Source organism: Pseudophryne corroboree, chromosome 6, assembly GCF_028390025.1.
Source record: "Pseudophryne corroboree isolate aPseCor3 chromosome 6, aPseCor3.hap2, whole genome shotgun sequence".
NCBI classification, from domain to species: domain Eukaryota; kingdom Metazoa; phylum Chordata; class Amphibia; order Anura; family Myobatrachidae; genus Pseudophryne; species Pseudophryne corroboree.
In genome coordinates, this window is record NC_086449.1 from 17,695,308 (window position 1) to 17,767,396 (window position 72,089).

General features: G+C 40.1%; 1 protein-coding gene and 1 pseudogene across 1 annotated transcript; both read right to left on the minus strand.

Moving 5' to 3' along the window:
* Window positions 1-1,170: 1,170 nt before the first annotated feature.
* Window positions 1,171-51,634, minus strand: LOC134934069 (olfactory receptor 2A14-like; annotated as a pseudogene).
* A 12,819-nt stretch (window positions 51,635-64,453) lies between these two features.
* Window positions 64,454-65,380, minus strand: LOC134934070 (olfactory receptor 11L1-like). The gene has a single exon (XM_063929580.1). It carries the CDS (start codon window positions 65,378-65,380, stop codon window positions 64,454-64,456), a length of 927 nt encoding a protein of 308 aa, XP_063785650.1.
* Between the last annotated feature and the right edge of the window lie 6,709 nt (window positions 65,381-72,089).

Sequence of the window (72,089 nt, forward strand, 5' to 3'; positions counted from 1 at the left end):
TGTGATTAAAGCAGGAAGTGATATATATATATAATGGATGAGACGTATAAATATGTGGAGGAAGGCCTCTATCATATAACAAAAGCTAAAGGCACCTCTGCTTGGTGAATAGTATATCGGAAACACATTACCTTATATAAGTTTCTCCACTGTGGTAGATAAACAGCTGCCAAACATGTATTCACTTGAATCCTTTTAGGTCCCTGCAGCTCAGACAGAATATATCCAGCCTCTGATAATGTGAGCGGCTGCGTATGATATGTCTCTGTCACACCCGTCAGCAAGATCAGGAATGCTGCTGGTGTGATGCAGTAACTGATGGGGTTGTTCAGCTGTAATGGTCCGGCTCCTGCAGTATAAGGATTCGTTGTCCTCCGCCGCTATCTCCGGGCGGGCAGACAACCTCACGTGCCGGCTGACGTAGGCCTCTAGCAGGGCGCCGGGCAGCGGCTCGATACGACCGTTCTCCTCCGTCTTAGCCGCAGTCACCGCGGTCGCTGAGGGCAGAGCCAAGAAGGTGTGCAGGGGAGACTGTTAAAACAGTCTTGATAACGATTTGTCTGCCGGGGGTTGACGGAGCTCCGCTGTGATGCGACCTCACAGCATCAGACCGGAACCGGAAGTCTGAAACACCTTTCTTATCAAATAACTACAGTACTGTATTTCAACACAGGAAATGGCAATCATACTGTACATTAAAATTGAAGTCCAGGAACAGAGCATTCTGTCCCTTCTGGAGAGGGTCATGTTGGGAGGCACAGTACAGTATGCTGTAGTACAGGGAGAAAAGTACAATACTGTATTTGAAAATATACTGTACAGTTATGAACTTGTTAATGTTATTTTAACCAGATTGTGCTTTACATGTTTCCTTACTGTATTTTTTTTGGGACAAAAGAAGAGTGACAATGCAGACTACAAGATTCTATGAGAGTGCCAAAACCCATCCATCAATGGCATAGAGACTGGCTGCAGCAGCTCCACAAATACAGAAGAAAAATGCCAAGAAAGTTCAAAAAGAAAATGTGAGCCAATTATTTGGGGCAATACAATTATTTGGGGCAGATATGTGGTATGATGCCAAAAGATGTAACTGTTCCATCTTCTGCAGATCAAGATGTTCAGCCAATAAACATGGAAACACCGGTGCTAGATGACGTGACAGAAATGCTAAATCAGGAAGTTTTCTTTTTGGATCATGTTGCCACCCCTGGATAAGAAGACATGGCACATTCATAGTTACATAGTTAAATGGTTGGTGAGGTTGAAAAAAGACAAATGTCCATCGAGTTCAACCTGAATTATATTTTTTTTATTTTTTTATTATATTAATTAAATACTGTATCCTTGGATATTTTTTTTTCTCCTAGGAATTTATGTAATCCATTCTTAAACTTATTGATTGAGTCCACCATTACCACCTTCTCTGGCACAGAATTCCAAATCTTTATTGTTCTTACTGTGAAGAACCCTTTTCTCTGTTGTGTATGGAATTTTTATTCTTCTAACCTCAGGGGATGTCCTCGTGTCCTATGTAGTGTTTTTTGATAAACAAATTGTTTGATAAATCCTTGATTTGTCCCTTAATGTATTTATAAATATTAATAATGTCTCCTCTCAATCGCCTCTTTTCCAGTGTAAACAAATCTAACTTCTTAAGTCTTTCCTCATATTTCAGTGGCTCTAACCCCTTAACCAGTTTAGTGGCTCGCCTCTGAGCCTTTTCGAGTTCCAAGATATCTAGTGAGGTGTCCAGAACTGTACACAATATTCCTGATGTGGAAATACCAATGATTTATACAGTGGCAGGATTACACTCTCATCCCTTGTCTCCATTCCTCATTTAATGCATGCTAACACCTTGCTTTCTTTTGTTGCTGCATTTTGACATTGCGTACTGCTACTAAGTTTATTATCGATGAGCACTCCCTAATCTTTTTCAACTACTGTTATCCCCTACATTTTCCCCATTTAGTTTATAGGCTGCCTGAATGTTCTTAGTCCCAAAGTACATAACTTTACATTTGTCTGTATTGAACCTCATTCTCCATTTATCTGCCCAGACCTCAAGTCTAGGTAAGTCATTCTGTAGAGACTCAACATCCTTGCATGGATTAATTACTCTTCATACAGTAGCTTAGTATCATCTGCGAAAATGTACACTGTGCTTTCCAGTCCCTCTCCTAGGTCATTAATGAATATGTTAAACTACAATGGTCCTAGTACTGACCTCTGTGGTATTCCACTGAGCACTGAAGCCCATTCAGAGTACATCCCATTAATCCCCACTCACTGTTCCCTATTGAACAGCCAATTATTCATCCAAGTTCAAATAGTGTCACCTACCCCAAGCTCCCTTCATTTGAGAATTAATCTCTTATGTGGAACTTTGTCAAAGGCCTTAGCGAAGTCCAAAAAGATCACATCCACTGCATGACTCTGATCAATATTATTGCTCACTTTCTCGTAGAAGCTTATTAATTTAGTTTGACAGGATCTGTCCTTCACAAAACCATGCTGATTCCTAGCAATAACCTTGGAGGTATCCAAGTACTCAAGTATGCTGTCCCTTAATATACCTTCTAGCATTTCCCACAATATAGATGTCAAACTTACTGGTCTATAGTTTCCGGTGTAAGTTTTAATGCCCTTTTTAAATATTGGGACTACCGACTAACTCTGCTATACAGCAATCCTTTGGTATTGTTCCTGATCTAATTAACTCTCTGAAAATCAAATATAGGGGTCTTAATATCTCTACATTAAGTTCTATAAGAGCCCTGGGGTGAAGTCTATCCAGCCCAGGAGATTCATTTATCTTCATTTTACTCTCCCAGATCGGTCAGCAATTCAAGTGTGCTGTTGCCTGGAACACCAATGATGATCAGCACACCTGCTCACAGGCCACTTCACAATACATTCAGCAAAAATCTGACTGATATTCTCCTTGCTGTCATCTCCACTGCCCTGGATGACAATCTGTACAGAGTTGCACAAGGACATATTCACAAATATGCACATGCCCTTTTCCAATACCATGTGACATGAAACATGTACTTGACATGGACCAATCACATGATTCTTGATGGTGCAAAGGGGAAAATTCCGCTTCCCAAAAATCTGGTACATGACATCATGTCAATGTGTGAACTGCATGTAAGGATTGGTGAACCAGAAAAGATGAATATACGGAATACCATAAATGTTGTGCTGAGAATGAGGAGAAGAATGCCTTGGTAGATTCAGGTTGAATAAACAAGATCAATAGCCACCGATCTTCCTAGCTTCAGCACGTCATCTTGACACAGCTGTAGTTAAAAAAATTGTGTCACTCTACTATATATAGAGAATGACCTATTGTATAGTACATTTTCTGGGGCTGCCTGCACCGTGCTGAATCCACTCGGAGCAGCATGGTTACTCAAACAAGCGGGATGCATGAACTTGGCTCAACAGATTCATGATGGGAGTGTCTGGCCCTGGTAATGTAAGGGCCTGGTACAAGTGGCCCCTTTTATTCCCCTGTCACCTGGCATAACTTGATTTTTTTGTGCTGCTGCATCTATCCTGTACTAGCAGAGTTCATTGTGCTGTGTCCATCTAGGTGTGTTTTGTCTATCCAGGGGCATATGTACGTATGCGCCAGTGTTCCAAATTAAAAATACAAAAATAAACACAAAAAACAAATACAAAAAAAATCATTAGATCATAACAGTACAGTACCTACTGATTTTGTCCCACGTATGGACACCGGAACTCCCTGTTCTGGTGTCCATATGCCCCAGTGTTCTAAATTCAAAATAAAAAAATAACAAAATAATACAAAAACCAAAACAAAAAAAATGCAATTACTACCACAAAAAAACTCCAAAATATTCAAAAAATTTTATAGTTGATATTGTTACTGTATTTGTGATGTTACATTTGTATTAAAGTACCATGCCGTAAGTGTGATGTTGGATTTTTTACTACAATATGTGTGATCTTACATATTCCTACTGATTTGGTCCAATGTCCTCCGCTGTAAATAAAGTATTTCTATCCCGAAGTGGCCAAGTCCATTGTGCTGTGTCCAACCGGGTCTTTAGGCTGTGTTCATCCAGGGGCTGCTGTTGTCTTTTTCCGCTCTTCGTTTTGGTGTCAGTATGCGCCAGTGCTCCAAATTCAAAATACAAAAATAAAAAATAATACAAAAACCAAAACTGAAAAAAAAACATTACCTGCCCCAAAAATATGAAAAAATGTTAAAGATGATATTGGGGGTAATTCTGAGTTGATCGCAGCAGGAACTTTGTTAGCAGTTGGGCAAAACCATGTGCACTGCAGGGGAGGCAGATATAACATGTGCAGAGAGAGTTAGATTTGGGTGGGGTGTGCAATCTAAATCGCAGTGTAAAAATAAAGCAGGCAGAATATACCCTTCACAGAAACAAAATAACCCACCCAAATCTAACTCTCTCTGCACATGTTATATCTGCCACACCTGCAGTGCACATGGGGGGTCATTCCGAGTTGATCACTCGCTGCCGATTTTCGCAGTGCAGCGATTAAGTAAAATAACGGCAAAAATGCGCATGCGCTAAGTAATTTCACACAAAACTTTGTATATTTACACAAGCTCGAGCAACGTTTTTTCATCGCTCGAGTGATCGTAGTGTGATTGACAGAAAGTGGGTGTTTCTGGGCGGAAACTGCCCGTTTTAAGGGAGTGTGCTAAAAAACGCAGGCGTGTCAGGTAAAAATGCAGGAGTGGCTGAAGAAACGGGGGAGTGGATGGCCGAACGCAGGGAGTGTTTGTGACGTCAAACCAGGAACTAAACGGACTGCGGTGATCGCAGTCTAGGAGTAATTCTGGAGCTACTCAGAAACTGCTGTAAATTATTTAGTAGCAGTTCTGCTAATTTTTCATTCGCTATTCTGCTAAGCTAAGATACACTACTAGAGGGCGACGGCCTAGCGTTTGCAATGCTGCTTAAAGCAGCTAGCGAGCGAACAACTCGGAATGAGGGCCATGGTTTTGCCCAACTGCTAAAAAAGTTCCTGCTGCGATCAACTCAGAATTACCCCCATTGTGATTTGTGATGTTTGTATAAAAGTACCATACAGTATGTGTGATGTTGGCTTTTTATTACATTTCCCTACTGATTTTTTTTTCTTTATATAAACCTAATGTGGTCTCCAATTTTTGTATTCCCAACTGCCTCAAATACTGTACTCTAAAAATTAGTACTGCTGTATAGGGAAAATTGTATTGCTACAATGTACAGTAAGTATGTTCAATTTATGATAGTGTCCTAGTTCCTTGCATTTTATTGCTGCAATGTCCCTTGATGCACCATTCTGCACGCTGTGTAAAGCAAACTTTACACATGGTGTAGATGTACAGTACAGTATGAAACAGTGATAAGATGGAGAAGTGTGCCTACCAATTGCTACTGTACATTGATTGATTGGCTGGTTGGAATAAAATTCTGGTAATGGTTGATCAAATTCTGGTAATCTCATCCATTACCAGAATTTAATTCCAAACTGCAAGGTAATTGTATGGTGTACAGTATGCCTACTGTACAGTAGCTTCTAAACGACCTGAGATTCTGTCATATACAGTAGTATGTAAGGTAAGGTTCAGTACTGTCACATGAAGTAAAAAAAAACAAAAAACAAGAGTTCAACAAATAATTTTATTGCAAAAATGTAACAATTTTTTTTAAAGAGACCTTAATAATAATTGAAAAAATTGGTCCACTATCATGTGGACCAGCAATCTGAGGGCCTGGAGGACCATCTGCAGCTGTTCTGTGGGGAAACAAAGGACAGTATTACAGCACAAATATACTGTACAGTGTAGTAGTGGTAATACAATACTCTACTGTATGTTAGAAAATCTTGATATATAGTGTACTGTCACTACAGTGAATAGAACACTACTGTGTGCTGTAGAAGTACTGTACTGTAAGTATTGCTATAGTTTACCTCTAGTGTGGTTCCAGGTTCCTGGGCCAGGGTGCTGCTTTCCTTGGCCAGGGTGCTGGGTGCCTTGACCAGCCCAATTTTCTTGGCCCGGTCAACCTTTGGCTCTGTATTGGAGAAAGAAAAAACATTATTCACATTCCAATACTTTACAATTACTACTATATACTGTAGGCGCAGTATTATACTGTATTGTTGTTATTCAGTATTTAAAGTACATGGGGCCAAAAGAGTTTAGCATCAAAATTTTATAAACAAATGAGCAAAGGAATAAAACACCGGTGGGAAGTGGAGAGGAGAGGCATACCGGATTGTTGCAAGTCAGGTGAGTCAGTCTCACTCTCCCCCCTTCCATAATGTGTAAAATAGGGGGACTGCCTTCCATACTGTTTAAAAAAGTGGGACTGCCTGCTATCATGTGTAAAAAAAGGGGGACTGCCTGCCATCATGTGTAAAAAGGGGGACTCTGCCTGCCGTCATGTGTAAAAGAGAGCTCTGTGGCTACACCCCTTCGCCATGAATCCATGCCCCTATATTTTTGGCATGTGCGCCTACTGTACGTCGCACACTGGCCCTGTTTTGTATATGGAGGGGGGAGGCGATGCTGTTTCTTGCACACAGTGCTAAAAATGTCTAGTTATAGCACTGAGTACTGTATTGCTACTAAAGATGAGCGGGATCTGTTCTCTGAGAACCGAATCCCTCCAAACTCCACGTGGTTTACGCGGGTCCGAGACAGACTCGGTTCTTCCCGCCTGACTCGGAAAACCCGAACGAGGCAAAAAGTCATCAGCTCGCTGTCGGATTCTCGCAAGATTTGGATTCCATATGAAGAGCCGCGCGTTGCCGCCATTTTCACTTGTGCATTGTAGAGAGAGCGGAAAGGACGTGGACACGTTCTCTCAATATCAGTGCTCAGTATCAGAGCTTACTTATTGCTCCTAAGTAATACTAGTAGTGTGTCTCTCCTGCTCAGTGTCAGTACTAGTATCCTCATCACTGCTAGTATCACTGCTAATTGTCTTGTGATGCATTGTGGTGCTCAGTATACTACAGTACAATAGTCCAGTGCTGCATCTTGCTGCCCAGTGTCAGTACTAGTATCCTCATCAGTTCTCAGTATCACTGCTCATTGTCTTGTGCTGCATTGTGGTGCTCAGTATACTACAGTACAATAGTCCAGTGCTGCATCTTGCTGCCCAGTGTCAGTACTAGTATCCTCATCAGTTCTCAGTATCACTGCTCATTGTCTTGTGCTGCATTGTGGTGCTCAGTATACTACAGTACAATAGTCCAGTGCTGCATCTTGCTGCTCAGTGTCAGTTCTAGTATCCTCATCAGTGCTCAGTATCACTGCTCATTGTCTTGCGCTGCATTGTGGTGACCAGTATAGTACAGTACAATAGTACAGTGCTGCATCTTGCTGCCCAGTGTCAGTACTAGTATCCTCATCAGTGCTCAGTATCACTGCTCATTGTCTTGTGCTGCATTGTGGTGACCAGTATACTGCAGTACAATAGTCCAGTGCTGCATCTTGCTGCCCAGTGTCAGTTCTAGTATCCTCATCAGTGCTCAGTATCACTGCTCATTGTCTTGTGCTGCATTGTGGTGACCAGTATACTGCAGTACAATAGTCCAGTGCTGCATCTTGCTGCCCAGTGTCAGTTCTAGTATCCTCATCAATGCTCAGTATCACTGCTCATTGTCTTGTGCTGCATTGTGGTGACCAGTATACTACAGTACAATAGTCCAGTGCTAAAACTTGCTGCACAGTGTTAGTTCTAGTATCCTCATTAGTGCTCAGGATCAGTGCTCATTGTCTTGTTCTGCATTGTGGTGCTCAGTATACTACAGTACAATAGTCCAGTGCTGTTCTCGCTGCCCAGTGTCAGTTCTAGTATGCTCATCAGTGCTCAGTATCACTTCTCATTGTCGTGTGCTGCATTGTGGTGACCAGTATACTACAGTACAATAGTCCAGTGCTGCATCTTGCTGCCCATTGTCAGTTCTAGTATCCTCATCAGTGCTCAGTATCACTGCTCATTGTCTTGTGCTGCATTGTGGTAACCAGTATACTGCATTACAATAGTCCAGTGCTGCATCTTGCTGCCCAGTGTCAGTTCTAGTATCCTCATCAGTGCTCAGTATCACTACTCATTGTCTTGTGCTGCATTGTGGTGCTCAGTATACTACAGTACAATAGTCCAGTGCTGTTCTCGCTGCCCAGTGTCAGTTCTAGTAAACTCATCAGTGCTCAGTATCACTGTTCATTGTATTGTGCTGCATTGTGGTGACCAGTATACTACAGTACAAAGTTCCAGTGCTTTTCTCGCTTCCCAGTGTCAGTTCTAGTATGTTCATCAGTGCTCAGTATCACTACTCATTGTCTTGTGCTGCATTGTGGTGACCAGTATACTAAAGTACAATAGTCCAGTGCTGCATCTTGCTGCCCAGTGTCAGTTCTAGTATCCTCATCAGTGCTCAGTATCACTGCTCATTGTCTTGTGCTGCAATGTGGTGACCAGTATACTACAGCACAATTGTCCAGTGCTGCATCTTGCTGCCCAGTGTCAGTTCTAGTATCCTCATCAGTGCTCAGTATCGCTGCTCATTGTCTTGTGCTGCATTGTGGTGACCAGTATACTGCAGTACAATAGTCCAGTGCTGCATCTTGCTGCCCAGTGTCAGTTCTAGTATCCTCATGAGTGCTCAGTATCACTACTCATTGTCTTGTGCTGCATTGTGGTGACCAGTATACTACAGTACAATAGTAATGTGCTGCATCTTGCTGCCCAGTGTTAGTTCTAGTATCCTCATTAGTGCTCAGGATCAGTGCTCATTGTCTTGTTCTGCATTGTGGTGCTCAGTATACTACAGTACAATAGTCCAGTGCTGTTCTCGCTGCCCAGTGTCAGTTCTAGTATGCTCATCAGTGCTCAGTATCACTACTCATTGTCTTGTGCTGCATTGTGGTGACAAGTATACTACAGTACAATAGTCCAGTGCTGCATCTAGCTGCCCAGTGTCAGTTCTAGTATCCTCATCAGTGCTCAATATCACTGCTAATTGTCTTGTGCTGCAATGTGGTGACCAGTATACTACAGTACAATTGTCCAGTACTGCAATTTGCTGCCCAGTGTCAGTACTAGTATCCTCATCAGTGATCAGTATCACTGCTCATTGTCTTGTGCTGCATTGTGGTGTCCAGTATACTACAGTACAATAGTCCAGTGCTGCATCTTGCTGCCCATTGTCAGTTCTAGTATCCTCATCAGTGCTCAGTATCACTGCTCATTGTCTTGTGCTGCATTGTGGTAACCAGTATACTGCATTACAATAGTCCAGTGCTGCATCTTGCTGCCCAGTGTCAGTTCTAGTATCCTCATCAGTGCTCAGTATCACTACTCATTGTCTTGTGCTGCATTGTGGTGCTCAGTATACTACAGTACAATAGTCCAGTGCTGTTCTCGCTGCCCAGTGTCAGTTCTAGTAAACTCATCAGTGCTCAGTATCACTGCTCATTGTATTGTGCTGCATTGTGGTGACCAGTATACTACAGTACAAAGTTCCAGTGCTTTTCTCGCTGCCCAGTGTCAGTTCTAGTATGCTCATCAGTGCTCAGTATCACTACTCATTGTCTTGTGCTGCATTGTGGTGACCAGTATACTAAAGTACAATAGTCCAGTGCTGCATCTTGCTGCCCAGTGTCAGTTCTAGTATCCTCATCAGTGCTCAGTATCACTGCTCATTGTCTTGTGCTGCAATGTGGTGCTCAGTATACTACAGTACAATAGTCCAGTGCTGCATCTTGCTGCCCAGTGTCAGTTCTAGTATCCTCACCAGTGCTCAGTGTCACTGCTCATTGTCTTGTGCTGCATTGTGGTGACCAGTATACTACAGTACAATTGTCCAGTGCTGCATCTTGCTGCCCAGTGTCCGTTCTAGTATCCTCATCAGTGCTCAGTATCGCTGCTCATTGTCTTGTGCTGCATTGTGGTGACCAGTATACTGCAGTACAATAGTCCAGTGCTGCATCTTGCTGCCCAGTGTCAGTTCTAGTATCCTCATGAGTGCTCAGTATCACTACTCATTGTCTTGTGCTGCATTGTGGTGACCAGTATACTACAGTACAATAGTAATGTGCTGCATCTTGCTGCCCAGTGTTAGTTCTAGTATCCTCATCAGTGCTCAGTATCACTACTCATTGTTTTGTGCTGCATTGTAGTGACCAGTATACTACAGTACAAAGTTCCAGTGCTGTTCTCGCTGCCCAGTGTCAGTTCTAGTATCCTCATCAGTGCTCAGTATCACTACTCATTGTCTTGTGCTGCATTGTGGTGACCAGTATACTACAGTACAATAGTCCAGTGCTGCATCTTGCTGCCCAGTGTCAGTTCTAGTATCCTCATAAGTGCTCAGTATCACTGCTCATTGTCTTGTGCTGCATTGTGATGACCAGTATACTACAGTACAATAGTCCAGTGCTGCATCTTGCTGCCCAGTGTCAGTTTTAGTATCCTCATCAGTGCTCAGTATCACTGCTCATTGTCTTGTGTTGTATTGTGGTGACAATACAGTACAATAGTACAATAGTTCAGTGCTGCATCCTGCTGCCCAGTGTCAGTTGTAGTATCCTCATCAGTGCTCAGTATCACTGCTCATTGTCTTGTGCTGCATTGTGGTAACCAGTATACTGCATTACAATAGTCCAGTGCTGCATCTTGCTGCCCAGTGTCAGTTCTAGTATCCTCATCAGTGCTCAGTATCACTACTCATTGTCTTGTGCTGCATTGTGGTGCTCAGTATACTACAGTACAATAGTCCAGTGCTGTTCTCGCTGCCCAGTGTCAGTTCTAGTAAACTCATCAGTGCTCAGTATCACTGTTCATTGTATTGTGCTGCATTGTGGTGACCAGTATACTACAGTACAAAGTTCCAGTGCTTTTCTCGCTTCCCAGTGTCAGTTCTAGTATGTTCATCAGTGCTCAGTATCACTACTCATTGTCTTGTGCTGCAATGTGGTGCTCAGTATACTACAGTACAATAGTCCAGTGCTGCATCTTGCTGCCTAGTGTCAGTTCTAGTATCCTCACCAGTGCTCAGTGTCACTGCTCATTGTCTTGTGCTGCATTGTGGTGACCAGTATACTACAGTACAATTGTCCAGTGCTGCATCTTGCTGCCCAGTGTCCATTCTAGTATCCTCATCAGTGCTCAGTATCGCTGCTCATTGTCTTGTGCTGCATTGTGGTGACCAGTATACTGCAGTACAATAGTCCAGTGCTGCATCTTGCTGCCCAGTGTCAGTTCTAGTATCCTCATGAGTGCTCAGTATCACTACTCATTGTCTTGTGCTGCATTGTGGTGACCAGTATACTACAGTACAATAGTAATGTGCTGCATCTTGCTGCCCAGTGTTAGTTCTAGTATCCTCATCAGTGCTCAGTATCACTACTCATTGTTTTGTGCTGCATTGTAGTGACCAGTATACTACAGTACAAAGTTCCAGTGCTGTTCTCGCTGCCCAGTGTCAGTTCTAGTATCCTCATCAGTGCTCAGTATCACTACTCATTGTCTTGTGCTGCATTGTGGTGACCAGTATACTACAGTACAATAGTCCAGTGCTGCATCTTGCTGCCCAGTGTCAGTTCTAGTATCCTCATAAGTGCTCAGTATCACTGCTCATTGTCTTGTGCTGCATTGTGATGACCAGTATACTACAGTACAATAGTCCAGTGCTGCATCTTGCTGCCCAGTGTCAGTTTTAGTATCCTCATCAGTGCTCAGTATCACTGCTCATTGTCTTGTGTTGTATTGTGGTGACAATACAGTACAATAGTACAATAGTTCAGTGCTGCATCCTGCTGCCCAGTGTCAGTTGTAGTATCCTCATCAGTGCTCAGTATCACTGCTCATTGTCTTGTGCTGCATTGTGGTAACCAGTATACTGCATTACAATAGTCCAGTGCTGCATCTTGCTGCCCAGTGTCAGTTCTAGTATCCTCATCAGTGCTCAGTATCACTACTCATTGTCTTGTGCTGCATTGTGGTGCTCAGTATACTACAGTACAATAGTCCAGTGCTGTTCTCGCTGCCCAGTGTCAGTTCTAGTAAACTCATCAGTGCTCAGTATCACTGTTCATTGTATTGTGCTGCATTGTGGTGACCAGTATACTACAGTACAAAGTTCCAGTGCTTTTCTCGCTTCCCAGTGTCAGTTCTAGTATGTTCATCAGTGCTCAGTATCACTACTCATTGTCTTGTGCTGCAATGTGGTGCTCAGTATACTACAGTACAATAGTCCAGTGCTGCATCTTGCTGCCTAGTGTCAGTTCTAGTATCCTCACCAGTGCTCAGTGTCACTGCTCATTGTCTTGTGCTGCATTGTGGTGACCAGTATACTACAGTACAATTGTCCAGTGCTGCATCTTGCTGCCCAGTGTCCATTCTAGTATCCTCATCAGTGCTCAGTATCGCTGCTCATTGTCTTGTGCTGCATTGTGGTGACCAGTATACTGCAGTACAATAGTCCAGTGCTGCATCTTGCTGCCCAGTGTCAGTTCTAGTATCCTCATGAGTGCTCAGTATCACTACTCATTGTCTTGTGCTGCATTGTGGTGACCAGTATACTACAGTACAATAGTAATGTGCTGCATCTTGCTGCCCAGTGTTAGTTCTAGTATCCTCATCAGTGCTCAGTATCACTACTCATTGTTTTGTGCTGCATTGTAGTGACCAGTATACTACAGTACAAAGTTCCAGTGCTGTTCTCGCTGCCCAGTGTCAGTTCTAGTATCCTCATCAGTGCTCAGTATCACTACTCATTGTCTTGTGCTGCATTGTGGTGACCAGTATACTACAGTACAATAGTAATGTGCTGCATCTTGCTGCCCAGTGTTAGTTCTAGTATCCTCATCAGTGCTCAGTATCACTACTCATTGTTTTGTGCTGCATTGTAGTGACCAGTATACTACAGTACAAAGTTCCAGTGCTGTTCTCGCTGCCCAGTGTCAGTTCTAGTATCCTCATCAGTGCTCAGTATCACTACTCATTGTCTTGTGCTGCATTGTGATGACCAGTATACTACAGTACAATAGTCCAGTGCTGCATCTTGCTGCCCAGTGTCAGTTTTAGTATCCTCATCAGTGCTCAGTATCACTGCTCATTGTCTTGTGTTGTATTGTGGTGACAATACAGAACAATAGTACAATAGTTCAGTGCTGCATCCTGCTGCCCAGTGTCAGTTGTAGTATCCTCATCAGTGCTCAGTATCACTGCTCATTGTCTTGTGCTGCATTGTGGTAACCAGTATACTGCATTACAATAGTCCAGTGCTGCATCTTGCTGCCCAGTGTCAGTTCTAGTATCCTCATCAGTGCTCAGTATCACTACTCATTGTCTTGTGCTGCATTGTGGTGCTCAGTATACTACAGTACAATAGTCCAGTGCTGTTCTCGCTGCCCAGTGTCAGTTCTAGTAAACTCATCAGTGCTCAGTATCACTGTTCATTGTATTGTGCTGCATTGTGGTGACCAGTATACTACAGTACAAAGTTCCAGTGCTTTTCTCGCTTCCCAGTGTCAGTTCTAGTATGTTCATCAGTGCTCAGTATCACTACTCATTGTCTTGTGCTGCATTGTGGTGACCAGTATACTAAAGTACAATAGTCCAGTGCTGCATCTTGCTGCCCAGTGTCAGTTCTAGTATCCTCATCAGTGCTCAGTATCACTGCTCATTGTCTTGTGCTGCAATGTGGTGACCAGTATACTACAGCACAATTGTCCAGTGCTGCATCTTGCTGCCCAGTGTCAGTTCTAGTATCCTCATCAGTGCTCAGTATCGCTGCTCATTGTCTTGTGCTGCATTGTGGTGACCAGTATACTGCAGTACAATAGTCCAGTGCTGCATCTTGCTGCCCAGTGTCAGTTCTAGTATCCTCATGAGTGCTCAGTATCACTACTCATTGTCTTGTGCTGCATTGTGGTGACCAGTATACTACAGTACAATAGTAATGTGCTGCATCTTGCTGCCCAGTGTTAGTTCTAGTATCCTCATTAGTGCTCAGGATCAGTGCTCATTGTCTTGTTCTGCATTGTGGTGCTCAGTATACTACAGTACAATAGTCCAGTGCTGTTCTCGCTGCCCAGTGTCAGTTCTAGTATGCTCATCAGTGCTCAGTATCACTACTCATTGTCTTGTGCTGCATTGTGGTGACAAGTATACTACAGTACAATAGTCCAGTGCTGCATCTAGCTGCCCAGTGTCAGTTCTAGTATCCTCATCAGTGCTCAATATCACTGCTAATTGTCTTGTGCTGCAATGTGGTGACCAGTATACTACAGTACAATTGTCCAGTACTGCATTTTGCTGCCCAGTGTCAGTTCTAGTATCCTCATCAGTGATCAGTATCACTGCTCATTGTCTTGTGCTGCATTGTGGTGACCAGTATACTACAGTACAATAGTCCAGTGCTGCATCTTGCTGCCCATTGTCAGTTCTAGTATCCTCATCAGTGCTCAGTATCACTGCTCATTGTCTTGTGCTGCATTGTGGTAACCAGTATACTGCATTACAATAGTCCAGTGCTGCATCTTGCTGCCCAGTGTCAGTTCTAGTATCCTCATCAGTGCTCAGTATCACTACTCATTGTCTTGTGCTGCATTGTGGTGCTCAGTATACTACAGTACAATAGTCCAGTGCTGTTCTCGCTGCCCAGTGTCAGTTCTAGTAAACTCATCAGTGCTCAGTATCACTGCTCATTGTATTGTGCTGCATTGTGGTGACCAGTATACTACAGTACAAAGTTCCAGTGCTTTTCTCGCTGCCCAGTGTCAGTTCTAGTATGCTCATCAGTGCTCAGTATCACTACTCATTGTCTTGTGATGCATTGTGGTGACCAGTATACTAAAGTACAATAGTCCAGTGCTGCATCTTGCTGCCCAGTGTCAGTTCTAGTATCCTCATCAGTGCTCAGTATCACTGCTCATTGTCTTGTGCTGCAATGTGGTGCTCAGTATACTACAGTACAATAGTCCAGTGCTGCATCTTGCTGCCCAGTGTCAGTTCTAGTATCCTCACCAGTGCTCAGTGTCACTGCTCATTGTCTTGTGCTGCATTGTGGTGACCAGTATACTACAGTACAATTGTCCAGTGCTGCATCTTGCTGCCCAGTGTCCGTTCTAGTATCCTCATCAGTGCTCAGTATCGCTGCTCATTGTCTTGTGCTGCATTGTGGTGACCAGTATACTGCAGTACAATAGTCCAGTGCTGCATCTTGCTGCCCAGTGTCAGTTCTAGTATCCTCATGAGTGCTCAGTATCACTACTCATTGTCTTGTGCTGCATTGTGGTGACCAGTATACTACAGTACAATAGTAATGTGCTGCATCTTGCTGCCCAGTGTTAGTTCTAGTATCCTCATCAGTGCTCAGTATCACTACTCATTGTTTTGTGCTGCATTGTAGTGACCAGTATACTACAGTACAAAGTTCCAGTGCTGTTCTCGCTGCCCAGTGTCAGTTCTAGTATCCTCATCAGTGCTCAGTATCACTACTCATTGTCTTGTGCTGCATTGTGGTGACCAGTATACTACAGTACAATAGTCCAGTGCTGCATCTTGCTGCCCAGTGTCAGTTCTAGTATCCTCATAAGTGCTCAGTATCACTGCTCATTGTCTTGTGCTGCATTGTGATGACCAGTATACTACAGTACAATAGTCCAGTGCTGCATCTTGCTGCCCAGTGTCAGTTTTAGTATCCTCATCAGTGCTCAGTATCACTGCTCATTGTCTTGTGTTGTATTGTGGTGACAATACAGTACAATAGTACAATAGTTCAGTGCTGCATCCTGCTGCCCAGTGTCAGTTGTAGTATCCTCATCAGTGCTCAGTATCACTGCTTATTGTCTTGTGCTGCATTGTCGTGACCAGTATACTACAGTACAATAGTCCAGTGCTGTATCTTGCTGCCCAGTGTCAGTTCTAGTATCCTTATCAGTGCTCAGTATCAGTGCTCATTGTCTTGTGCTGTATTGTGGTGACCAGTATACTACAGTACAATAGTCCAGTGCTGCATCTCGCTGCCCAGTGTCAGTTCTAGTATCCTCATCAGTGCTCAGTATCACTGCTCATTGTCGTGTGCTGTATTGTTGTGACCAGTATACTACAGTACAATAGTCCAGTGCTGCATTTTGCTGCTCAGTGTCAATTCTAGTATCCTCATCAGTGCTCAGTATCACTGCTCATTGTCTTGCGCTGCATTGTGGTGACCAGTATAGTACAGTACAATAGTACAGTGCTGCATCTTGCTGCCCAGTGTCAGTACTAGTATCCTCATCAGTGCTCAGTATCACTGCTCATTGTCTTGTGCTGCATTGTGGTGACCAGTATACTGCAGTACAATAGTCCAGTGCTGCATCTTGCTGCCCAGTGTCAGTTCTAGTATCCTCATCAGTGCTCAGTATCACTGCTCATTGTCTTGTGCTGCATTGTGGTGACCAGTATACTGCAGTACAATAGTCCAGTGCTGCATCTTGCTGCCCAGTGTCAGTTCTAGTGTCCTCATCAATGCTCAGTATCACTGCTCATTGTCTTGTGCTGCATTGTGGTGACCAGTATACTACAGTACAATAGTCCAGTGCTAAAACTTGCTGCACAGTGTTAGTTCTAGTATCCTCATTAGTGCTCAGGATCAGTGCTCATTGTCTTGTTCTGCATTGTGGTGCTCAGTATACTACAGTACAATAGTCCAGTGCTGTTCTCGCTGCCCAGTGTCAGTTCTAGTATGCTCATCAGTGCTCAGTATCACTACTCATTGTCGTGTGCTGCATTGTGGTGACAAGTATACTACAGTACAATAGTCCAGTGCTGCATCTAGCTGCCCAGTGTCAGTTGTAGTATCCTCATCAGTGCTCAGTGTCACTGCTAATTGTCTTGTGCTGCAATGTGGTGACCAGTATACTACAGTACAATAGTCCAGTGCTGCATCTTGCTGCCCAGTGTCAGTTCTAGTATCCTCATCAGTGCTCAGTATCACTACTCATTGTCTTGTGCTGCATTGTGGTGCTCAGTATACTACAGTACAATAGTCCAGTGCTGTTCTCGCTGCCCAGTGTCAGTTGTAGTATCCTCATCAGTGATCAGTATCACTGCTCATTGTCTTGTGCTGCATTGTGGTGACCAGTATACTACAGTACAATAGTCCAGTGCTGCATCTTGCTGCCCATTGTCAGTTCTAGTATCCTCATCAGTGCTCAGTATCACTGCTCATTGTCTTGTGCTGCATTGTGGTAACCAGTATACTGCATTACAATAGTCCAGTGCTGCATCTTGCTGCCCAGTGTCAGTTCTAGTATCCTCATCAGTGCTCAGTATCACTACTCATTGTCTTGTGCTGCATTGTGGTGCTCAGTATACTACAGTACAATAGTCCAGTGCTGTTCTCGCTGCCCAGTGTCAGTTCTAGTAAACTCATCAGTGCTCAGTATCACTGCTCATTGTATTGTGCTGCATTGTGGTGACCAGTATACTACAGTACAAAGTTCCAGTGCTTTTCTCGCTGCCCAGTGTCAGTTCTAGTATGTTCATCAGTGCTCAGTATCACTACTCATTGTCTTGTGCTGCATTGTGGTGACCAGTATACTACAGCACAATTGTCCAGTGCTGCATCTTGCTGCCCAGTGTCAGTTCTAGTATCCTCATCAGTGCTCAGTATCGCTGCTCATTGTCTTGTGCTGCATTGTGGTGACCAGTATACTGCAGTACAATAGTCCAGTGCTGCATCTTGCTGCCCGGTGTCAGTTCTAGTATCCTCATGAGTGCTCAGTATCACTGCTCATTGTCTTGTGCTGCATTGTGGTGACCAGTATACTACAGTACAATAGTAATGTGCTGCATCTTGCTGCCCAGTGTTAGTTCTAGTATCCTCATTAGTGCTCAGGATCAGTGCTCATTGTCTTGTTCTGCATTGTGGTGCTCAGTATACTACAGTACAATAGTCCAGTGCTGTTCTCGCTGCACAGTGTCAGTTCTAGTATGCTCATCAGTGCTCAGTATCACTACTCATTGTCTTGTGCTGCATTGTGGTGACAAGTATACTACAGTACAATAGTCCAGTGCTGCATCTAGCTGCCCAGTGTCAGTTCTAGTATCCTCATCAGTGCTCAGTATCACTGCTAATTGTCTTGTGCTGCAATGTGGTGACCAGTATACTACAGTACAATTGTCCAGTACTGCATTTTGCTGCCCAGTGTCAGTTCTAGTATCCTCATCAGTGATCAGTATCACTGCTCATTGTCTTGTGCTGCATTGTGGTGACCAGTATACTACAGTACAATAGTCCAGTGCTGCATCTTGCTGCCCATTGTCAGTTCTAGTATCCTCATCAGTGCTCAGTTTCACTGCTCATTGTCTTGTGCTGCATTGTGGTAACCAGTATACTGCATTACAATAGTCCAGTGCTGCATCTTGCTGCACAGTGTCAGTTCTAGTATCCTCATCAGTGCTCAGTATCACTACTCATTGTCTTGTGCTGCATTGTGGTGCTCAGTATACTACAGTACAATAGTCCAGTGCTGTTCTCGCTGCCCAGTGTCAGTTCTAGTAAACTCATCAGTGCTCAGTATCACTGCTCATTGTATTGTGCTGCATTGTGGTGACCAGTATACTACAGTACAAAGTTCCAGTGCTTTTCTCGCTGCCCAGTGTCAGTTCTAGTATGCTCATCAGTGCTCAGTATCACTACTCATTGTCTTGTGCTGCATTGTGGTGACCAGTATACTAAAGTACAATAGTCCAGTGCTGCATCTTGCTGCCCAGTGTCAGTTCTAGTATCCTCATCAGTGCTCAGTATCACTGCTCATTGTCTTGTGCTGCAATGTGGTGCTCAGTATACTACAGTACAATAGTCCAGTGCTCCATCTTGCTGCCCAGTTTCAGTTCTAGTATCCTCACCAGTGCTCAGTGTCACTGCTCATTGTCTTGTGCTGCATTGTGGTGACCAGTATACTACAGTACAATTGTCCAGTGCTGCATCTTGCTGCCCAGTGTCAGTTCTAGTATCCTCATCAGTGCTCAGTATCGCTGCTCATTGTCTTGTGCTGCATTGTGGTGACCAGTATACTGCAGTACAATAGTCCAGTGCTGCATCTTGCTGCCCAGTGTCAGTTCTAGTATCCTCATGAGTGCTCAGTATCACTACTCATTGTCTTGTGCTGCATTGTGGTGACCAGTATACTACAGTACAATAGTAATGTGCTGCATCTTGCTGCCCAGTGTTAGTTCTAGTATCCTCATCAGTGCTCAGTATCACTACTCATTGTTTTGTGCTGCATTGTAGTGACCAGTATACTACAGTACAAAGTTCCAGTGCTGTTCTCGCTGCCCAGTGTCAGTTCTAGTATCCTCATCAGTGCTCAGTATCACTACTCATTGTCTTGTGCTGCATTGTGGTGACCAGTATACTACAGTACAATAGTCCAGTGCTGCATCTTGCTGCCCAGTGTCAGTTCTAGTATCCTCATAAGTGCTCAGTATCACTGCTCATTGTCTTGTGCTGCATTGTGATGACCAGTATACTACAGTACAATAGTCCAGTGCTGCATCTTGCTGCCCAGTGTCAGTTTTAGTATCCTCATCAGTGCTCAGTATCACTGCTCATTGTCTTGTGTTGTATTGTGGTGACCAGTATACTACAGTACAATAGTTCAGTGCTACATCCTGCTGCCCAGTGTCAGTTGTAGTATCCTCATCAGTGCTCAGTATCACTGCTCATTGTCTTGTGCTACATTGTCGTGACCAGTATACTACAGTACAATAGTCCAGTGCTGTATCTTGCTGCCCAGTGTCAGTTCTAGTATCCTTATCAGTGCTCAGTATCACTGCTCATTGTCTTGTGCTGTATTGTGGTGACCAGTATACTACAGTACAATAGTCCAGTGCTGCATCTCGCTGCCCAGTGTCAGTTCTAGTATCCTCATCAGTGCTCAGTATCACTGCTCATTGTCGTGTGCTGTATTGTTGTGACCAGTATACTACAGTACAATTTTCCAGTGCTGCATTTTGCTGCTCAGTGTCAATTCTAGTATCCTCATCAGTGCTCAGTATCACTGCTCATTGTCTTAATGGATTGTGGTGCTCAGTATACTACAGTATATTACTAAAAGTTCAGTGTTTTGTGCTGTATCTTGCTGCCGTAGGGTACTGTGGTAGTGTCCTGTCACTGTGCCTAGGTCATCATTATTCCAGTCACAGTCGTATCTGGTATCTATCTAGTGGTATCTAATTCCAGACATTACTGCCGCCTAATTCCAGACATATTACTGGCATATAATTCCACACATTAAAAAATGGAGAACAAATATTATGAGGGTAAAATAGGGAAAGATCAAGATCCACTACCACCTCGTGCTGATTCTGCTGCCACTAGTCATGGCAGAGACTATGAAATGCCATCAACGTCGTCTGCCAAGGCTGATGCCCAATGTCATAGTAGAGAGCATGTAAAATCCTAAAAACAAAAGTTCAGTAAAATGACCCAAAAATCTAAATTAAAATTGTCTGTGGAGAATCGTAAACTTGCCAATATGCCATTTACGACACTGAGTGGCAAGGAACGGCTGAGGCCCCGGCCTATGTTCATGGCTAGCGGTTCAGCTTCACATGAGGATGGAAGCACTCATCCTTCCACTAGAAAAATGAAAAGAGTAAAGCTGGCAAAAGCACAGCAAAGAACTGTGCGTTCTTCTAAATCACAAATCCCCAAGGAGAGTCCAATTGTGCCAGTTGCGATGCCTGACCTTCCCAACATTGGACGGGAAGAGGTGGCTCCTTCCATCATTTGCACACCCCCTGCAAGTGCTGAAAGGAGCACCCACAGTCCAGGTCCTGATATTCAAATTGAAGATGTCACTGTTGAAGTACACCAGGATGAGGATATGGGTGTTGTTGGCACTGAGGAGAAAATTGACAATGAGGATTCTGATGGTGAGGTGTTTTTTTTAAGTCAGGCACCCGGGAAGACAGCTGTTGTCCGTGGGATGAATAAGGCCATTGACATGCCTGGTCAAAATACAAAAAAAAATCACCTTTTTGGTGTGGAATTATTTTAACAGAAATGTGGACAACACACAGGCAAAGGAGGGGGAATGCACCTGACTCAAGCACAGTGGAGAATGATTTCCATGTTGTGCAAGGTTCTCCAACCCTTTGATCTTGCCACACGTGAAGTCAGTTCAGACACTGACAGCTTAAGTTAGGTCATTCCCCTCATCAGGCTTTTGCAGAAGCAGCTGGAGAGATTGAAGGAGGAGCTAAAATGGAGCGATACTGCTAGGCATGTGGGACTTGTGGATGGAGCACTTCATTCGCTTAACCAGGATTCATGGGTGGTCAATCTGTTGAAATCAGAGCACTACATTTTGGCCACCGTGCTCGAGCCTAGGTTCAAAGCCTACGTTGTATCTCTCTTTCCGGCAGACACAAGTCTGCAGATGTTCAAAGGCCTGCTGGTGAGAAAATTGTCAAGTCAAGCAGAACATGATCCACCAACAGTTCCTCCTTATTTTTCTACCGCCACTGGAGAAAATGATAAAATTTCCAAAACCACCTGCTGGCAGTGATGCAGGGCAGTCAGGAGCAAGTGCTGACTTCTGGTCCGGACTGAAGGACCTGCCTATGAGTACTGACATGTCGTCTACTGTCACTGCATATGATTCTGTCACCATTGAAAGAATGGTGGAGGATTATATGAGTGACAGCATCACTGTTGGCATGTCAGACAGTCCGTATGTATACTGGCAGAAAAAAGATTCAATTTGAAGGCCCTTGCACAAACTGGCTTTATTTTACCTAAGTTGCCCCCCCTCCAGTGTGTACTCTGAAAGAGTGTTTAGTGCAGCCGGTAACCTTGTCAGCGATCGGTGTAGAAGGTTACTTCCAGAAAATGTGGAGAAGATGATGTTCATCAAAATGAATTATAATAAATTCCTCAGTGGAGACATTTACCAGCAATTGCCTCCAGAAAGTACACAGGGACCTGTGATGGTGGATCCCAGTGGGAACTAATTAATACTCTGTGAGGAGGGGGATGTACACAGTGAAAGGGGTGAGGAATTGGATGATAAGGAGGAGGTGGACATCTTGCCTCTGTAGAGCCAGTTTGTGCAAGGAGAGATTGATGGCTTCTTTTTTGGTTGGGGCCCAAACCAACCAATCATTTCAGCCAAAGTCATGTGGCAGACCCTGTCGCTGAAATAATGGGTTTGTTAAAGTGTGCATGTTCTGTTTAGACAACATAAGGGTGGGTGGGAGAGCCCAAGAACAATACCATCTTGCCCCTCTTTTTCTTCTTTGCATCATGTGCTGTTTGGGGCCTATTTTTTTTAAGTGCCATCCTGTCTGGAACTGCAGTGCCACTCCTAGATGGGCCAGGTGTTTGTGCCTCACACTTGTGTCGCTTAGCTTGGCCATCCAGCTACCTAATTGCACCTCTTTTTCTTCTTTGCATCATGTGCTATTTGGGGCTTTTTTTATATCTGCCCTCCTGTCTGCCACTGCAGGGCCATGCCTAGTTGGGCCTAATTGTTTGTGTCGCTTGGCTTAGTCATACAACTACCTCAAGGACAATTCCATCTTGCACCTCTTTTTTTAATTTATCTTTGCATCATGTGCTGTTTGGGGACTATTTTTTAAGTGCCATCCTGTCTAACACTGCAGTGCCACTCCTAGATGGGCCAGGTGTATGGGTCGCTTAGCTAAGTCATCCAGCAACCTCGGTGCAAATTTTAGGACTAAAAATAATATTGTGAGGTGTGAGGTGTTTAGAACAGACTGGAAATGAGTGGAAATTATGGTTATTGAGGTTAAAAAAAACTATAGGATCAAAATTACCCCCAAATTCTATATTTTAAGCTGTTTTTGAGGTTTTAAAAAAAAAAAATACCCGAATCCGACAAAAATTCAAAAGGGAGGTTTTGCCAAAATGCAACCGAATCCAAAACACGACCGCTGAACTAAATCCAAAAGCAAAACACAAAACCCGAACAATGAATGCTGCACATCTCTATAATTGCTACTGCACATTATATTTACCAAAGGTGTACTCCTCGTCGTCTGTGGCTAAAAGAAAAAAAATACAGTACTGGGGAAAAATGTCATACTGTATTGTACCATATAGTGAAAATATTTAGCGGTTACTGTACTTTTAATTTTTGGGATGCCAGTACCAGCATAAGCATCCAACTGCCGCACCCAAACAAATGCCACCCCTAGGTACAGTACAGTATGTGCATCTCATGCCTAATGGGAAATTCTCCACTGACAGTAGCTAAAGAGAGAGAGATGAATGGAGAGACAGTGGGGGTCAGTAATGCTAGAGACAGTGCATCTACAACACCCCCTTTTTTCCATAGAACTACAAGTCTCAGTAGGTAGCACCTCACATTACTGGCAGCTATAATTGTACAGTCTATGGTCCCTTCTTAGCAAACTAAAAGTGTTTTATATAGACACACCTGAAGGAGTGAGACACCTTCATTCTTAGACTTGCACCCACCCGCACCTGACCCTCATTTATTTTAACTAGGGTACCTAGCATGACTGCACTTGTGAATATGGCACAATTCTAGGTAAGTCCAATTATTCAGAACAATAGTTCAGAAATGGGGTGGCTCCTGGGGTACGGGGCCTCCTAGACTGTCGTGGCTGGGTGACAACAGGGCATCGCAGCATTACATTTATTTTGTCACTTTCACCATCTGTTTATTATACACGTCACACCTTTTTCACTTATATGTAGATACAATTGATTATACATTGTAACAAGAGTGATGTTCCATTCAGAATAATGCAAATGTATTAAGTGTTGTATGCATATTGTGTTATATTATCTTTATATAAAAAGATGGAAAAAAACTGCTAATAAGGATACTATGTAGCCGCTAATTTTTATATGAAATAATGAAAAAATATTTTTTAATTAGAGTCTGTCTGTGCTTTCTGTATATTTATCATTTTGTTTTCTTCCAAAGGGCTGAGTAGTTCCTTTAGTGTTTGAAAGCTGCAGACAAACTAATATGTAATTACTGAGCATTTTTTAATTGGTGCCAGGAGGTACTTAGTTCCTTGTTCCCTTTTTACAATGGTGCATAAAAGTAGGCACTAAGCAATCATGAGTCCCTCATTATTTGGATTAACTTTTGTTAGTGTGTCCCGCTCATTGTGTCAGGATTTACTTTTTTCAGTTTTTTTTGGATCATGGGGGTTCCCATTGTGAAAGAGAAAAACAGAAGGGCCTGTGAATTGTTTATCCTACCTTGGTCTAGAGATTGATACAGAGGCAGGACTTTGCAGGATACCAGGGGAGAATTGAATTGTTTGAAGAGTTTATTAGAGGGTTTTAAATCAGCAAAAAAGTTGACTTTAAAGCAGAGACAGTCATTGTTGGGTTTATTGATTTTTTCTTGTAGGGTCATCCCGATGGGATTGGTGTTCTGTCATAGTTTGTAAAGAGCTACGGCGGGGTTAAAAAGGTTATACAATTGGATTAGTATTTGTCAGAGATGAAAGAGGATTTTAGGGTCTGGCTTCTTTTCCTGCAGGATTTCAATGGGGTTCATATTTGGTTACAGCAGTGGAAGGATAATCACGAGCTCCAGTTTTTTACAGATGCTTCAGGGTCGATAGGTTTCGGGACATAAGTTGATGGTGAATGGTGTGCTGAGGCTTGGCCTGTAGACTGGCATGCGAGGGGTCTTACATAAAGTATGCTTTTGCTTGAACTTTTTCCAATCATTATCACAGTGGAGATTTGGAGCTATAGGATTGGTAACCTTTGGTGAGATAATATTGGGGTAGTTCAAGTTATTAGTAACCAAGGGGACATCATGTTTGCATTTGCTGCGATTGGTGAGGCTTTTGACTTTAAGGTGTTTGCAGGAAAATATAAATGTTACTGCTAAGCACGTACCTGGACTTGAGAATGAGATAGTGGATGAGTTATCTATTTACAATGGGATAGATTAAGGACATTGGCTCCAACAGCTAAGGTTGATGGTTTGTCCTGTCCTGATTATGTATGGCAGATCACATGCCGGAATAAGAGAGCTAGCGTTAAAAGCATTGGCCCCAAGAACTTTGAGGAAATTTTTCTGCTTCATGGGGTGACTGGCAGGCATTCATCGCTTTCAAAGTAGTGGTAAGAGCATGCAAGATGCTAAGTTGGAATTTGTCTGGTTATGGCATGAAAGAGAGTGTTCTAAGGTGGCTATGTCAGGTGTGCAAGCGGGAATATCTTATTTTTCAAGTATACAAGTATTAGTGGATCCCACTAAATCATTAATTCTATCTAGGGCTATGAAAGGTTGGGCTAGGGAACAAGCGACTTTGGGAGATGCTCATAGGCCTATTGATATAGGACTTTTAAAGGATTGAATTGTGCTTTGTAGTTATGAAATTATTTTGTTTAGTTTGACTTTTACTTTAGCTTTCTTCAGAGCTTTAAGAGTGGGAGAATTAGGTACTGTGAACAAAAATGGGATAATACAGGAATTATGGTGGATAATGTAGTGGTTAAGAGTGTTTTTTTGCTGTTAAAAATACACAATTCTAAAATGGATCAGCTCGGCTGGGGGAAATGGATATCTATTCCTGTACATCCGGAACTGAGCATTTGCCCAGTAGCATTAGCTAAAAGTTATCGAGGTTTCAGTTTACCAGTGTATTCAAAAAATGTTTGATAGATTTAACTCTACCAGTAGAGCACTACAGTATGCATTAATTTAGGATAGTTGCATCGTTTGGTTCTTCCATCGAGGAAATTAAGCAGCTAGTTCATTGGAAGTCATCAGCATATAGCAGCTACATAAGGAACGATAAATTGCAGAATTAGGTGCTTCCGACAAGTTTGTTCTTTGGGATTCCCAGGGCTTTAAGCTACCCACTGTTAAAGGGGGTTTGGAGTTATTTTCACCTTTTTCCTCATACAGTTTTGAGGTTTGGGGTTGTTCACCTTCATCTGGGTCACCCAAACAACTCAGTTTCCCTTACCCTGCCATTTGATGGTTATGGATAAGTTACCAATGTTTAAAATTTGTTTTGTTTCTCACAGGTTTTTTTTGTCATTTTAAGCCGGGTTTGGATTGTTGGATATTCTTATGTTTATTGGGCTAGTAGGCACCATGTGTCTAAAGCGTTCCCTTTTGATGTTAGGTGGATTGGTATAAGGGGTTTGAGATGGCGTAATTTATTAAGTTTGCTTTGGGAGTCAAATGAGAAATGGGGTGCCCCATATTGTCTGATTGTGCATTTAGGAGGTAATGATCAGGGTACTTGTAAGGGGATAGAGCTCATTCATGAAGTGAAGATGGATTTTTGGTTAATTGTAGAGAATTGGCTATGAGTGAAGGTGATTTGGTCTGAGGTTGTACCATGGAGATTTTGGTGGGGCAACCAAGGTGGCACAGCACTGGATAAGGTGAGGAAAAAGCTTAATGCTGCAATGTCTGTTTCTGGTTGGTTTGAATGGGCATGTTATAAAACACCCCTAATTACATTATGATGAGGTAAATTTATATAGGCCTGATGGAGTGCACTTATAAAAGATTGGTATGGAATTATTTGTCACAGCCCTGTTGGCATGTCCAAAGGAGGTTTGAAGTGTTTAGCTTATGGTGGCAGTTTGTAGTCTGGTGACTCCATTTGTGGCATAAAGCAGTGCTCCTTGGCAGCTCAATGTAGTTTGTTTCTGGATAAGAGGACTGGACCAAAGGAGCGGTGACACCATCAAAAGGACCCTTTAAGCTGTTTCATGACTTATGCGGTGGTGCCGGGCTATATCAGCGCCAGACCAGCATTGCTTTTTCATAAGCTAGCCCACCGCAGGGCCATCAGATGGTGAGAGATTTGATTACGAACTTGCTGCACAAGCACTTTAATCCAGTCACTGCCTCCCTGTCCCATCGACCATCATTGTGTTTTTATGTCTTTTACATTTGTTTTTTAATTAACACATTGTTCTTGCATGTCAGTGTTATTTTGTCAGTTAATAAATGCACTTTATTCATAACCATTCCTGGTTTGACTAAATCCCTGCCACCTGCATAAGGGATATGAGCCTGAGCGCCAATGTACGCTGCACATTTCTGTATTTCAGCTCAATGTAGTGCAGCAGAGCTTGGCTAGCATTTCCCCTTTGAGAAAAGGCGAGTCAGTCACTACTTTAGGGTAGGTCCAGGTCACCATCTTAGGGAGGGACCAGCACTGTGCTGGTTAAGGGGAGACAGTTCTACTTAAGATGGATTGCACAAGGGGCAGGAACTCCACCCACAATTTTTTGTTATACAAACTTTATAAGCTATGGCCGAGGTGACACTACTTCTTTCACCACCATGATTAATATTTACAATTCTAATTTGATTTAATACATTTGGGCTGTGACCTCCTTTTTCCAATCTATACAGTTGTCCGTGTTGTTATTTATTTAGCAAGTTTAAGTGTTGCGAAGTAATAAAACAAACGGGTGATTTAATATATTACTGTAGTACCACCTTCCCCCACAGTGTCACACAATACGTGTATGAATCAGAGACAGTAACTGAATACTGCAGTTGACCTTCACCAACAGTGTCGTGCAATACATGTATGAATGGGAAATAAATATATTACTGTGGTACCACCGTCACCCACAACATCACACAATACGTGTGTGCTACAGAAATAGTAATCGAAAACTGCTGTTGACCTTTACCAACAGTGTCGCACAATATGTGTATGAGTAGGAAATAATAATGTACTGCGGTCTGACCAGCAGTGTAACAGTACTTATGAAAATAAAGTAAAGATTGTATAGTACACTGGGGTACAGCAAAAACAAAACAATTTTTAAAAAATATTTATATATATATTATATAATTCTTCCTTAGGAAATTGCATGCTGCAAACCTATCCAAGGCAAATTTAGTTAGGTTTATCGCATGTTGACTTACTGTATTATTGTGTGGTATGGTAACCGCTCCAAGGGTGAGCAGAAGATACTGGAGCGTGTTGTACATACAGCTAGGATTATCGTTGGCTGTGAGCTTCTGTCAATTGATGATATTTATGTTGAAAACTGCCTCCGCAAAGGAAAAAGCATTGTACAAGATTGTTATCATCCTAACCATTGCATCTTCCTTCTCGTAGACGCTTCAGGTGTATTAGAACTAGAATATCTTGTTTTAAGTACAGGTTTTTTTTCATCTGTTATTGTTTGTCGTAATTTGACCGGTGATTTGTAATGGTTTATATGAATGTCCCAGATCTACATTTTGTTGTTTCTTTTTACAATGACAATAAATATAAATATCTATCTATCTTATATTTTTAGGCTTTTTGTTTTTAGCTTTTATTATTTTAATTTTACACTGGGGCAGTTCCCATGGATGGATGGACAGATCACTTCTTTCAGATACAGCAGACAGAGCACCCCTTGACTGATACAGCAGACAGGGCACCGCTGGCCTGAAACAGCTGAATGGGCGCCCCTGGACCGATACAGCAGACAGAGCATCCGCCCCATGCAAGACAACACAGTACTGATATGGACATGTCCATCCCGTAAACTCTCCACAGCCGGAGTAAAGATGGCACAAATCACCAAGGGCCTTTATAGAATCCAAAACCCATGAGACGATGACAGCTGGAGGATGATGTTCGGCCTTGATTTGGGATCTGAGTAAGGCGTGAAGTCCTGAGCCAGAGTCAGATCCGGACTCAGATCGGGAAGATCGGGTGGGTCTGGTTCTCGGAGAACCGGACCCACTTATTTCTAATATCTTACCTAATCCTTAACCTCCCTAAGCCTTCTTTCCTGCAGCCTGACCCTAGCCCTACCCCTGCAGCCTAACCCTAACCCTCCCTGATGGTGCCTTACCCTAAACCCCCTGCCCGCAGCCTAAACCTAATCATCACTCCCTACAGCTTCACCATAAACCTCCCTGGTGGTGCCTTACCCTAACCATACCTCCCCACTGCCTAACCCTAGATCTCCCTACTTAAACCTAACCACCACCCCACACCCCACAACTTGCCTCTCAGCAGTCCTGGTATACTAACATTTGGGATCACAAAGTTTGGAATCCTGGAATTGATCTTCCATGCAGTGTTGGGATTATGGTCAACTACCATGATCCCAAATGTCGGGATCCTGATCAGATCTCACTAAATGGATGTGCACCAGGAAAAGGGTTTGTATCAGAATTTGCATCAATGCTAGACCACCAATAGATGGTTTTGAATGAGCTTTTGCCTGTGACTCAGAATCAGGTTCAGTGTCTGAAAAAAAAATATCTATCAGCCAATTGGTTGTAAATTTTATTTAATAGAATATCTGATATTTTACAAAAAACTGTTATTAATATTAATTGCTAATTCTTGAAACTAATAAACTATTTAAATTATATTTAAATTTTTCAAAAGCCACCTTGAAGTCTTTATTACGGAGGCTGTATATGAATGGATTAATCAAAGGTGTCACCACTGTGTAAAGTAGTGACAATGTCTTGTATGTAGCTGATAATTTTCCTTTTGATGGAACCAGATACACAATAATGGGACTTCCAAAAAATAGAGACACAACAGCCAGGTGGGAGCTGCAGGTGGAGAAGGCTTTCTGTCACCCACTGGTCGAGTGAATTTTTAGGATGGTTGTAATGATATATATGTAAGAAACAATTATCACTGTGAATGGGCCAATGATAACAATAAAGCCAAATAGAACTATCTGGATTTGTGTAAGCGAAGTATCTGAACAAGAAAGTTTTAGTATAAGAAGAAAATCACAGAAGAAATGGTCAATCACATTTGGTCCACAAAAGTTTAAGTTTTGCAGGGTTATAGCATCCACCAAAGCCATCAAGAAACTCATCAACCATGATGCAATGACAGATTTCACACAAAACGCTTTGTTGATTATAGCGTTATACAGCAGTGGGTTGCAGATAGCCACATATCTGTCATAAGACATCACTGTTAGGATGAGACACTCTAATGACTCTGAGTTAGCAAACACATAAAGCTGTGATATACAGGCAGCAAGAGACATGGAGCCACCATGATGTAGAACAATGTGAAGCAAGTTAGGGACAATGTTTGTGGTCATCAGAATGTCCACTAAAGACACCTGTAATATAAAGTAATACATTGGATGGTGAAGAATTTTGCTTATGGAAACTAAAGCAATTACAACAATATTACCACATATGGCAACACAGTAAGTGATGAGAAGAAATACAAACAATACACTATTAAAGTTGTGTAGATTTGGAAATCCCAGCAGAATGACATAAGAGATATTTTGCTTGTGCATTATGCAAAAAGATCTGAAAGACAAGCGTAAGACATCATAAAATACCTAGCAGTAATTCATTGTATAAAATGTCTATAATTTTATCCTCTATTTTCTCAGCAATAAATTGAAAGAGGTTATCGGATACCCAAGACTAGTACATTTGTGACTATGGTATTGTTCTTATTTATTCATTCTCCGCTTTTTAAATTAAGTAACTGTGAATGGACATTTGCCTTTGCGTATCTGTTATGACCCCCTTATGCAACAAAACTGCGTGTAAACATTTCTGGAAACTGTTTATTAGTCCTGAACATCGGCTTAGAGGAACTTTACCCCATTCCTTTGTACAAAACAGCTTTAACTCTGCTATTTTGCTTGTTTTCCTCCCATGACCTGCTGGCTTAAGATCCTTCCGTAACATTTGATTGGATTAAGGTCAGAACTTTATTTTATTTTATTTTATTAAATATGTTCATTGGTTGAATGACTTGTGTGCTTCGGATCATTGTCTTGCTGCATGACACACATATATACATATATATTACATTTATTTAAATACATTTTCAAGTATAACTGTTGACATGAGATTGGCATCTTTTCCTGAAAAAATAGAATGGACTGTTTTCAAATAAAGATAACAAATTTATAGTAAGCACATTTTATCACTAACTGAAAAATAAATATTGTAAAAAATGTACAACACTTACTATCAAAAATATCAGATAAATACACAGTATGTTATAAATAGTTTTTGGTTTTTAGAAATGCAATATTTACATAATAGAGGTCAGCTCTTATAAATGTTTGAAAAAGAGTTTTGTGATAAACAAGGTAAAATCAGCTCCAAAAATTAAGGACTAAATAACATGCTTTGTTACTTCTCTTTTCAAGTAAAAATAAATAATAATAGAAATAAACAGGGGAATATTATATATATATATATATATATATATATATATATATATCTACAGTATATATATATATATATATATATATATATATATATATATTTTTTTTTTTTAACACAAATAAAGATTTCAGTTGTACTGTAACCTCAGAAATTACAAAAATTAATTATTATGTTTAGGCATTTTAAAACAAAAAAATAAAAATAAACTGTACACATTCAGTTTAAAAAAAAAAAAAAAGATTACAGTAGTTATATTAGAAAAATCAAAAGTCATTGAAACATTGTAAGTTTAACTTTTAGAAATGCATGCAAACTTTCAAGGATCTTAGTCACTTAAAAATTATGGTTTACGATTGACACAACATTTTTGCAAGAAATCTATTTAAATAAGTATTACAAACATCTATCAATTTAAAACAATTGAATGTTAATATTTAAAAAATGATTTATCATATTCTATCTATAATTTGAATATATAAAATAGTTTCCACAAACTCTGAACATTTTTATAACATGATTTGGAACAGCCCCCAGATATATTAGTCAACACAATATTTATCTATAACAAATGTTCAGTTGAGAAATGAGTATGTCTCCTACCCAAATGTAAATTAGACATAAAAAATATTATTAAATCTATCTGACCAAATTAAAAAGTGCAAAGTAATCTGACATTAAAAATGATAGTCAATAAATCTGAATTTTAGTAACTCACCTGAATTAATGCTCAAACCACACTTCTCTCTATAATAGTGTACACTCTAAAGCAGTGTGAGAATAAAGGAAAAGCATACACAGTGATGGTTGGTTTATAAACCATTGCTTCAACAAGCTCTAAACAATGCCAGAGGTATTTTAAGCAAGATAATAAATCTGTTGAGATTGGGAATCTCTTGTGTAATGTGAGTAATCACAATATTCTGCAAAAATTAAAATGTCAGTTACAAAGGACAAAGTATTAATGAATAATACATTTATTCAACATTAAACATTATTTCAACTAAACATAATGATAATAACTTTCTATATACCAAAGAATTCTAACAGTGGATCCAAATCAGATATGAAATAAAGAAATACATAGTATTATTATTATTATTATTACATTTTATTTATAAGGCGCCACAAGTGTTTCGCTGTGCCATACAAAGGACAGTACATGGAGACAAACTTAGCATTACAGTACATAAATAACAAAAATCGAGTACAGGTGACAAAGAGCACCACACATTCTCATACATAATACAGCTAAGATGTAAGTAGCAAGGAAGTAATCACTGTACTATTAGGGGCTGGCGGCCATAGATGGAGATGAGCCTTTACCAGCAGGAGAAAAAGCGGTAAAGATGGTCGCTGAGTAGGGGAGAGCTGCGAGTGAAATGTGTTGAGAAGAGGGCTTAGATAACAAGAGGAAATAGGGCCCTGCTCTGAAGAGCTAACAATCTACTATAATACAGTACCTCATGTGCAAGAACTCTCATGTAGAGACACTGGGTAAAATGGAGAAATGATAAAACACTGAAAACTAAATTTCAAGCTTCAGAGTGCTAAAGAGTTCAACTAATGTATCCATCCCATTTCACTATGCTTTCTTGAAATGGTGGCATCACTGTTCCTACATGTAGGATCACACTTACAAATAACAAGGAAGTGAAGACATCTTCAATTTCCTGTAAATCAGTATTCTTTCACCGTGCTGTATCTTATTTATGTCCTCCCCAAGATCTATACTGTAAGACATAGTCCTCGCTTTTAGCTTTCATTTCAACTATGAACAAGAAAGGATCTAGTCCTAATGGCTGCCAGAGACCATTAATATATCCTCAAATCAGCTCCAATATGCTAGCCGTCTCTTTTGTACTCATTGTGAGGTGATTCAGGCTGAGAGTTTCTCTCACATTCCTCTGACAATCTTTGCACCTGACTCTAACCCTTTCGGGTCCTGTGTGACTCTCTCACCTGCAGGTATGAACTTCAAAATGCCTATAGTATAGTGCCTGCTGCATCTATGAGCTTCCAGTTGTCTGGACTTTGGGAGTAAAACATGCTCTGCTATGCTTTCCTCAAAGTACATCACCTTTCTGGAGTGCCTTCATTCAGCACTGGGTGCCGCCGGTCTGACATCTGTTCTCTGCACATGTCAGGGCATGCTCAGTCAGAAGATTTTGTGCTTTCTGTTAACCAGTCTTGGCTCTAGCTTATTATTGTAGCCGAGAGACATTCCACTTGACTGTGATTGCATTGAGTGCACACTCCTTCTGAGATGTATATTAATGTATACTGCCCCTCTTCATTGGTTCAATACTGTGACCTGACTTATTGTTGTTCCCAAGGCTGCAATGTAGTTGTGACTACTCTATTGACATTGCTACATTTATTTCAGCAATTCATGTGAAGTGACACCTTTTGGTTGCCTACCATTTTACAGTGTGGCTATACCGTCTTATATATCTGTGGTGGCTGAACTCCTGATCAGACATCCTCCACTTTACTTAACTGACCTGTTAATTAGTAGAGGCTTGGGGCCATACCTGTTCCACGTTGCTTGTACTGTAGTTCTTATGACCTGTCTTGCACATAATGACTGACCTTTTTAGTGATGTGTTTGTCTGCGATTATGCAGATGTCCTAGTCACCCTCTGTTCTTCCCATGCAGAGTTTGTTTCAGAAACACTACAGTACTTTTCACCTGTTTTCTGACCTATGTTGTTGCTATATGCAGTGGAAAATGGAGATCTCAACAAGAACTTAAAGTTCAGAAATATCCCGGAGTTGGTTGTTGCTGAAAACCTGGGCAAATATTTACTAATATTTGTGTTTGAGTCGGTTTGTGTAGTGTTTAAACTCATTTTGTATCGGGTGCATTTTCATGCAACTTTTTGAATCCATATACGCAAAGTTACGAAGCAGTCGACTTTATGGTTGTCGTGTTTTCCGATGTCGATGCCAATCGGTTTTATTTTTTTGGCACATTTACGGCCGTCATTGTCGTTTGCGTACGTGTTTTTGTTGTTTTTGTTGTTTTTTTTCCTAAGTTAAACGCGGCAGGTTTTTTTTTTTTTCAGCGGCCGCATTTTCACTTTCAGTTTCGATTTTCATCCCCGTTCATGATTGGTTGTGTTTCAGATGGTAGGAGTGTCTTTGCATAACCATATAAATATGCCCCAAACCGTCCGCACCTCGTGGGTTTAGTTAGTGGTGAGGAGGAGGGAGGTTGTACTGTGGAGGTAGGTGAATTTGTGGTTTGGTGAGGAGTGTTGGTAGCAATTTCTGAGTGTGGTATTGTGTTTGAAAGTCGTCTTCTCATTCTTGTTGTATTTTGTGGTTTTGTTTCATTTTTAGTCCAAGTTATTTTTCTTTATAGTCCCTTGTCAGTGTTTGTGTGTGTGTGTGTGTGTGTGTGTGTGTGTGTGTGTGTGTGTGTGTGTGTGTGTGGGTGTGTGTGTGAGTTGTGTAATGGTAGTGGAGGAGTGTGTTTTTTTTCTGTGTTAACTGTTTAGACACACAATTATGTGTGACTCAGAGGTGGGTGAGGTGGAGTGTGTGAGTGAGGGGGAGGAGGTTGGTCAGGTGGAGGAGGTGAGTGTTAGTGAGGTTAGTGTGGTGGAGGAGGTGGGTGAGGTTGCTGCAGCATCCTCAAGTGATATTGAAAGTCAGAGTGCTCCGCTGTGGCCACTACTAAGACTGGGCGGAATGTAAAGTTTAATTTTGCTGAAAATGTGGCATTGGTGCATGGGATGATGAAGTATCAGAGGCAGCTATTTGGCCCTGAGTCCGCTAAGGTGCCAACACCGAGGAAGACGGTGTTGTGGGCTAAAGTTGTTGCTGCTGTCAATAGTGAGGGGGTGGTCAAGCGGACGGAGGACACGTGCCGCAAACGGTACTATGACATAAAGCGATGTGTCAAGAACCAAAATGGTCAAGGAGGCCAAGTCGGCTCTGAAAACCGGTGGTGGGCAGCCCTATATTGCAAGATATCTGGAGTATGAGGAGCCCATGCGGAGTGTAATATCTCCTGAAGTTGTCTCTGCAACCCATGTCCGGGATACAGATAGGCCCAGGAAGAATGGTGAGCATGTGTATTTGCATTTACATCCTATGATTAATATTTTTTTTTTTAAATGTGTGTCATGTGACGTTGCATATTACTCTCATCTTCAAGTGTGTTTCAGCAAATACATTGTTTTGGTTAATGTTTTATACAAAAGACAATGTTACATCTTACTTTATTGTATGTCATGTGTTTTTATGAAAGATATTTTGCATGTGTAGTTTGGACTTGGTGTGTCTCTGAATTGTGCTGCAATAATGTTTTCCTTTTGGGCCTTTTTTAATTAAAAATAGTAACTATGTTTTATAGTTATGTGATCCATGTGCAATGTGTAAAAAACAGTGGTTGTCATGTTAGAGGCTGGAGTAGTGGAAAGTGGTTTGGAAACCACTTACATGTGTAATGTCATTATTGGATAATGTAAAATTTTTAAACAATTTTTTAGCTTGTATTTGTTCCGTGACACCACACTGTAGTGTAATTTTTAAATTATTTCTACATTTTGGTTTGGCTCATAAAGTGGTAATGTGTGTTTGGAGTGCCACATCACAGAGCAATTTATATATTGCATCTGTAATATTTATCCTTTCAATACAAAATGAAGATGTGTGTTTTTGGTTGTTGTTTTTTTTTTTTACTTTTGGCCTATGTAAAAAAAACCTGTGGCCGAAAAAAACCTGTGGCCGAAAAGAAAGCAATGGTGTATATCACGGCCAACCACAGCAGGCTACCCCGCCACGAAGATTATCGTCCGTATGTTCTGTCCCCTCACTCCAATTTTGGACACACCTCCAAGACATCATCCACACTCCCCTCATCTTGATTGTGAGTATCAAACTGAAAAAAAAATCTAAAATTTCAGAACGTAATCAAAGTCGTTCATAACCACATTAAGTCAAAACACATCAAAAACTTAGATACTTACCACAGTAAGTAAAAGCTGAAATGGAATCCAAGCTAAATGGCCTTGTCCACATCCAGTAAAGATATGTATGTCCACTCGAACCATACAGTATGACATTGTGTGTAAGATGCTGCAACAAAAAAGCATGTTTTTTAAATGAAAAAAGTAAGGTTGTTTTTCCAAATTTCACATGTGTGTTTGAGGTAACATTGCAAAATACATATAAAAACATTACTATGTTTGTGTGATCAAATCTATAATGTAACACATTATGGATTCCAATGTGTTTTTATGGTGGAGTATGTGTGAGCTACAATAAAACTAAAGTGGTTGCTTTCACAATTAAGTAACCAGACACATTTGCCACAAACAGGCATATGTATGTATTTAAGTTATGAGTGATGATGTTGCTAGGCAGAATAGTTGAAAGCAACAGTGAATTACATGTGTTCCATGTGTAGTGATTTGTTTACATTTCTCAAACATGTGGATAGCTAATGGAGATTTGTTTAACATGTCAGCTTCTAGTCCTGGGAACAGCATCCCTTCGCAACAACAGCAACACAGTGACATGGAGGAGACAAACATCTTAGAAATGCAGCCTTTAAGGCAAGGAATGAGCCCCCCAGCACCTGTGAGTACACCACCACAGCAAAGCACACCACCACCACCACAACACAACCCAACAACACCAGTAACACAAGGCCCTGAGCAGGTGTTTTGGACCATTTGGACTAGACAGCAGGCCACTGATAAAGATTGCCTGCGTGGGCAGACACAAATGTTTGCAAGCCTACCATCTCACCTCTGAAGAATATCAAGAAATCTGAGTAGACAAAATTAACAAACAATTAGAATAGGCAATACCATGGAACTCATGCGTACAGACATTACACAGGTCATGGGCAACTTACAGTGCATAATGGAAGAACAGCACAGACTAATGGAATAACAGCACAGACTAATGGAAGAACAGCACAGACAACAGCAAAGTTATATGAACATTTTTCAAAACAATCAAAAGATTAATGAAAGTTTATTCAGAATTGTAGACAATCAAAATGCTGCAACACGTGAACTTAATGCCACCCTCACTAATCTGAATGAAACACTCAGATGCATGCACCAACAGCAAACAAGCAGCAGTTCTGGTACGACTACTCCAAATATCACGCCAGTCTCATCACCACCAAGACGCTCTAACAGAGCACGACAACATGACATTGCTAAAGGCAAAGGGCAGGACAAGCAGCCACCAAAAAAATGTAAAAATAATACAAGTTAGTCATTTGTGATAAGTAACTCAAATTAGTTAGTAAGTGTATGTTTGTCTTAAAATATATAACACTTAGATCATTGACAATTTACACAACATCATTAATTATAAGTGGTACAAACAACAACATAAAATTTGGAGGCACATTTATTCTTTACCATTTTTTTTGACATTGGAGGAGGGAAATGTTGATGGAGCTGCACATACATGTTAGCAGGAAGTAAACTGACCACTTGATTTTTTTCTAATCATTACTCTTTCTAGATTCCAATTATTCTCTTTTCCTGCAGACAATCCATATTACAATGTTATTGATAACTAATTTACCTTTCTTCTCTATACAACATTACAAGAAGAACACAATTGAGTTGCGTAAAAAGCTTTTAATATGTTGGCATTGAATTATTTAAAAAACATTGACAAAATTAATGTCAGTATTGTTGGGACATGTTTGTGTGTGTTAAAAATTAGTAACAATGTTATTACACATGGGGGGTCTTTCTGAGTTGTTCGCTCGCAAGCTGCTTTTAGCAGCATTGCACACACTAAGCCGCCGTCTACTGGGAGTAAATCTTAGCTTAACAAAATTGCGAACGAAAGATTCTCAAAATTGCGAATAAACACTTCTTAGCAGTTTCTGAGTAGCTCCAGACTTACTCGGCATCTGCGATCAGTTCAGTGCTTGTCGTTCCTGGTTTGACGTCATAAACACACCCAGCGTTCGTCCAGACACTCCTCCGTTTCTCCAGCCACTCCCGCGTTTTTCCCAGAAACGGTAACGTTTTTTCACACACCCATAAAACGGCCAGTTTCCGCCAAGAAACACCCACTTCCTGTCAATCACAATACGATCACCAGAATGAAGAAAAAACCTTGTAATGCCGTGAGTAAAATACCTAACTGCATAGCAAATTTACTTGGCGCAGTCGCACTGCGGACATTGCGCATGCGCATTAGCGACTAATCGCTCTGTTGCGAGAAAAAAATAACGAGCGAACAACTCGGAATGACCCCCATGATGCAGAAACCAACAAATAAGAACTTTATTTTTAAAAAACAAAGAATGTGTATAATAATGTATAGATGTAGAAAACTGTGTTTTTACTAACACATCATCAAGTTTACTGCAGCAAACATTAGGAAATAAATTATTCCTGATTACAGTAAGTTTGTGTCTCTTAAATATGATGGAGCATCACACATAGGGACACATGTATTCCTCAAGGCTAGCATATTACATGTTGAGGAGTGTTTTTTGGGAACACAGGTTCTCAAACTCGGCCCTCAGGAACCCACACAGTGCATGTTTTGCAGGTCCCCTCACAGAATCACAAGTGACATAATTAGCTCCACCTGTGAACCTTTTAACATATGTCTGTGAGTAATTCATACACCTGTGCTTCTACTGGGTTACGTGAAAAACATGCACTGTGTGTTGTCCTGAGGGCCGAGTTTGTGAACCTGTGCATTAGGGCGTTACACACAATGATAAAGTGAAATACTAAATGGATTATGTTGGCTTGTAAGAAATTAGCACTGCAAGTTTACGATCACTTATCTAGACTTAATGCATGCCACTCATAATCTGTTGTTTTGAGTTTAAAAATACACACAATGCACATGCGACATTTGTTTTGCATAAAGCGAGGGAATGTTTGTATGTGTCAAGGAGACAGACACATTCTGAGTAATGGTTTTGCCATTAAAAATGGCAAAACATCTATTTATGATTACACAACAAATGTAATAAGCAAACCAAACTTACCTTAGAAATAGCGAGTGATGAGCTCTTGCCTAACCTGCCTCCCTACATCTGTACTCCAAGTGTCACCAGATGTCTCTAATTCCTCTGCTTGCTGGCTGCTTTCTTCCTCCTCCTCCTCAACATGTGGCAGATGTTGTTGCAAACACATGTTATGAAGAAAGCAGCAGCAGAACACAATTTGAGTCACCTTGGAGGGACTATACAACAAAAGGCCATCAGACTTATCCAGACACCGAAACCTAGATTTCAGCACACCAAAACATCTTTCTATCACGTTCTGCGTGGACTTATGTGCATGATTGTAATTGTGTTCAGCAGGGTATCAGGTCGGGGCAATGGAGTTAGAAGCCAAGAGAAACAGCCATATCCTCCATCACCTAAAAGACAGATATAGTAACGTGATTCATGTTAAGATACAGCAACACATAAGTAACACACTGCAGGGCAGATGTATTAACCTGTACAAGGCATAAGGAAGAGATAAACCAGGTCTGAGACAGGGCGAGAGCGTGCTGTCTCAGGGTCTAGGCCCAGTTTGACAAGGTCATACAGATGGAAAATGTTGTTACGATTTATACGGAACATCTGTATGACCTTATCATCAGACAATGCGTTCATGTTTAAATGCCCCCTTAAAAAACGAGGCCTGCGCAGCCTCCGCGGAACCTGTACAACCTGCTGACCATGTTCAGTTTCTTGGCCCTGGGTACTTACAGGCTGATTTGTGAGTCTGAGGAATCCCACAGCACACAAAATATCACTGGCCCACAGTCCTGCTGCTATTTCTGAGTGTAGGTGTATTGGAATGGGCCTAACATCCTTTTATAGGCATCCAAATTCAGGTATGATTGATGTAAACACGATTGAAAAAAGCAGGTCTATTTTTTTGCCACTTTTTTTACCGATTCACAGAAAAATACGACCGCAATTAAACACTCAGAAACTTACACCCAAATACGAATGAATAGTGAATTCCTGTATTGTATGAAATAACTGCCGCGTTTGACAGATGGTCTATTCATTCGTATTTTGGAACTTTGCAAATCAAACCATTACGAATAGTCCAAACACTGCTGAGATTGGTGCTTAGTGAATTTCCGGTTTGGGACTTAGAAAAAAACCCCACAAAACGGACAAACTCGAATTCTTAGTAAATATTGGCCCTGGAATTTTATTTGCACTGTCTCTTCACTTCCCTGCTCCATAATCCAAAGTACTCTGATCCTTCTAAGGGTGTTATTCTAAAATTTCTTTCATTCCAAACCAAACACCAATTCTATGGCTGGTTGCGCTTCTGAATACATTTTTTTTATTGTACTGTATATTAACAAATCTGTTGTATCTTTACAAAAAGAAACTGTTATACAAAGTATTCTTCATAAGCCACTAGCCCAATGTGATTTACATTGATTCAATTAGCATTGTTCAAAGAAAATATTTATGTAAAATAAGGCATTGAATGTATTTTGTATTTTGTGTGTGTGGAATCATATGGTTCATGGTGGTAGGAAATGGCCAGCTGTCTAAGAGTAACACGTTTGTAATACATTCTCACTTAGATATTTGTAATCTTTACACCAGTGGCATCATTGCTATCCACTACTAAAGTATGTATAAACATACTGTAGGATTAATAGAAATATCTTAGTAAATAACATGTTCTCCACTGAATCCACAAAAGACATATAAGTTGAAGATGATTTTTAGATCATGTTATGAGAAAGCATGAAAATGTTTTATTTAAAGACAATTGTGTTTGAGGGAAGTAGTGACACTTGAGCTGTATATATCTTGACAAATGATACCAAATTGGTAAAAAAATAAAACATGTCTATTGTAAATAACTAATGCTACTTAAACTATTAAAATAGAATGGGTGAATATCATACTGTAAATACTTGTTTATTTACTTGGATGGACTTGATTATTATACTGTAGAAAGAAGAAAAGATGCCCAAAATTTGGATGAACAGAGTGGGAATAAAGTTCATTTTTTTCACCTAGAGGAATTTAAAAATGGAGAACATTAAATCACAAATAAAATGATAAACCAATGAGAAAGAGGTTAAATCAAGAAACCAAACAATACTTTTTTAGAGACAAACTAGAACTAAATAAGAATAATAAATGTAATGTAACTGAGGGTCACCATAAACCAGTAACTCCCATGAGAACTCTGATTTAAAAAAGGTATCATATATCCAGAGATGAGATTTAATGCATAAGAATAAAAATTGTGTCGATCCTTTATAAACTTTTTATAAGATGAAAGGGATAAAAGGACTGATAGAAGGATACTGTATGTAATAATAATCATGAATCTAACTAGACAACCAGAGGATAGTAATGACTGCCCTGAAATACCTGTTAGTAAATCATACAATGTAGTGAGGGAAGATACAGGTGACTTGTTGTGGAAAGGCATGTATCACAACAATAGATCGGAAGTTTAAAGCCATGTTGGATGGGGAAAAAGGTTGGGAAGAAAAAGTTTAAAACCAAAAAATTTAAATAAAAGATTAAGTATAAAATCTAAAATCAGAGTTGTTTGATAAAACTAAAATATTCAACTTGAGCGATTATACCATTAAAGTGGTGAAATAACTAATTGTAGAAAGGGGTCAAAAATATTCCCAGGTGAATTTTATTAACTATTTTGATCTACTGTATTTACAGATCTACCTTTTTTTTTAGAATACTACAGTACTGTATGCCATAAATGCCTTTTTTATTTCAAAATAATTAGAGAATTTGGGTGACCAAACCATTTTGGAGAAAGAAACTACTACTTTTAAAAATAAATGTACTGTTAAACCTCTCCACCCCCTGAATAAGGGGTGTTTTGTAGAAACCATTGTTAATAGTATTATAGATACATTTAATAAAATAATAAAAAAAGAAAATATTGGGATAACATGAGATATAATGTATGGGGAATGGATATTTAATGGGGTAAACCGAGTTGCTTGATTGAGATGTCTTCATGATATTATTTTACTGTGAAAGGGTAATCATGAAGACCTCAATTGTTTTTTGTCATTATATAAAAAATAAATCCTTTCCACATTCAATTAAGTTTTTAGTTTACAGATGATACTGTTAATCTCCTAGATTTGACCCAATATATTTTAAAAAATAGGTTGGAAACCAAGATTTGTTTAAAATGTACAGATTACTACACAGTATATATATATATATATATATATATATATAAACAAACACACACACAGGTGAAACTCAGATATTTTAAATATCATGCAAAAGTTCATTTATTTCAGTAATTGAATTTAAAAAGAGAAACTAATATATTATATAGACTTATTACATGTACAGTGAGATATATCTAGCCTGTATTTGTTATAATTTTGATGATTGTGGTATACAGTTTAAGAAAACCCCAAATCCAAAATCTCAGAAAATTAGAATAATACATAAAATCAATAAGCAAATTCATTTAAATACAGAAATGTCATCCCTCTGAAAAGTATAATCATGCATATGTACTCAGTACTTGGTTTGGGCCCCTTTTGCATGAATTACTGCCTCAGTGCGGCATGGCATGGATTCTATCAGCCTGTGGCACTGCTGAGGTGTTATGGAAGACTAGGATGCTTCAATAGTGGCCTTCAGCTCTTCTGCATTGTTCGGTCTAATGTCTCTCATCTTTCTCTTGGCAATGCCCCATATATTATCTATGGGGTTCAGGTCACCTAATGCCTGCATTTACCTATTATCCATAGTAATTAAAGAAATGATGCCTTGTGTTATTATAATATTACAAGATTAGCTTATTATGAATGTTTAAAGATGAAGTAGATATTGAATAATATTTTTCAAAAAAGCCTTATAAATACTTTATAAAGTATGTTGAAGATCATATACACCAAATGCAAGTTTGGAAACACAAATGTAACGCCATCTTGAATTATTTGAAGTGACTTTTGGCCCATTGTTTCTCAGCCATCAACAATATATCTATTGGGCATCATTGGTAAACCATTGACCATTGCTAACCACTAATGGTACATAAAATATCTACGTATACCGGTATTAGGTTTATCTTATACACATAGATACACAGATAATATTTATAACTATTTTATTTCAAATAAATTTTAATTTGTTTTTAAATACTTGCATCTGTATTTTTATTATATTGTTTAGTTTTAGAGTGATTGCTGGGAGTACCCCCCCATTTTTTGTTCTAGTCATATAACCATAGGGAAAGTAGAATCCCTATTTCTCTGTAGCTGCAACCCTATTTAAACTAATTGGTGTTAGCGCAGTCCTCTAAACAAATCTTGGTAAGTTTTTTTAGAACTGGTGATGTTTCCCATAGCCACCAATCCGATTCTATATATTAACTTCTAGAAGCAGCTAGACAAATGTTAAGTAGAATCGGATTGGTTGCTATGACAATAATACTAGGTCTAAAAAAGCCTTATTAAATTTGCCCTTGAGGAGACCTGATTCTGAGTGGTAAACAAACCAAACACAATTCTAATGATCATATAGTTAAATGATTATTTGCAACTTCTAATGGGCAGGGTATGCAGTAGCATTTGCATAGACATTAGACTGCCAATATATGCTTTTGCTTATGCTTTTGCATGTGACTCAGAATCAGGGAATTATTCAGGTTGGTCAGCAAACCAAAAAAGGTAGAAACTGGGAAAACCATGTTGCACAGCGGGAAGGACAAATATAACATGTGGAGAGAGATTTAGATTTGTGTGGGTTATATTGTTTCTTTGCATGGTAAATACTGGCTGTTTAATTTTTACCCTGAAAATTAGATTTCAGTTTGAACACACCCCAACCAAATCTAACTCTTTCTGCACATGTTACATCTGCCTCTCCTTCCTAGTAACATGGTTTTGCCCAGTTGCTGACTTTATTGGTTTGCTAACCAACCCGAATAAGGCCCCAGGTCCAGTTTCTGAATGTATAAATCTACCAGCCATTGGTTGTTGTAAATGCTAATTAACAAAACTTCCACTATTTTACAAAATAACTATTATTCCCACAAATTCATATTTCTTGTGGAGTATAAACCAATTAAAATTTTATTGCAATTTTTTAAAAAATCCCTTATATTTCCAGGCTGTACATGAATGGATTAACCAATGGTGTCACAACAGTGAAAAGTAGTGATAATGTCTTGTTTATAGCCAATAATTCTCAGTATGATGGTACAATGCACAGTAAAGAGACTTCCAAAAATATAGACAAAATAGCCAGTTAGGAGCTGCAGGTGGAGAAGGCTTTCTTTCTCCAGCTGGTGAAGTGAATTTTTAGGATGGAGGGGGATGATATGTAAGAAACAATTATCATTGCAAATGGGCTTTTGATATTAATAATGCCAACTAGAGCTACAATTTCTGGATTTTTGTAAGACATATAAAAGAATCTGAAAAAGAAAGCTCTAGAATAGTAAAAAAAAAAAAAAAAGAAATGGTCAATAAAATTTTGTCTAAAAATTGTTTATGTTTTGCAGGGTTATAGCATTCACTAAATCCAACAAAAAAAACTCATCATCCATGATGCAATGACATATTTCACACAAAATGCTTTGCTGATTACAGTGTTTTATTTCAGTGGATTACAGTTAGGTACAAATTGTTCATAAGATCTCACTGTAGATACCCTCTAATGCCTCTAAGTTAGCAAACACACAAGCTGTGATACACAGGCAGTAATAGACATGGTGCCACCTAAATGCAGGACAATGTGAAGCAAGCTGGGGACAATGGGCAGTACGGATAATTTAATGGTTATAATTACTACCTCACAGCAATGAGGTCATGAGTTTGATTCCCAACATGGCCCTAACTGTGTGGAATTTGTGTATACGCCTCGTGTTTGCGTGGGTTTCCTCTGGGTACTCTGGTTTCCTCCTGCAATCCATAAATATACTGGTAGTTTAATTGGCTGCCAACAAAATAAACCCTACCATGAATGTGTGTCCATGTGATAGGGAATATAGAATGTAAGCTGCACTGCGGCAGGTATTGTTGTGAATGGCAAAATATTTTCTGTAAATAAATGTGAAATATGTGTGCGCTATATAAATACCTTGCAATTATAATGATAACAATAATAATAATTTTAATAATAATAATAATAATATCTGTGGCCATCAGAATTTCCACTTTTATTTATTTTTTCATTCAACCTCAACTTTTTCTTTATAAATTAAATATATAAAAGTCTGGGAATAACTTTTTGTGATGTATATCTGTTGAAAATTCAGTTTATACAGTATTATAAATCAAAATTTAAGGCTAACTGTTGACATGGGCATGACATACTTTTCCTGAAAAAAAAAATAGATTAGACTGTTTTCAAATAAAGATAACAAATTATTTTAATGAAACACATTTTTTCACTAGCTATTTTGGAAATATTTTCAAAACATCTAACACACTTACCATAAAAAATGTCAGATAAATATGTTAGAAAATTTTTTTTTTCCCAAACAATTTTTATTGAAGCCATGGATAAAAATACAGTCAGATTAAAAGATATTGATTATTTGCATTTTGTGATGACAAAATTAGCATTAATACAGTGTTTTGTTTTGTTTTTTTAAATAATAAACTTTGACATAATTTGATACCTCATTCCATTAGAATATAAAAGGTTTTCAGTAATTTCTTGTTTACATTTAATGCTATGTAATAACATATATTAAAGTACATGTGGTTACAATATTTTTATTTTTAGGCACTCGTGTCCTGCAAAAAAAATTACATCTAAAAAAAAGAAAAAAAAAAAGAATTTGAAGGGAAGACGATAAAAAGAGAAAAGAGAGGAGAGGATCCAAATTGCTTGTCCTTTTACATACAGATAGGAGGGTCACCATCTAAGATTCTTACGCTATACCGAGAGGTCAAATGTAGACTTCTTTGTATCCTTGTTCTCATTTGTTCTCATTGATTATGAAATGTTTTGAGAGAATTGTTTTGGTCCATCTAAAAAGTGTCATTCCATCAGGATTTGACCCTAATCAGTTTGCCTATTGCTCGAACAGATCAACTTATGACGCAGCTCTTATTGTGCTTCATAGAGTACTTTGTCATCTTGAAAATAGAGACACCTATGCTAGATTGTTATTTGTGGATTATAGTTCTGCCATTAACACGATAGTGCCGGCGGTGTTAGTAAAAAAGCTTTTAAAGATCAGATATGATACAGCCAAATGTAATTGGCTGTTGGATTTCCTGACAGATCGCCCGCAGACAGTCAGACTGGGCTCTGACTTGTCTTCAGAACTGGTGTTAAATGTAGGAGTTCCGCAGGGTTGTGTTTTAAGCAGGGCCGGATTAACAATGGGGCGGATGGAGCTGCAGCTCCAGGCCCCCCATTGAAAATAGGCCCACAGAACCCCAAACCGACTGGTCAAAGTTCCGACCACGGAACTCTGAAACTCTGCCGACTCAATCCCGAATACTCCTTAGGCTCCGCCTCCGGATCCGGCCATGGCCGCGCCCCCTGGCCTATCCAAAGTAAACTTTTTGTTACCTCACAGTCAGACTCGTGCTGGGCTGTTGGTTAATCCCAGGTGGGTCGGTCCCCTGCTCTGTAACTCCTCCCACTATCCGGGCGTGTCGTTGGGCTGGTGACATGCTGCTGTATATGGTACCAGTATTTCAGCTGCTGAGGCTGTGCTGCGCCCTGCTCTGCCCTGCTGTAACGCTGAGGAGATTCCTGATCAGTGCAGGAACTCCTCAGCAGTGTCTGCTGTGCTCCAATTGGCTGAGTGACTGAGTGTGATGTGTCACTCAGCCAATCGGAGCACAGCAGACACAGAGCACAGCAGACGCAGAGCACAGACTCCAGGACACCCCCACTCCCCACACACCAACAACTAGCCGGGCAGCTGGCTGAGATGATAATGCAGGAGCTAAACACAGGAGAGATGGTAAGTCGGTGTGTCACACACTATATATGTATATACTGTAGTACTGTACAGGATAATTACTTTTATAAGTGTGACTCCAAAACATACAAGTTCGATCTCTATCCTTTGGATTTACAGTAGCAGCTGCCAGCGCCCCCTGTAACACCCTCCCTGCTGTATTGCAGTATGTGTACAGGTATTATCACTATACTATGTAAACAATATGTACTCTGCATACAGTATATATGGATATGAGATGTATATTCTATGTATGTGCTTTATGTATAAATATATATACTATATATATATATATATACATACATACATATATATAGGGGTGGTGTCGGGATCTGGCGTTTGCGATGCCAGCCATCAGAATACCGACAGTGGCATCACTACGTGCCAGATCCTGACACCTGGAAGGTAAGTATACTAACCCTCATCTACTCCCCCTGCAATCCTCCCTTCCCGTAGCCTGACCCTAACCCTCCCAGGTGTTGCCTAAACTTGACCCCCCCTACCCGAAGCCTAAAGAAATCCCTCCCCTCCCCTCCCCCCCCCTGCAACTTAACCCTCCCCAGTGGTGACTAACACCCCCTACCTGCAGCCTAACCCTCCCCCCGCAGCCTAAACCTAACCCCCCTACCCGTAGCCTAAAGCTAACCCTCCCCTCCCCCCGCAGCCTAAACCTAACCCCCCTACCCGTAGCTTAAAGCTAACCCACCCCCCCGCAGCCTAACCATAACCCTCACCGGTGGTGCCTAACTCCCCCTCCCTGCAGCCTAATCGTAACCCTCTCCCCTTAAGCCTAACCCTAACCTTCCCCCCCGCAGTCTAAACCTCCTCCCTCCCCCATGGCCTGGCAGTAAGGAGCCCTTCCATACTTACATTCGGGGAGCCGGCAGTCGGGATTCCAGCGCCTGCATTTTTATCCATGTCAGGACCCTGACACCAGCATACTGACCAATGTTGGGATTCCGGCATCAGCATTCCAATTGCCAACATTCCGAACGCTGGTATGCTGACTGCGTCCCATGCATGGTATATATATATATATATATATATACATACATATGTATATATGCATTACTGTTCTACAGTATATACAGATGCGTCAGCGTACATTGATGCTCACAGAACAGCTCCCCATACAGTTTGTACAGGGTGCCAGCCAGGGCTGGATTAACAATGGGATGGATGGGGCTTCAGCCCCTGCTACCAGCGACCACTTCAGGTCCCGCTCACTAGCACCACAACTGATCTCTCCCCCTGCCATCCAGCCGAAGACTGACCCCATACGGGTTGTTCAAATGCCGGGAACACTGTTAAAATTGGTGGTGCAGGAGAAGGCTTCATAAGCCATCCCTGCGCCTCACAGTTTCCCGGCTCCTCCTCCGTGTTGTGCAACATCATGAAGTGTGATTTCACACCAAGTGCTGCCACACCACCAGCGTACCAGGGGCAGAGGAGCTGTGGTTACCCTTGGTTCCGTAAAGGCGGCCTACATGATTGTGACAGGGGCTGCTTCTTATCAGATGAGAGCCTGAGCCTTGGTTTAGTGGGAAGGAGCTCTGACATCTCAGGCCCGCTCCGGCAGCAGAGAGAAAAGTTTTGGGAGAGCACAGAGCCGCTGCTATGGGGAACCCCGTCTCAACTCCCCGCTCCTCCCAGGTGAGGAGACAATCTCTGTGATTGCAAGCTCTGCAGACAAAGAACCAGCACACTATGGGCCATAGTCATCATGAAAAAATTGTGAATTGAGAATTTTTAGTTTTCGGTTCTCACCCTCTCATTTCACAGGTTTTTCAGTATTCATTATGCCTCTCTAATAAAAATATCACTTCTGAAAAACTGCTATTTTTGAGAAGCTGTTTTTCGTAAAAGTGATATTTTTCCCCTTGCAGATTAGGTGTCCATAAGGACTTCCCCTTAGCTGCAGACCCCAGAGTTGAGCTGTTGCCTCATGGATAGACCCACTTTGCACTCCGCTGCTCCTAACTGCAGATAATATTTTAGAAGGTGGAGTAAGGACCTGCAGGACAGCTGAGACTGGTGCCGGCAGGAAGTGAGGGAAGCCAAAGTGGAGGAGGCTGCACAACGCCGAGGCAGGGAGACAGCTAGGACCAGCAGGAATATGGGTGGGAAGGGGGGTCTGATACTGCAGCACAGCAGCGGGACCACTGCTGTGTGCTGGCAGTGGCACAGGACACACACTAGCTGCCGGCTGCCAGCGGCTTGTGCTCCTTCGTAAAACCGAACGCCGTCTCAGGATGGAAATGCTTCTTTGGAGTTTGATTAATGTACTCATTTCTACATCCCCATACTATAGTATAGGGAGTGTAGAGATTATTGAAGCAGGCTGATATTAGTCATATCTCCTTCTGTTACAGCTTTGATGAATGAGGTTTCATTTAAAAAAAAATAACAATTTGATTAAATTATTAAAATTTGGATTATGCTGCTGTTAGATTGTAAACCGATGGAGAAAAGATTAGAAGATCTATGGCACATGTGTTATTGTCCTGGGTGCTAGTACTAGGTACTGTATGTGTGATGAGCATTTGATTGTAAGCTCTGGTGATGTTGAAGGCTCAGTATCTGCTGTGAGATATGTAAGATTGTGAGCTCTGTGGACAAGCGCCTAGTATCTGTGTGATACATGTGTTATGTAGTGAGCTCTGTAGGTGTAGAGGTATCTGTGTATAATATGTACTGTAGAAATGAAAGCTTAGTATAATGCACGCCACCTCTCCTGCCTGCTGACTACTTCCTCCCACTCCTACCTCCAAGATTTTACACGTGCTGTTCCCTATCTCCGAATTCTCTACCTCTCCCCTTCAAACTCTCCACCTCGCTACAAAACTTCAAATGGGCTCTCAAGACCCACTTCTTCACCAAACCCAGCCAACTCTCCTCCTAACCCTCTGTCCCATGATCACTATCTACCCCATTTGTGTCACCCATGTCTGTCTGCCCTTCCTCTTAGAATGTAAGCTCTCACAAGCAGGGTTCTATTCCATTTTGTGCTTTTCCTTATCTTACTTAAACTATCTTCTACTTCATACTCCCTTCGATGGCACCAAATCTCTTGGTTTTCTGCTACCCTGATACTTGTTTTTGGAAGAAAGGGGTGGTGGGAACCGCACAAGTCCTTTTAAATTCAAGTAAATTTAAGCCTCTGAAAAACTGAATTTATTATTGAATTGCTTCTAAATACAGCAACAGTATGTCTATGGATTGTCTATCCCTGTACATATAAGTGTTGCTTGCAGTGGTGCTCCCTAGAGTCAGAAAATAGTCTAACTAGAGAAACCAAAACATAAAGGTGTTGTGAAAATTAGACTCTTTTTTTGGGAGCACTCTAATTCAGAGGGTGATGTTTATAACGTTATAAACATCACCTTCTGAATTATAGTGCTCCCAAAATAGAGTCTACTTCTCAAAACACCTTTATGTTTTGGTTTTTCTAGTTACACTGATACTTGTGTCAGTGTTGTCTGCTGATGCAGCAATGTTTATTTACCCTGTACTTGTCCTATATTGTCTTCAACTGAACGTTAATGTTTTCTTGTTTTGCTTATTTGTTAATGTACTCTGTAATTGGGCGCTGCAGAACCCTTGTGGTGCCATATAAATAAATGATAATAATAAATAATTAGTGACGGCCTGCTGGATGTCGCTATTCAGGGATGGAGAGTCTGTGTCCTACAACCAGAGGAATGAGACTTAGGTTTTTCGAGGTAGGCGTTAGTCAAACTGCATGGCAATGGCCACACCCCCTGTGCAGACCACACCCCCACATATCTAGTCACACCCTCATGGCAATGGTCACATCCCGTGCGGTGGCACACAATAGGCCCTTCATAAATGTCAGCTCCAGGCCCATGTGGACCTTAATCTGGCACTGGTTTTAAGCCCCTTCTTATATTCTTTGTAGACTGTGAGTCTAATTCGGAGATAATCTCAGTGATTAAGTTAGCAGATGATACCACTCTGGTAGGTTTGACAACTGGTGGAGACGAGAGTGGTTATAGAGAGGAAGTGAGAAGGCTCGCTAAGTGGCGGCTAATAAAACAAACTGTTATTAAATGGTAAGAAAACTAAGAAGGTTGTGATAGATTTTAGGAAATCTAAAAAAAATTGCATCTGCCCGTTGATTTTGAATGGTGAGGAGGTGGAAAGGGTCACCGATGTGAAAGTTTTGGGGATCAAATTCACGGAGGATTTATCATGGTCCTTGCATATCACGTCTATGGTCGGGAAGGCTCAGCAGCATCTTTTTCTCTTATGGAAGCTTCAAGTAGCAGGTCTGCAGCAATCTACTTTTGTTAACTTTTATTGCTGCGTTATTGTGAGCTTGATAACCTACGTGATCACGGTGTGGTATGGTAATGCCAAGTGTTCGGATCTTGTTGCCTTGGAAAGAGTGATTAAATCTGTGGAGAGGATCATTGGCCAACCCTTGCCTAGGTTGGCGGATGTACTCACCTTGAGGAGTCTGTCGAAGGCAATCAGGATTATTGAAGATAGGGGTCATCCCTGTAATGTGTTTTTTTCCCTTTTGCTGTCAGGGAGACATTATAGGTGTTTAAGATTTCGTACCACTAGGTTAAGGAATAGTTTCTTCCCTTCTGTGATTGTTGATTTGAATTATCAACTTTGCTAAACTTATGTGATGTATTTTATTTGGTGTATACGACATGAGAACTGTATGTAATTTCGCTATACATGTCCATGTACAGTGACAATAAATTATTCTTATCTTATCTTATTCTTATAGACAAAATGGCAATATAACTCTCCCATACATCAAAAAAGGCACTTACTCGCCCCTCCTTTTCGAACATGGTCTCCACCCAGTCCATTCTAAATATACTGTATTATGTAGTTTCTCTTTATATATAGAGAACACTGGAGGACATGAAGTTACCCAATTCTGAAAGATGGTTTTCTTAGCAGCTGATCTAATTGCTAACAGTAATTTTTTCCCACCTTTCGATACCCTTTGAGTTTTTGGAGCAAAACCAAATAAAGTCCACTTCAGGCACATCGGAATATAATTAATTAGGGTCCTTTCGGCATCACTTTTGAATTTAATCCAAAATCCCCTTACTATGGGTCAATCACATAACATTGTTGTTGCCAAACCCATGAGATACTGTCTATTGGGAGAGAGATTTGTACTGTGTATGTTATAGAAAGTTTACAGGAATTATTTAAAATTCTAAGGAGATCTTGTGTCAACATGGATGAAAAATAAACAGCCATTGACTCATGCCTGATTGTGTGGCAGTATGTTCAAACTTATTATGCAATATACCATAATAAAAATAAATTTCTCTTTTGGGAAAGGGTCCTTGACCTATTCATTTGTCTTAGGGGTTTTCCCAATTCAATTCCCCAAATTCTCTAATCACTTTAGAAATGTAGTATTGTGCTTGTAAAAAAGCCATAGGATAATATTAAAAAAAATCAAACTTGACAGTTGCTTCCGAAAAAGTGAATCATGTATATTATAGTCGTAATACCTCCCAGTCTCCAAATAGTATACAGAAGGGCTGTCAAACCATCCTGAAAATGTGGATTTTCAAAAATGTTTAAATTTATAGTGTAAATTGTTTTGAGATGATAATATGTTCACAATATATGCCAAACCTTTCTACCACTCAAAAGAAGGGGATTTACATGGAGTTCAGAGGAAATGTCTAGATCTTGGGTATGAAGAAAGGCAGAAATACTTGTGTTCTTAAAAAAATTGGATTCTAAAAGAATATTTGCATACACGTTTGTGCCATGTATCCAGTCTATGATATAACGCAGCTGAGCTGCATGACTATAGCATTTGATTTTAGGAAAATTTATATCCCATTTACCTTTTGTCTGGCACAATTTCAACATGCTAATTTAACATATTTTGCCCCTCCAAATAAATGATCTAAAACAGGAGTTTATCTGCTTTACATCTTTCTTTGTCAGAAGAAGGGGCAGAACTTGCAACAGATAAAGTATTCTTCCAAGATATGAAAGAGTTAAACTAGCACACTTATTGAGCTCCTCCGATATTGCCTGAATTGCACAAGTAAAAATATATTTGTGACTTCCGCTTCCGGTCTCATGCAGGTCGCAGCATAGCTCCGTTGCTCCGTTCAGGACCCGCCAAACTAAACTCTAAAAGGCTGCCGAACGCCTTCATCACCTCTCCACCCTGCAGCATAAGAGAATACTGAACTCTGATGGAGAAGTATCTCGCTTCCCCGCCCTCTGCCAAGCCGCTGCAGCCCAGACAGGAGACACGCCGCGCTGAACCCATCATGGCGCCGGATGCTGACACAGCGCCCAGCGTCCCTGCACACAAGAAAGTTGCAGCATCAGCTTCAGAAGACCTTGACTCTCCTCAGGTACGGCGCTCCCCTGACTCCCCTGTAACATATAAAGACATAGTGGAAGCAATCCAAACCACTATGTCTCCATTACTGACACAGGCAGTGTCAGAAATAACCCAGCAGATACAGGGGGAAATTTACTAAGATTCGTATTTTCCAGATTCAGGTCAAAGTTCAATCACGAATGACATCGACAGTGTAAAATTGCAACTTTTTGAATTGATTACGACTAATTTACTAAGCTGTCGTATTCGGGTTTTTCTTTTCTTCCGATGTCGATGTCATTCGTGTTTTTTTTTATATATTTACGGCAGTGATTAGCAAAACACTGCCGACTTTTTTTACAATGAATCTCGGCCGGATCTGTGTGATCCGTGCTGGGGTTCATTTTTTTTTTTTTTTAATTAAACACTGTAAAATCAAAAAAAAATGCGTGGGGTCCCCCCTCCTAAGCATAACCAGCCTCGGGCTCTTTGAGCCGATCCTGGTTGCAAAAATATGGGGAAAAAAATGACAGGGGTTCCCCCATATTTAAGCAACCAGCATCAGGCTCTGCGCCTGGTCCTGGTCCCAAAAATACGGGGGACAAAAAGAGTAGGGGTCCCCCGTATTTTTAAAACCAGCCCCGGGCTCCACTTGCTGAACAGATAATGCCACAGCCGGGGGTCACTTTTATCTAGTGCCCTGCGGCCGTGGCATCAAAAATCCAACTAGTCACCCCTGGCCGGGGTACCCTGGGGGAGTGGGGACCCCTTCAATCAAGGGGTCCCCCCCCCAGCCACCCAAGGGCCAGGGGTGAAGCCCGAGGCTGTCCCCCCCCCATCCAATGGGCTGCGGATGGGGGGGCTGATAGCCTTTGTTGTAAAAGAAAATATATTGTTTTAGTAGCAGTACTACAAGTCCCAGCAAGCCTCCCCCGCATGCTGGTACTTGGAGAACCACAAGTACCAGCATGCGGCGGGAAAAACTGGCCCGCTGGTACCTGTAGTACTACTACTAAAAAAATACCCAAAAAAACACAAGACACACACACCGTGAAAGTATAATTTTATTACATACATACACACATACATACATACATACATACATACTTACCTTAAGTTCCCACTCAGGTCGGTCCTCTTCTCCAGTAGAATCCAACAGGTGCCTATGCGCTACATTGTAACCAATGCTGGGAACTTTCTGCCCTGCGGTTGACCTAAAGTGACGTCACCGCTGAGCAGAAAGTTCCCAGCATTGGTTACAATGTAGCGCATAGGCGCTACATTGTAACACTGCCGTGTGCTGCCTGTCAGTGAGGACAGGAGCACACAGCTGATCAGGAGAGTGCTACAACGTGGCGCTCCCTGATTGGCTGAAGAAACCCACTTAGACAGAAGTCAAAGTGGGTTTCTGGCATTCGTGGAAAGGTGACCCATGTGCAAACATGGGTCCCCTTTCAGTTCGTGGTCGGGACACCGTTTTGTTATTTTTTTCAAGTACGTGGATTACACCTGGATTCCCCGAGGAGCCTGGACTCCTGGATCTCGTGAGTATAATTTCTTCAACAGGTACCCCTTGGATTCTACTGGAGAAGAGGACCGACTTGCGTGGGAACTTAAGGTAAGTATGTATGTATGTGTGTATGTATGTAATAAAATTATACTTTCACGGTGTGTGTGTCTTGTGTTTTTTTGGGTATTTTTTTAGTAGTAGTACTACAGGTACCAGCGGGCCAGTTTTTCCGCCGCATGCTGGTACTTGTGGTTCTCCAAGTACCAGCATGCGGGGGAGGCTTGCTGGGACTTGTAGTACTGCTACTAAAAACAATATCTTTTCTTTTACAACAAAGGCTATCAGCCCCCCCATCTGCAGCCCATTGGATGGGGGGGGACAGCCTCGGGCTTCACCCCTGGCCCTTGGGTGGCTGGGGGGGGGGGACCCCTTGATTGAAGGGGTCCCCACTCCCCCAGGGTACCCCGGCCAGGGGTGACTAGTTGGATTTTTGATGCCACGGCCGCAGGGCACTAGATAAAAGTGACCCCCGGCTGTGGCATTATCTGTCCAGCTAGTGGAGCCCAGTGCTGGTTTTAAAAATACGGGGGACCCCTACTCTTTTTGTCCCCCGTATTTTTGGAACCAGGACCAGGCGCAGAGCCCGATGCTGGTTGCTTAAATATGGGGGAACCCCTGTCAATTTTTTCCCCATATTTCTGCAACCAGGATCGGCTCAAAGAGCCCGAGGCTGGTTATGCTTAGGAGGGGGGACCCCACGCAATTTTTTTAAAAAAAATAAGCACTTTCCCACCCCTTCCCACTGATATACATGCACGGATCTCATGGATCCGTGCATGCCTATCTAATCACGGGGAAAAAAAAAAGGTCTGTTTTTTTTTAGCACTTTTTTACGAGTTGTAATTTTTCACGGCAGTGTTTGTTTTTTTTTTGCTTTGCACTTCTTAGTAAATGACCGAGATTCATACTTAAACAGCCGCGTTTTGACCGATGGTGTATTCATTCGTGATTTTTTACCTAGGACTTCAAAATATTACGAATGCCCTCATCACTGCCATGATTATTGCTTAGTAAATTACCGAGATGACACTTTGATGAAAAAAAGGCATCTCGGTCAAAATCGGGAGCTTAGTAAATTTACCCCACAGAATCTACAGGGCAGGCTCTCAGACGCAGAGAATCATATAGGAGCAATCTCCCATGATGTCTCAGAAGCACAGTGTCAGATCCTCAGACTCCAGAAAGAAAATCATCAGCTTTGGAATAAAGTTGATGATATAGAGAACAGATCACGAAGATGCAATATTAGAATTGTTGGAGTCCCAGAATCCCTAAAAGGGCCGGATATCACATCCTTTATAACCACCACCCACCCGAAACTCCTGAAGATAGAAATGGAATGCAAAGACCTAGTAATTGAAAGAGCCCACAGAGTATGCCCCCCTCCTAAGCTTCATGATAAAAGGCCTAGGGTTATTATTTTTAAATGCCTAAACTACTTGCACAAGCTTGCTATCTGGAAAGCTTCCAGAAAGATTCCGGATCTGGTATGGGAAGGTAAACGCATACGTCTCTTTCAAGACTTCTCGGTTGAACTAACCAGGGCGAGAAAAGCCTTTTCTCCAATTTGCTCCTCTCTTGTCTCCGAAAAACGAATATTTGCACTCATGTACCCGGCGCGCCTGCGCATCTTCTACGATGACAAACATTATGATTTTAATTTCCCTGATGATGCACAAGCCTTTCTGAGAGAAGAGCACTGCCAGATACCAGAAGATATCTCAGACCCACAACCTTCACAAAAATAGGACGGTCTTCTAATACCCACTTATAGCTATGTGTCGCTTTCTGGCATTATTATAAGCAAGTCTAGCAATTTAAAAGACTGAATTTCCCTATTTCACTAGTTATGCTTACTCTAAGTTAGTTTTCACCTCTGATGTATGAATACTAAGTCTACTGAAAGTCTATTACACACACACATCCCTCCCCCCCTCCCCCCCCCCACTCTTTCTACCTATTCCCTTCTTTCCCCCCCTCCCTCCTTCCCACTCCAATACACCCCTCAATACAATTCTAAATACTGCTTTCTACTTCTGACTACACAGACTAAACTCTATTAGAGGCTCTCCCCTCTGCATACCTCCAGAACTCATACTCCCTGCCTATCACACTTTCTGTAACTTTATGGTATAATACACAACCTACATCTATGCCATTCATAAAGAGGTCTATTTTAACAACTTCTAAGGGTTCTAGAACACCTGTAATGTTTTGTTATGTACCACTCTAGTTTCCTACACACTTTGATTAGTGTTGTTGCGTTATATATAAGTTTTAATTAGCTGCGGAAGATCTATGCCACCAGGCAAACAAATTTTCTGTTTACCATAAGGTACAAACCCATGGGAAATGTGTTGCATTATGTTGTTGCATTGTCTTGTCTTCCCCTCCCTTCTTATTTTTTCCCCTTATGTTTCCCATCTACACCCAGGTCTACCGTCATCAAAATCAAAGTATGTAATGTGCTGCTGATACTCCTAACTCCCTATCTCCCATGTCATCTTTAAAGATCGGATCGATCAATGTGGGAGGTTTCAACTCTCCAGCAAAGCGCCGTAAGGTACTGGTTTACTTAAATAGACAACAATTGGACATAGCATTCATCCAAGAATCTCACCTCATATCCGAGGAAACAGCCAAACTGCAGATGCTCAATTGGAGACTCCTAGCCTCCTCCCCCTTTAACTCCAAATCTAGGGGAGTTGTCATACTGATCTCGAAAAATATTCCATATGATACACTGTCCACTGAGGTGGATCCAGAAGGCCGATATATTATAGTTTCGGTTAAGATTTACTCCACTGTATACACTTTATGTTCCCTATACCCTCCTAACTCCAAACCCCAATCTTTCCTACATACACTAATCCAGAAACTGCTACCCTTTGCCTCCTCTAATATGATCTTGAGAGGTGACTTTAATTTAATTTTCCATCCCCATTTAGATAAATCCCTACCTGTGGCTTCATCCCACCCCCCACCTAAACAAGGTATTCCTTCCTTTGTATCTATGCTTCAGCTGGTTGACGTGTGGAGAGCTCTCAACCCTACCGAGCGTGAATACACTTGCTTATCCTCTGCTCACAATACCCTTTCCCGTATTGACTATATTACTCTATCTAATACTCTCTTTACCCAAGTCACGGACTCAGGTATTGAGCCAATAATAGTATCTGATCATGCATTGGTATGGCTAAAATTAAAAACTCAAAATGAGGTCTCCACACATAGAACATGGAGGTTTCCAGCAAATCTGATTAATTCCCCGAAATTTATTGTTTTTCTAAATAAAGCTTGGGAAGACTATCATGAACACAACAAACACCTTCTTGCCTCGGACCCATCCCTATACTGGATGACGGCGAAAGCAGTCATTAGAGGATCTGTCCTATCCTATGAATCCCAGGCAAAAAAGCGAAATTCTGAATCATATATCTCCCTTCAACAAACACTTACGAGCACCTATTCTACCTATACTCAAAACCCTTCTAGTACCAATAAGTCCATATACCTGACGGCCAAGATTAAATTTGATGAACTACTACAATCAATGGCAGATAAATATCAATTTTCCTCCAATTTTCGTTATCATTGGTTTGGAAATAAAACCAGCACATTTTTAACCAATATTTTAAATGGAACCAGACCTCCAATGAGGGTACAACCATTAATACTACCTGACAGAAGGCACACTTCCTCAAATAAACAAATAACCCAAATAATGAGTGAATATTTCGCTAACATATATTCAAATAGTTAGTCCTCTCTTTCCCCCCCCTCCACCACCACTCCCCCAGACTTGCCTCCTGATACACCTACCACTACTAATGCATCAACCCTGGATATTCCCCAATCTATCTGGCAAGACTTACTATACCCTCAAATCCCACAAGATCTAATCCCCTCCCTAACTCGCCCAATCACAGTCGAAGAGGTCAGACAGAATATTAAATCCTTGAAACCTGCCAAGGCACCTGGCCCGGATGGATATTGCGGAGAATTTTATAAACTGTTCATAGATCAGGTTTCCCCAATTTTAACGACATTCTACAATTCTATTTTATATAAATGTTCACCTCCCTTGTATTTCAATTCAGCAATAATTAAATTAATTCTAAAGCCAGGGAAAAACCCTGCTTTTCCAGGCTCGTATAGACCCATTTTATTATTAAATTGCGACTATAAACTCCTCACAAAATCCTCACCAATAGACTAAACCCAATCCTTCCTGCGGTGATCCATCTGAATCAGTCAGGATTCATTAAAGGAAGACATTCCGTCACAAACATTCACAAAGTGCTGGCTACACTTCAAGCTGACGAGGTGGGAACAGATGGGTCTAATGGAAAAATCATACTTTCCATAGATGCCGAGAAGGTTTTCGATCTAGTACATTGGTCCCATCTGTTCCTTACATTAGAACGCTTTGGCTTTCCCCCGACTTTCATAAATTTCCTCAAGACAATATACACATTACCAACATCCCAAATAGCCTGTAATGGCTCCCCCCCTCCTTCTCTATACAGAAAGGAACACGACAGGAATGCCCTCTTTCGCCCCTCTTATTCGCCCTGGCAATAGAACCCCTAGCAATCGCACTTCGCTCAGACCCAAGATTCACAGGTATATATATTTCATCCTTAGAATTAAAAATTTCATTATTTGCTGATGATATGATTCTCTTCATATCCAACCCGACAGTATCCTTACCAATAATTCTATGCATTATAACTTCCATCAGCCCCATATCTGGTTATAAAATGAACATTTCAAAATCAGTTATCCTACCCATTCATCCTTTGAATTCCGCTCTCCGAACCCATCCAGCCTTAACCCAATTTCAGATCCAATCCTCACAAATCACTTACTTAGGAATTCAAATTACTAATAGTCCCTCATCACTTTATTCGGCCAACTTTACCCCTCTACTATTAAAAACTCACTCGCAACTTAAATCATGGACCAACTTACCGTTATCTCTATTTGGTAAAACAGCAGTTTTAAAGAGTGTTATATTTCCAAAAATATACTATACTCTACAAATGCTACCATGCCTCATCACAAAACATGATATACAAAATTTAGAAAAAGCCTTCTCTTCCTTCCTATAGAATGGCAAAAGGCCGAGAATATCCTTACAAAAACTCTATAAAACAAAAACCTCAGGTGGACTTAATCTTCCAAACTTTAATCTATATGCCCTTACCACTCACGTTCGTTATATAGCAGATTGGCTCATGGAAACCTCCAACTACACGGACAAAACACTAGAACAACAGGTTTTTCGCCCTTTCTCCCCTGGGGCGTTTCTTCAAACGCCAGCCAGCCTCATACCTAAGAAAATATTGAACCATACATTATTCCGGGATACCTACTCTAGCTGGATTAAAATTAATAAAATTCTCAAATCATCTCACACTAGAACCCCATTCATTCCACTCTGGGGTAACCCTAACTTCATTCCATCCATCTTAGACAACACCTTCCACCAATGGTCTGAGAAAGGACTCAATTTGGCAACAAAATTATTCGACCCAGGAGGAACCATACTCCCTTTCTCTTCCCTAAAAGAGACATATACACTCCCTAACTCCCAGTTTTATCTCTACCTCCAAGCCAGACACTTTGCCCTTTCCTCAATGCCAAACAACACTAAGCCCAAGATAACTCACCCTCTGGATCCCTTCTTCAACTCTCTCTCCAAGAAAACTTTCAAATCCAAGGCACTTTACCTCTTGCTTACGAATTGCAAAACTGATAATCATATTAACATGCTAGCCCATTCATGGAGCACAGATATATCCACAATCTCAGCTCATAATCTATTTAACGCCCAGACCCCTAAGATAATGAGCATATTACAATCGGTATACCTGCAAGAAGTTCACTTCAAATCACTACACAGAATATATATCGCCCCTGCCCAAAGAAGGTACATGTCAAATGTGGAATCAGGCATATGCCCCAAATGCTCAATGTCCAATGCGAAATACTTTCACTCTATCTGGGCCTGTACTAAGATATTGAAATTCTGGCGAAAAGTCCTAGCTTTTCTTGAATCCTCAGTTCAAGTGAGGTTAGCACTGAACCCATTAGCCTGTCTATGTCTAAGTTTGGAGACTTGGAACCTTCCCACAACAGATCGTATCCTCACCCCCTTCCTTATCGTCACTCTAACCATGGCAAAGAAACTCATCCTAATACACTGGACTGTTAAATCATCACCTTCAATTCAAGAATTGAAACACAAATTACTACAATTGATTTACTTCAACAAGAGAGCACTCTTTCTCAATCCTGATGCTCAAATAAACAAATTTACTCAGAAATGGGGGCGATACATCACCTCTCTAGATGATGAGACAAAAAAAGATATATGGTACAATTTAGCTCCTATATCTGATCTTTGATACTCATGATCCACACCTTATATCGAAGATCAAGCAGACTCATACCTATCGATCTATCTTGACCTAGGAAACTTCCCCCCCATCCCTTCCCTACCCTCTCCTCACCCACAGTCTTCGTCTTATTGTATGTCTTAATTAACTTCTTCTATATCTTTATTATCTGACTTTGACTCTATGTTGTATTCAATTTCCGAAATATTACCGGCTCTATGTTTTCTAAACAGTAACGATATATATGACAATGTAAATGGGTAATAATAATTTTTTTTTAAAGAAAATGAATTCCAGTGGGCATTTATTAGTCAGTATAATGCCAAACATAAAGCCATAGAAAAAATTATTGGTTCTAATTGGAAACTATTAAAACAAGATCCCCTATTAGGCGGAGTGATACCCGACAGACCAAAATTTATTTATAGAAAAGCCCCATCATTACAGAGTCACTTAGTGAGGATTAATGTGGAGACAAACCCGAGACAAAGTATTAGAACGAAGGGTTATCATCGCTGTGGCGATTGTCTCATGTGTAGAACTGTAAAATCAAAGGATAGAAAGGTTACCAATGTGGTAATCAATGGCAAATCAGTGGTAATAAAAGAATTTATCACGTGTCACTCAAGAAATTTAATTTATGTCTTGGAGTGCTCGTGTGGTTACTTTTATGTGGGAAAAACCACTAGAAGCTTAAAAGTGAGGGCAGCAGAACATGTTTACAATATAAGAAAGGGTCTGTCCACGCACACTGTTTCTTCTCATTTTAAGGAATGCCATAGGTCAAAGGAGTGTAATATTAGTAACTTTTGGGGTATACAACAAATTCATCCCCATTGGAAAACACAAAATGTAGAAAAAAAATTATCACAGACAGAGATGAAATGGATCCACCATTTGGGTACCCTTGTCCCCAGGGGATTAAATGGGGACTTTGAATTAAAATGTTTTCTTACTTAAACTATATTGGACATACACTCCGTGTACATTATGGCATTCCTATTTAAACATTAATCTTTTTATTAGTATCATCATTTGTATTTGTGCCTATTATTAAAACTGTTTTTATCTTTGAGGTACGTTTATATCAATTTATGTGTGGAGCGCAATCACAAAATATATACATGTACTATGGAACGCAAAAGCCGCACAGTGATGATGTATATGATCAACTGGAAATATCGTATATAACCTTCTGGCCGAGTGGAACGCACAGCCATGATAGGTATGATCGGAGTACGGGATTTTGATGACGACTTCCAGCCGTATGGAACGCATGGCCATCTTGGATCCGGTTACATTGACGGGACTGCGCCGGCGCGGACTATGCCGATTAGCGGTAATAGAGATCAGGTGTTACATGTATTAGTTTAGGGTACTTATAGGGAGTTGGAGGAGCAGATATTTACGCTTCTGACGAAGGACATTGATCCGAAACGCGTTAAGCGTACTGCTCCCCTGTTGGTACTGCCCCAGAACAAGGCTGCTGCTACATTGAAAGTCCAGGTGTTGGAGTCCGGTTCCGGAGCCTGATTCACCAGCTCACCCAGATCCATCAGGGTTTTCCACCTGGACCTCATTGCTGTGAATGCCTAAGGGGGATTTTACTACATGCGCTTTTTTCATCTATGTTTGTAAGTTTAATGTGTATTAAATCCGTGTTTTAAAAATCCAAGGATAATCTGCACTATGTTATTTCTCAATTTGTGTACCCCTTTATGAGCTAAGGCAGCTCTGTGATATATGAAGGTGGACACGGTTTTTACAGGTTCTGTAAAGAAAGAGTTAACGAATCATCTGCTGTTGATGTGAATGATACATCCATAAATGGTATTATCTTTCCTTTACTCACTATTAAGTGGTGAATTAATTGGGTGACGTGGGTTATTTGTGGAGCGCTGGTGATCAATTTCTTACTTTTATATACGCCATTTGTTTCTTTTTACAATGACAATAAAAAAAAATCTATCTATCTATCTTATATTTTTAGGCTGTTTGTGTTTAGCTTTTATTATTTTAATTTTACACTGGGGCAGTTCCCATGGATGGACGGACAGATCACTTCTTTCAGATAAGGCAGACAGAGCACCACTGTACTGATACAGCAGACAGCACCCCTGGACTGATACAGCAGACAGGGCACCGCTGGTCTGAAACAACTGAATGGGCACCCCTGGACTGATACAGCAGACAGAGCACCCGTCCCATGCCAGACAACACAGTACTGATATGGACACGTCCATCCAGTACACTTTCCACAGCCGGAGTGAAGATGGCACAAATCACTGAAGATCTTTATAGAATCCAAAACCCATGAGATCATGACAGCTGGAGGATGATGTTCGGCCTTGATTTGAATACTGAGTAAGACGTGAAGTCCCGAGCCGGAGTCAGATCCGGAGACAGATCGGGAAGATCGGGTGGGTCTGGTTCTTTGAGAACCAGACTCGTTTATTACGAATGTCTTACCTAATACCTAACCTCCCTAACCCTAACCCTTCTTTCCTGCAGCCTGACCCTAGCCCTACCCTGCAGCCTAACCCTAACCCTCCCTAATGGTGCCTTACCCTAAACTTCCTGTCCACAGCCTAAACCTAATCATCACTCCCGACAGCTTAACCATAATCCTCCCTGCTGGTGACTTACCCTAGCCAAACCTCCCCACTGCCTAACCCTAGATCTCCCTCCTTAAACCTAACCACCTGCCCCACCCCACGACTTGCCTCTCAGCAGTCCTGGTATATTAACATTTGGGATCACAACGTTTGGGATCCTGGCATCGGTCTTCCAAGCAGTGTTGGGATTCTGGCCAACTGCCATGATCCCAAATGTTGGGATCCTGATCAGATCTCACCAAATGTATGTGCACCTGGGAAAGAGTTTGTATTAGAATTTGCATCAATGGGAGACCACCAATAGATGATTGGTTGTAAATTTTAATTAATAGAATATCTGATATTTTTCAAAATAACTGTTATTATTAACATTAATTAATAATTCTTGTGACTTATAAACTTATAAACGAATTAAATTATATTTAAATTTATCAAAAGCCTCCTTGAAGTCTTTATTCCGGAGGCTGTATATGAATGGATTAATCAATGGTGTCCCCACTGTATAAAGTAGTGATAATGTCTTGAATGTAGCTGATAATTGTCCTTTTGATGGAACCAGATATACAATAAAGAGACTTCCAAAAAACATAGACACAACAGCTAGGTGGGAGCTGCAGGTGGAGAAGGCTTTCTGTCTCCCACTGGTGGAGTGAATCTTTAGGATGGTTGTAATGATATATATGTAAGAAACAGTTATCACTGTGAATGGACCAATGATAACAATAATGCCAAATAGAACTATCTGGATTTGTGTAAGAGAAGTATCTGAACAAGAAAGTTCTAGAATTGGAAGAAAATCACTGAAGAAATGGTCAATCACATTTGGTCCACAAAAGTTTAAGTTTTGCAGGGTTATAGCATCCGCCAAAGCCATCAAGAAACTCATTAACCATGATGCAATGACAGATTTCACACAAAATGTTTTGTTGATGATAACGTTATACCGCAGTGGGTTACAGATAGCCACATATCTGTCATAAGACATCACTGTTAGGATGAAACACTCTAATGACTCTGAGTGAGCAAACACATAAAACTGTGATATACAGGCAGCAAGAGACATTGAGCCACCATGATGTAGGACAATGTAAAGTAAGTTAGGGACAATGTCTGTGGTCATCAGAATGTCCACTAAAGACACCTGTAATATAAAGAAATACATTGGATGGTGAAGAATTTTGCTTATGGAAACTAAAGCAATTACAACAATATTACCACATACGGCAACACAGTAAGTGATGAGAAGAAATACAAACAATATACTATTAAAGTTGTGTAGATTTGGAAATCCCAGCAGAATGACATAAGAGATATTTTGCCTGTGCATTATGCAAAAAGATCTGAAAGACAAGCATAAGACATCATACAATACCTGGCAGTAATTTATTGTATAAAACGTCTATCATTTCATCCTGAATTTTCTCAGCAATAAATGGAATGAGGTTATTGGATACCCAAGACTAGTACATTTGTGACTATAGTATTGTTCTTATTTATTCATTCTTAGCGTTTTAAATTCAGTACCTGTGAGTGGACATTTGCTTTTGCGTATCTGTTATGACCCCCTTGTGCAGCAAAAACTGCATGTATACATTTCTGGCAACTGTTTATTAGTCCTGAACATCGGATTAGAGGAACTTTACCCCGTTCCTTTGTACAAAACAGCTTTAACTCTGCTATGTTGCTTGTTTTCCTCCCATGACCTGCTGGCTTAAGATCCTTCCGCAACATTTTGATTGGATTAAGTTCAGAACTTTATTTTATTTGCTCTTCTTTATCCATTCTTTGGTCGAATGACTTGTGTGCTGCAGATCGTTGTCTTGCTGCATGACCAACATATATACATTTATATTACATTTATTTAAATCAAATTTCAAGTATAACTGTTGACATGAGCTTGCCATAATTTCCTGAAAAAATAGACTGGACTGATTTCAAATAAAGATAACAAATTTATAGTAAGGGAAGCACATTTTATCACTAACTACAAAATAAATATTGTCAAAAATGTACAACTCTTACTATTAAAAATGTAATCTAAATATACAGTATGTTATAAATAGTTTTTGTTTTTTTATAAATGCAATATTTAGATAATAGAGGTCAGCTCTTGTTAATGTTTGGAAAATAGTTTTGTGATAAAGAAGGAAAAATCAGCTCCAAAAATTAAGAACTAAATAACATGCTTTGTTACTTCTCTTTTTAAGAAAATAAACAATAATAGAAATAAACAGGGGAATATTATATATATATATGTAAGAGATGAGCGGGTTCGGATGTAACGCCAGAATTAACGCCAGTTCGGTTTTATCCGGATGTTTCTTATTGGCTATCCAAAACATGTGATGTCCATGAGCCAATAAGATGCCGTTTTGAGAACCAAGTAATCCGAGTAAAACCGAACCCACTCATCTCTAATATATATTTATATATATATATATATATATATATATATATATTTATTTAATTTTTTTGCAAACACAAATAAAGGCTTCAGTTGTACTGTAACATCAGAAAATCCAATTATCCATTTAATATGTTTAGGCATTTTAAAACAAAAAATTAAAATAAACTGTTCACAATCAGTTTTAAAAAAAGATTACAGTAGTTATATTAGAAAAAGCAAAAGTCATTGAAACATTGTACGTTTAACTTTTAGAAGTACATGCAAACTTTCAAGAAACATGGTCACTTAAAAATGAATGCAAACATTTTTGCAAGAAATCTGTTTAAATAAGTATTACATCTCTATCAATTTAAAACAATTGAATGTTAATATTTAAATAATTATTTATCATATTTTATCTATATTTTTAATATAGAAAATTGTTCCAGTGGACTCATTTCTATAGCATGATTTGGAACAGCCCCCAGATATTTTAGTCAACACAATATTTATTTATAACAAATGTTCAGTTGAGAAATTAGTATGCCTCATACCCAAATGTAAATTAGACATAAAAAATATTATTCAATATATCTAACCAAATTAAAAAGTGCAAAGTAATCTGACATTAAAAATGATAGTCAATAATTCTGAATTTTAGTGACTCACCTGAATTAATGTTCAAACCACACTTCTCTCTTTAATAGCCTATACTGTAAAGCAGTGTGAGAATAAAGGAAAAGCATGCACAGTGATGGTTGGTTTATAAACCATTGCTTCAACAAGCTCTCAACATTGTCAGAGGTATTTTAAGCAAGCTAATAAATCTGTTGAGATTGGGAATCTCTTGTGTAATGTGAGTAATCTTTAGAGAAGACAATGATTAAAGACATTTTTTTTCCTTTTACACAATATTCTGGTAAAATTAAAATGTCTGTTACAGAGGACAAAGTATTACTGAAGAATACATTTATTCAACTTTAAACATTATTTCAACTATACATAATGATAATAACTTTCTATATACCAAAGAATTCTAAAGTGGATCCAAATCATATATGAAATAAAGAAATACATATTATAATACAGTACCTCATGAGCTTTTAGCTTCCATTTCAACTATGACCGAGAAAGGATCTAGTCCTAATGGCTGCCAGTGACCATTAAAGCATCCTCAAATCATTCACAGGGAATTACATAGTTGCCTAAGATGGCAGGCATGCTTTAGGTCAGCTCCAATATGCTAGCCATCTATTTCATACTCACTGTGAGGTAATTCAGACTGCGAGTATCTCCTACATGACTCTGACATTCTGGGCACCTGACTCTAGCCCTTTTGGGCCTCTCTCACCAGTGAGTATTAACTTCAAACTACCTATAGTGTGGTGCCTGCTGCATCTATGAGCTTCTAGTTGTCTGGACTTTGGGAGTACAACCTGCTCTGCTCTCCTCAAAGTACATCACCTTTCCAGGGTGCCTACAGTCAGTATTGTGTGCTGCAGGTCTGACATCTGTTCTCTGGAAACGTCAGGGCCCTTCTCTGTGAGAATATTTTGTGCTTTTTGTTGACCAGTCTTGACTCTGGCTTACTATTGTAGCTGAGAGACTTTCCACTTGACTGTGATTGCATGGAGTGCACACTCCTTCTGAGATGTATATTAATGTATATGGTCCCTCTTCCTTGGTTCAATACTGTGACCTGACTTATTGTTGTCCCTAAGGCTGCAATGCAGTTGGGACTACTCTATTGACATTGCTACATTTATTTCAGCAATTCATGTGAAGTGACACCTTTTGTTTGCCTACCATTTTACACTGTGGCTATATTTATATATATGTGGTGGCTGATCTCCTGATCAGACATCCACCTCTTTACTTAGCTTACCTGTTAATCAGTAGAGGCTTGGGGCCATACCTGTTCCACGTTACTTGTACTGTAGTTCTTATCTCCTCTCCTGCACATAATGACTGACCTTTTTAGTGATGTGTTTGTCCATGATTATGCAGATGTCCTAGTCACCCTCTGTTCTTCTCATCCATAGTTTGTTTCAGAAATACTACAGTACTTATCATCTGTTTTCTGGCCCATGTTGTTACTATTTAGCAGTAGAAAATGGAGATCCCTACAAGAACTTGCAGTTCAGAAATATCCCGGAGTTGGTTGTTGCTGAAGACCTGGAATTTTATTTGTCTCTTCACCTCCCTTGTTCCCTAACTTTTTGACTACTCCCTCTATATAGAGAGGGCACATCATGCTCTTCTCCATAAGGCAGAGTACTCTGATCCCGCTTAGGGTGTTATTCTAAAGTTTATTTCATTCCAAACCAAACACCTAATCTATGGCTGCATACATTTTTTTATTGTACTGTATATTAACAAATCTGTTGTATCTTTTCAAAAATAAACTGTGATACAAAGTATTCTTCATAAGCCACTAACCCAATGTGATTTACAGTGATTTAATTAGCACTGTTAAAAGAAAAAAATATGTAAAATAAGGCAGTGAATGTATTTTGTGTGTATGGAAATATATGTTTCATGGTGGTAGGAAATAGCCAGCTGTCTAAGAGTAGCATGTTTGTAATACATTCTCACTTAGATATTTGTAATTTTTACACCAGTGGCCTGACTGCTACCCACCACTAAAGTATGTATGAACATACTGTAGGATTAATAGAAATATCTTAGTAAATAACATGTTCTCCACTGAATCCACAGAAGACATATAAGTTGAAGATGATTTTTAGACCATGTTATGAGAAAGCATGACATTTTTTTATTAAAAGACAATTGTGTTTGGTGGGAAGTAGTAACCCTTTAGCTGTATATATCTTGACAAATCATTCCAAATTGATAAAACAATTTAATATATCTACTGTAAATAACTAATGCTACTTAAACTATTCAAATAGAATGGGTGAATACCATACTGTAAATACTTGTTTATTTTCTTGGATGGACTTGATTATTATACAGTAGACAGGAAAAAAGATGCCAACAATTTTGATGAACAGAGTGGGAATAAAGAGACCTTAGAGGGTCCATTTTTTCACCTAGAGGAATTTAAAAATGGTGAACATGAAATCACAAATAAAATTATAAACCAATGAGAAAGAGGTTAAATCAAGAAACCAAACAATACTTTTTTTTAGAGATAAACTAGAATTAAACAAGAATAATAAAGGTAATGTAACTGAGGGTCACCATAACCAGAAACTCCACTGAGAACTTTGATTTAAAAAAAGGTACCATCTATCCTAAGATTAAATTTAATGCATAAGAATAAAAATGTGTCAATCCTTTATAAACTTTTTTTAAGATGATAGGTATAAAAGGACTAATAGAAGGATACTGTAAGTAATAATAATCGTGAATCTAACTAGACAACCAGAGAATATTAATGAGCACCCTGAAATACCTTTTACTAAAATATATAATGTTTTGAGGGAAGATACAGGTGACTTGTTGTGGAAAGGCATGTATCACAAAAATAGACCAGGAGTTTAAAGCCATGTAGGATGGGGAAAAAAGGTTGGGAAGAAAAGGTTTAAACCCAAAAAATTGGAATAAAAGATTAAGTATAAAATCCAAAATCAGAGTTGTTTGATAAAACTAAAATATTCAACTTGAGCGACTATACCATTAAAGTGGTGGAAAATCTAATTATAGAAAGGGGTCAAAAATATTCCCAGGTGAATTTCATTAACTATTTTGATCTACTGTATTTACAGATCTAGCTTTTTTTTTAGAATACTACAGTACTGTATGCCATAAATGCTTTTCATTTCAAAATAATTAGAGAATGCGGGTGACCAAACCCTTTCAGAGAATGAAGCTACTACTTTTAAAAAGAAATTTACCTTTAAACCTCCCCACCCCCCTGTATGAGGGGTGTTTTGTAGAAACCATTGTTAATAGTATTATGGATAAATTGAATAAAATAAAATATTAAAAAAAGAAATTTTTTGGATATGATGTATGGGGAATGGACATTTAATTGGGTAATCCGAGTTGCTTGATTGAGATGTATTCATGATGTTATTTTACTGTTAAAGGGAAATCATGAAGACCTCAATGTTTTTTTTGTCATTATATAAAAATAAATCCTTTCCACATCCAATTAAGTTTTCAGTTTACAGATAACACTGTTAATCTCCTAGATTTGCTCCTAAATATTAAATAAATTAGTTTTTTTTTAAATGTACAGATTACAACATACAGTTTGTATATATATATATATATATATATATATATATATATATACATATATAAGAGCAGGAAACTGTGGCACTCAAGAATTTGTAATGAATAGTTTACTGATTTACATCAAAACCTTCTCACATGCCTATAATGGCTAACGTTTCGGTGCCTGAAACACCGTTGTCAAGGCAGGCATAACGAAACTCACAAGGAAATTAAATACAGAGACATACACAAACATATGGTTCTATTCTGCTTCTTTTTTCACCATTTTTTCTTTTCTTGCACTTCTCAGCTAGTCGGACTTCTCATGCTCTATTTCTTGCCTTGTTCATTTCTATTTCCTTCATGTTTTTCTTCTTCTTTTTCTCTTCTATTTTTTTCTTTCCTATTCTTGCTTTATCCTTCTTCTCTTATCGCTATTCCTGTTCACTGCTCACCTATTTCTAGCCTCATCCCAGGTCGCTTCTTTTCTTTTCTTTTTCCCTTTTCTTTATTTACCCCTTTTCAATCAATAAAAAAAGATTTTAAATAGAGAAATATCAGCCCTCTGAAAAGTATAATCATGCCTATGTACTCAGTACTTGGTTTGAGCCCCTTTTGCATGAATTACTGCCTCAATGCGGCGTGGCATGGATTCTATCAGCCTGAGGCACTGCTGAGGTGTTATGGAAGACCAGGAAGTTTCAATAGTAACCTTTAGTTCTTCTGCATTGTTCGGTCTAATGTTTCTCATCTATATCTATGGGGTTCAGGTCACCTATTGCCTGCGTTAACCTATTATCCATAGTAATTAAAGAAATGATGGTTTGTGTTATTATAATATTACAAGATTAGCATATTATGAATGTTTAAATATGAAGCAGATATTGAATAATATTTCTCAAAAAAGACTTATAGATAAATACTTTATACAGTATGTTGGAGATCATGTACACCAAATGCAAGTTTGGAAACACAAATGTAACGCCATCTTGAATTGTTTGAAGTGACTTTTGGCCCATTGTTTCTCAGCCATCAACAACATATCTATTGGGCATCATTGGTAAGCCATTGACCATGGCTAACCACCAATGGTATATAAATTATCTACGTATACTGGTATTAGGTTTATCTTATACACATAGCTACACAGATAACATTTATAACTATTTTATTTCAAATAAATTTGAATTTGTTTTTGAATACTTGCATACGTATTTTTATTATATTGTTTAGTTTTAGAGTGATTGCTGGGAGTACCCCACATTTTTTGTTGTAGTCATATAACCATAGGGAAAGTAGAATCCCTATTTCTCCGTAGCTGCTACCCTATTTAAACTAATTGGTGTTAGCGCAGTCCTCTAAACAAATCTTTTTGAGATTTTATTTAGAACTGGTGATTTTTCCCATAGCCACCAATCAGATTCTATATATTATCTTCTAGAAGAAGTTAGACACATTTTAAGTA

Bases quoted from the DNA above. Each gene is read 5' to 3' on its own strand.
- LOC134934070 (XM_063929580.1), bottom strand. From the start codon at position 65,380: ATGCACAGGCAAAATATCTCTTATGTCATTCTGCTGGGATTTCCAAAT.